Source organism: Triturus cristatus, chromosome 11 (genome assembly GCF_964204655.1).
Source record: "Triturus cristatus chromosome 11, aTriCri1.1, whole genome shotgun sequence".
Taxonomy (NCBI): Eukaryota; Metazoa; Chordata; class Amphibia; order Caudata; family Salamandridae; genus Triturus; species Triturus cristatus.
The window spans coordinates 510,708,513-510,780,601 of record NC_140594.1 but is presented as its reverse complement, the minus strand read 5'-3'; the positions used below and the strand labels follow the sequence as shown (position 1 = coordinate 510,780,601).

The window sequence follows — 72,089 nt, the reverse complement described above, 5'->3', positions numbered from 1 at the left end:
TGGTGGATGTGGTGGTGGTGGACGTGGTGGTGGTGGACGAGGTGGTCGTGGGTGTGGTGGTGGACGTGGTGGTGGTGGACATGGTAGTGGTGGACATGGTAGTGGTGGATGTGGTGGTGGATAGGGTGGTGGTGGAGGACATGGTGGTGGTGGACGTGGTGGTGGACATGGTGGTGGTGGATGTGGTAGTGGTGGATGTGGCAGTGGTGGACTTGGTGGTGGTGGATGTGGTGGTGGTGTAGGACATGGTGGTGGTGGTGGATGTGGTGGTGGTGGACGTGGTGGTGGACATGGTGGTGGACATGGTGGTGGATGTGGTGGTGGTGGTGGACCTGGTGGTGGTGGATGTGGTGGTGGACATAGTGGTGGTGATGGATGTGGTGGTGGTGGTGGTTGTGGTAGTGGTGGTGGACGTGGATGTCGGGGTGGTGGTGGATGTGGTGGTGGACATGGTGGTGGAGATGGTGGTGGTGGATGTGGTGGTGGATATGGTGGTGGTGGACATGGTGGTGGACATGGTGGTGGACATGGTGTTGGAGGTGGTGGTGGACATGGTGGTGGACGTGGTGTGGTGGACATGGTGGTGGATGTGGTGGTGGTGGATATGGTGGTGGTGGTGGACATGGTGGTGGTGACCGTTGTGGTGATGGACGTGGTGGATGTGGTGGTGATGGTAGTGGACATGATGGTGGACATGGTGGTGGTGGACATAGTGGTGGTGGATGTGGTGGTGGATATGGTGGTGGTGGTGGTGGATGTTGTGGTGGTGGACGTAGTGATGGTGGATGTGGTGGTGATGGTGGACGTGGTAGACATGGTGGTGGTGGTGGTGGATGTGGTGGTGGTGGCTGACGTGGTGGTGGTGGATGTGGTGGTGGTGGAGGATGTGGTGGTTTTTGAGGATGTGGTGGTGGACATGGTGGTGGTGAACGTGGTGGTGGTGGTGGCCATGGTGGAAGTGGATGTGGTGGTGGATATGGTGTTGGTGGATGTGGTGGAGGTGGTGGTGGATGTGGTGGTGGTAAACGTGGTGTTGGTTGGATGTGGTGGTGGTGGTGGACATGGTGTGGTGGTGGTGGATGTGTTGGTGATGGACGTGGCGGTGGTGGACGTGGTGGTGGTAGTGGACATGGTGGACATGGTGGTGGTGGACATGGAGGTGGTAGACGTGGTGGTGGTGGTGGATGTGGTGGTGGTGGTGGTGGACTTGGTGGTAGACGTGGTGATGGATGTGGTGGTGGTGGTGGTGAGCATGGTGTTGGTAGATGTGGTGGTGGATGTGGTGGTAGTAGATGTGGTGGTGGTGGATGTGGTGGTGATGGACATGGTGGTGGTGAACGTTGTGGTGGATGTGGTAGTGGTGAACATGGTGGTGGTAGACGTGGTCGTGGATGTGGTGGTCATGGACATGGTGGTGGACGTGGTGGTGGATATGGTGGTTGTGTATGTGGTGGTGGTGGTGGACATGGTGGTGGTAGATGTGGTGGTAGGGGATGTGGTGGTGGTGGAAGTGGTGGTGGTGGTGGATGTGGAAGTGGTGGTGGACATGGTGGTGGATGTGGTGGTGGGGGTGGACATGGTGGTGTACATGGTGGTGGTTGACGTGGTGGTGGTGGATGTGATGGTGGACATGGTGGTGGAGGTGGTGGTGGATGTGGTGGTGGTGGACGTGGTGGATGTGGTGGTGGTGGACATGGTGGTGGTGGTGGGGGATGTGGTGGTGGTGGACATGGTGGTGGTGGATGTGGTGGTGGACATGGTGGTGGTGGACATGGTGGTGATGGTGGACATGGTGGTGGTGGACATGGTGGTGGTGGACGTCGTGGTGGATGTGGTGGTGGACACTGTGGTGGTGGACGTGGTGGTGGTGGATTTGTTGGTGATAGTGGACATGGTAGATGTGGTTGTGGTGGTGGTAGATGTGGTGGTGGTGGTGGGTGTGGTGGTGGTGGACGTGGTGGTGGACATGGTGGTGGACTTGGTGGTGGTGGATGTGGTGGTGGACATGGTGGTGGTGGATGTGGTGGTGGTGGACATGGTGGTGGATGTGGTGGTGGATGTGGTGGTGGTGGATGTGGTTGTGGACATGGTGGTGGTGGATGTGGTGGAGGTGGTGGTGGACGTGATGGTGGTGGTGGTGGACATGGTGGTGATGGATGTAGTGGTGGTGGATCTGGAGGTGGTAGACATGGTGGTGGTGGTGAATGTGGTGGTGGACGTGGTGGTGGTTGTGGACATGGTGGTGGTGGTAGATGTGGTGGTGGTTGACATGGTGGTTGTGGACTTGGTGGTGGTGGTGGACGTGGTGGTGGTAGATGTGGTGGTGGTGGTGGATGTGGTGGTGGTGGACATGGTGGTGGTGGACATGGGGGTGGACGTGGTGGTTGTGTACGTGGTGGTGGACATGGTGATGGATTTGGTGGTGGACATGGTGGTGGACGTGGTGGTGGTGAACGTGGTGGTGGTGGACATGGTGGTAGTGGAAGTGGTGGTGGATGTGGAAGTGGTGGTGGACATGGTGGTGGACATGCTGCTGGTGGTGGACGTGGTGGTGGTGGACTTGGTGCTGGTGGACGTGGTGGTGGTGGACGTGGTGGATGTGGTGGTGGTGGACATGGTGGTGGTGGATGTGGTGGTGGTGGACGTGGTGGTGGTGGATGTGGTGGTGGACATGGTGGTGGTGGACATGGTGGTGATGGTGGACATGGTGGTGGTGGACATGGTGGTGGTGGACATCGTGGTGGATGTGGTGGTGGACACTGTGGTGGTGGACATGGTGGTGGTGGATGTGTTGGTGATAGTGGACATGGTAGATGTGGTGGTGGTGGTGGTAGATGTGGTGGTGGGCGTGGTGGTGGTGGACGTGGTGGTGGACATGGTGGTGGACTTGGTGGTGTAGGATATGGTGGTGGACGTGGTGGTGGTGGATGTGGTGGTGGTGGACATGGTGGTGGATGTGGTGGTGGATGTGGTGGTGGTGGATGTGGTTGTGGACATGGTGGTGGTGGATGTGGTGGAGAGGGTGGTGGACGTGATGGTGGTGGTGGTGGACATGGTGGTGATGGATGTGGTGGTGGTGGATGTGGTGGTGATGGACGTGGTGGTGGTGGATGTGGTGGATGTGGAGGTGGTGGACATGGTGGTGGTGGATCTGGAGGTGGTAGACATGGTGGTGGTGGTTGACATGGTGGTGGTGGACATGGTGGGGATGGACGTGGTGGTGGTAGATGTGGTGGTGGTGGTGGATGTGGTGGTGGTGGACATGGTGGTGGTGGACATGGTGGTGGACGTGGTGGTTGTGTACATGGTGGTGGACATGGTGATGGATGTGGTGGTGGACATGGTGGTGGACGTGGTGGTGGTGAACGTGGTGGTGGTGGACATGGTGGTAGTGGAAATGGTGGTGGTGGTGGATGTGGAAGTGGTGGTGGACATGGTGGTGGACGTGGTGCTGGTGGTGGACGTGGTGGTGGTGGACTTGGTGCTGGTGGACGTGGTGGTGGTGATGTACATGGTGGTGGTGGTGGAGGATATGGTGGTGGTGGACGTGGTGGTGGTGGACATGCTGGTGGACATGGTGGCGGTGGACATGGTGGTGGTGGACGTGGTGGTGATGGACAAGGTTGTGGTGGATGTGGTGGTGGATGTGGTGGTGGTGGTGGACATGGTGGTGGTGGAAGTGGTGTGGTGGACATGGTGATGGACGGGGTGGTGGTGGTGGACGTGGTGGTGGTGTACATGGTGGTGGTGGTGGACGTGGTGGTGGTGGGTGTGGTGTTGGTGGAGGGCATGGTGGTGGTGGATGTGGTGGTGGTGGACGTGGTGGTGGTGGACATGGTGGTCGTGGACATGGTGGTGGTGGACGTGGTGGTGGTAGACATGGTGGTGGTGGTGGACGTGGTGGTGGTGGACATGGTGGTGGTGGATGTGGTGGACGTGGTGGTGGTGGTGGACGTGGTGGACGTGATGGTGGACGTGGTGGTAGATCTGGTGGTGGTAGTGGGAAAAAACGGCGAAGTTGAAAATTTGGTGAAATGATGGAACGGTTGCAAGGAAGAGGAAAGCTCCAACTGAGGAGGAGCTGCAGCATTAATTGTGGAAGAGGGTGTATGGAGTAAGAAAGTCAGACCCAGTCCCTGTCCCAGAGCAGCCTAAGTTTCACTTATACCTACTTCCACATCTTGGCAATATAGACAATACCGCCTATTACTATAGAAAACCGCCTTCAACTGCAGAAAAGTGCTTTACCTCAGGACATAAGACATTCACCAATGCCAACAACGACACTAAAACCCCTGGATGAGCTGGGAGGCAAATCTGGGAGGTCAAGCAGGGAGCCATAAAGAACAAAAGCTCCCAGAAGCTCCCAGAGCTTCCAAAGCTTCCATCTTAATAAAACCCTTGTGATGCTCTCAGGGAGAACAAGAGGTGTGCCAGAGGAAGCACAGTGGAAACAGAAGCAGTCTAATGGGACAATTTTAAACAATGCCTCGCAGGGGGGCATTGAGGAGTAGTCAGGCACAGTGGTACAGGGGGAAGGGTCAGTATTTTACCCTGCTAAAACCCCAACACCAAGCTACATACAAAATAAGGTGCTGAGGAAAACTGACTTTCTGAAGAATCCAGTGGATGCTTTACTTACATATCATAAAGATACACATTTCAGTGGCCTACAAAGCCCAATACAGCCACAGTTGTTGGAAAATTCCAAATTGGATTCTAATGTAGTTTTCAACGAAAAGGAGAATATGAACACATCTACCCCTCCAGTGGGTCTAAACACAAAGAAGACCCCTTTTAAATGGGAAACCTGGTCAACAAGTAGCGGACGGCCACGAGAGAAGAAGGATATCAGAGAGTTAGGGGCCTTGCAAAAGGCGACACCAGTAACTCAGGAAGCATGCCCTAATAGTATACCTCAACTCTCCACGGAACCTCCAAACAGGGGTAAGGAGCCAACAAAGCCCCCCTACTCAGAGAAGGTCATTCAGGTCAGCGCCGAGGTGTATCACCACAGCTACAGCATGGCCAGACCCAAGATGAATATGGAGGATCTAGATGGAATAGCCCCCCTATGGGGATCAGACCTGGAAATAATCACAACAGATTCTATTTTAGGCCAACCCGTCAACTCATCATCCCCAGAGAAAGATATTCAAATAGATAATGTTTATTCATTTTGCCAGGGGGAGTTTAAGGGTGAGGAAGTACATTCGCCGGGTGTACACCCAGTTGGTACCCCCTTATCAGGCTCCCCTACCACCTGTTCACAAGCCGACATTCCAAGTAGTCACTCTATCAGGGAACAAGGTCTCAAAAGCAATACCTGGGAGATCTTGCTCAATTCATTCCAATCGGTAGTAAACGCTCTGACATACCAATCAAGCAAGTTAGACATCCATGTGGATCTGCTAAATACAATGGCACTATATATTAAGGCAATCAATACTAAAATTGGAACACTGAATTTGCTTGTAAAAAGGATGCAGTCTGAGGCACAGTCCACTTTTACCTGCACCTGTAGCCCAGTCTTGGATAAACTGACCTCACTTCCTGGGATGCTTAAAACAGTCCTTGCAGAGATTAAGGGGCAGTTAAAAACTGCCATTGCTACGACAACCCCCTACAGGGTAAATTAATACCAGGACGGGGACAGGAAAGAAAACCTACCCGAAAAAGCAGGGGTGTCCTTGGGGGAAACTAATAGGAGAGTTCACAGCAGGAGAATTAAGTTGATGTATCCTCACAAAGTATTCTGGTAAAAAACTCAGACCCCAGTGTAAGGCACTCATTCGTTCAATCAGTTTCTAGACCTTTGCGTTGGAGTGGCACAGTGCCGCAGGTAGTATCAAGAAGAGCCTCTCAAGAGGAACTGGCTAAACTACCAAAGCTTTCGAAGAGACAGTGTAAAAGACTTAGGAAAAGTCATGACAAAAAAGCTGTGTAGCCCCCTATTGGACACCAAGGGAAGTTGTATTCATGTTTTTTTACCAAAAACAGTTAAGTCAGCAGTGTGCCTAGGAAGATAGCAAGAAGAAGCAGTAATAGAGGAAGGTATTGAAGGAAATGAGGACATACTGACATTCACACAAGCTAAAGATCAACCAACGATGAAGGAATAGGACCGACAAGGGGACCAGAACTAACGGGTGTTAGCCCATGCTTGTTCAGGAAAAAAGGAGTCAATATTTCAACCAAAAGCAGCTAAGTCAGTGGAGCTCCGAGAAAGAATGCAAAAAGCCCCTGTAGCAGGGAAAGGCACTGAAGATGAGGAGGTGAAAAGGACCATTACGCGAGCAAAGGAAAAATTAATATGGAAGGAAAAGGGCCGACAAGTGGACCAGTCCCAACAGCAGTCAGCTGACTCCTGTTTGGGAAACAAGGAGCCAGATACACCAGGAATCTACCAAAACAGTTTCTCCCTTGGTCAAAAGATATTGGCCGACTCAGTGCAACGTAATACAACAATGATCAGTGCAACACGCAACCTGCCTTTAAAAGAATGTAAAATACAAACCTCTAAAGAACAGTTACACTCCAATGAGGATGGAAAAGAAAAAAGGCAAAAACTGAATTCCGCACAAGACACAACAGGACCAGAGCAGTGTAAAAATATTAAGCAGGTAATAATTCGTACCATACAGCAAGGCCAACGGTCGACTTGCTCTGGCTCGCCTGGCAATCGCTATAAAGTGACATTCTTTCCAAAATATAAATCTAGGGGACATTTTGACAGAATAAATAGAGGGCCTATGATACGTATGGCCAAAGAAATACCAGAATTAAACCATATTAAGTCTTCACATATACACTCAGTCACATTTGTAAATATTCCGATCTTGGGCGGTGATGAACCGACTATGATTATGTGGGTTACTTCTGCTATAGCCGACCAAGTATGGGCATATAAGGAAATATTTGCAAAATGGGGCATGGAAATGAACAGGGAAAAGGAGGAAGCCTGTGCACAGTTTCTTCAGCCTGATGATTTTGGTGCTCATCTCAAGGCGGAAGGAGAAGAGGGTGGAATGGTACTCCAAAGAGAGTTAAAAAGACACCAAAAGCCTACAAGAAGCCCACTAACTTGTAAGAATAAGTGCCAATTGGGGGCAACTTCGATTTTAAAGGGGGCAAGGAGTCACTCAATTTCAGCATCTAGTGTCATCATAGCCCCCCCAGGAAGTTAACTGTGACAAGGATGTCATAGGGAGCCAAAGCCTATCCCAAAAACTGATTGGTCTTGGCTCTCAGATGCTCTGTATTCTGGTATAGACAAAGGCTCAAGTACCTGACAGAAAAAAGGTCAACTTGTTGGCTACAAAGTGAACAAGGTAGACATCTGCTCATGGAATATAGAGGGATTGTCTGCAAAGATAGAAGATCAGGAATTCCTAAACTTCATCAGAAGATATCACATAGTTCTCTTCCAAGAGACATGGGCTCAAGAGGAAATTGATCTTCCTGCATACTTATGTTATAGCAAACCTGCAATTAAAAAACAATTTATGGGGTGTGCAGCAGGAGGGTTGGCATTGTATGTAACAGTGGACCTTAATATTAAATTTGAAGAGGTCGGAATTGATCACCCGAACATACAAGCGATTAAGGTATGGTCCCTTTTCCCAGTGAACGTGACCCCCCTATTGATAATAAACACTTACATTCACCCCCTGGGAAGTAGATAAAAAGAAACTATGGCAATAATATTGAATCTCATATTACCACAATGTGCAATGAATACAGGGCCATATTAGCAAGGGCAGTATCGCCGCTTTAGCGGCACTTTTTGCCGTTAAAGCGGCGATATTTTTATCGCCCTATCAGCAAGCTGTCGTAACAACTGTTAGCGACAGCTTTATGGCAAAAGCGACCGTTTTGGGTGCCGTTTTGCATGTCAGCGATATTTATCGCTAATGACATGCAAAGGAGACGTTCCCAACTTGAAAGCGACTGAAAGCAGTCGCAAACACACCTTCCACCTATTACCTAGGCCCGCGAAGCGATAAAAAAACACACGCTAACCGCGTTTATCACTTAGATTTTACACCTGGTAGAAATCTGACTTACCCATTATAGTCAATGGGAGGTGGATTCTACGGCTGAATCCTCACCTGCCTATTAGCGACCTTTTCCTTAGCGATGGGAATTCATCACTGGAATTCCCGCGTTATAGCTGGAGAATCGCCGCTATCGCTGGTTTATTATTGCCTTGGAGATAAACGTTGATAATAACGCGTTAACTCTGCGATGTACACCAGCGATAAAAAATACGGCGCTAAGCGCGCTTTGCGATAATTATCGCAAGTCCTTGCTAATATGGCCCCCAGTTCCTTTGATTTTCCTGTCAGGAGACTTCAATATAGAAGTTTTTCAGGTGACGTCTAGGGATCAAATATTTGATGTTATCGATCAAATTTGGCATATTCCAGCGACTGAAGCCCCTAAACACCGATCTGATAGAATGGGGAAGGATGCAGTGTGTAACCTGGAGCACCATGGCTTACGAGCACTAATCGCAAGCAGTCCTAGACTATTCCCTGGTATCATTACCATTATACCATATGGTCATGAGCTATAAATTGGGCAACAGGCTGGAAAGTGACCATCAACCACAATCAATCAGTTTAAACCTAAATATCTCTTTACACAGTCATTTACCCTTAGAAATGGGTCAGCTTACAAGACAAAATTATAAAAAGTTACAATGGTCGGTAGCCTGCATAAGAAAAAATTGAACACCAAGCAAGAGAATTATGGGAAGATTTATTTGACACAGACACAAATCTATTGAGCCTGTGGAATCAATTTGCAAAGTGCCTAGTGGAAAAACACCTTTGTTCGGCCCAGAGATAGAGTACCAACTGCCACTTCATTACCTAAAAAGAGTTCAGTGCAATTCAAAAAAGCCAAAAGGAAATTGAATAATGCCCTGAGGGTCTTAAGAAATAACCTGACTGCTAGTGTCAGGTGTGAGTCATTACCAAAATTAAGGTCACTCTATAAAAAAGCGGTATGGGCCCCATCAAAAACCGAGCTAGATCAGTTCTGGTGTAAAATCCATTTTGCCACCAAACGTAAAGATGTAAGAGAGTTTTGAAGACTGGTAAATCAATCCACTGGTAGGAAATTTCAACAAGTAACATCAAACATATCTGAAGAAGCTTGGGAAAAGCATCTGGGCACCATGTCAGGGGTTACAAATACAGAAATTAGACTTTCTGAAGAAGGAATGGGTAAGGATATAAGGGAAAACTTGCAGACAGAGTTTCATCCTAAAAATGTGGAGAAAATTATTTGCAACAGCCGCAGGGATGGTGCTCCAGGGCCAAATGGCCTCCCCCAAGCTCTTTACAAGCAAAAATCCACAATATTGGGCAAAGAAACTAACGATTTTATTCAATCACATCCTGGTGAGCGAAGAAATTCCTGATAATTGGAGGGGCTCAATTCTGGCCCCGATTTATAAAGCTCGTCTAACCACGGACCCCGCCAATTATAGGCTAATAGTCTTAATGGACTGTGAGGCAAAGTTTTACGCCAAATGCCTGTTGGCAGACCTAACGTCTTGGGTGGATGCCAAAAACCTGCTGCCAAGAATTCAGACTGGGTTTATTAAAGACATGGGTACTATTATTAATATTTAAATGCTAGCACTTACAATTGAATTGACAAGGCGTCGTTCTCTGAATCTTGAGACTGTGCAAAGGAATCATCTGATGTTCCTTCATTGATCCGACTGAGAAAGCTTATTCCTTACAAGATAATCTCTATGATCAAGAGATATATCTTCCATTGGGATGGATGACCAGATGATAGGACTGATCACTTAGATAATTGATGGGTATCCAAGCTCTGCTCAAGGGGCCCTTTTCTCGTTTCTCTGTTTTCTCCTTATGATATTCTGTCTTTGCACTTCTGGTTTTGGTAGCTTTTGACACATGCAGATATATATATTCTTATATATATTTGTCTATCGCAAGACCCCCAGTTCCGTTAGTTTTTGATACAAAAAATATCAACAACAAATGGTTTGAAACAAGGTTGTGTCTTGGATCCAATCTTGTTCAGTCTGTATCTAGTGGAAATCTCTTCAGGCTTGAATAGCATTAACGCACAGTCTCCGCTGCTGGCTGGCTTCAAGGTCTTCCACTTACTGTATGCTGATGACATTGTTCTGCTGAGCTATGCAGAAGTGGGGCTGCCGTGGTTAATTACGGAAACTGTTGTTTATGCCTCGTTCCATGGGTTAAAGGTCAACTTAAAAAAGACAAAAACCATGTTGGTGTCAAGGGGTATAGCAACTCACCCAATACTGAGTATAGAAGGGACAGTGCTGGAATTGGTTTTAGAGAGAAAAAAAACTTGGGTATTATACTAGACGTGACGGGCTCATTCAAGAACCAGTGTGCGGCACCACAGAGAAGGAATAATTTGTTAACTGCAGCATTTGCTTCCCTCCGGAACAACTTAAAAGGGCTGTCCCTTAAGCCATTATTGCAAGTAATGTCAGTCAAACATGTTCCATCTTTGACATACGGTGTGGAGATCTTGAGAGGGAAGCATGATATCATAATAGATAAGCTTGTGACAGGTACCTACCATCGCCTTTTTAATCTTCCTCAGCAGGCATCACCATCACAAATTTGATTAGAGTTTGGGCTTAAAAGACAGAATCTAAATAGCCTAGGGGCATATTTGAAATTCTGCCATGAACTTAGAAGCGATAAAAACTTTACACTTATGACAGTCGTCTGGGAGGCTATAAGTGATTGTAAACACACGGAGGTCCATGAATACATTAAATTGGCTTATCTACATTCAAGGCAGAACAATTATGGGTCTTACCCCTCTCTCAGGCAGTATTTAACAGAGTCATCAATGGGTACAGTAGGAAAATGTCTTCACTATTGGACAGAGAGGCGTTGGCGAAAAGATCCCACGTGTGGATAGTAATTGCAAGCTAAACCCACAGAATTATCTAGGGGACCTGAATGGTCTAACTGCTGAATTGAAGTTCTTGAGACTCCGGCTTGGCAGTTATCAATTTCGCAGTGACGCACCAGCTTGGAAAAAGCTGAGTAGTGAAAGGACATGCCGCCTCTGCAATTATAAGAGAGAAGATATTTGCTATATAGTTGTAGTTGCCCAGCTCTGGTAGCTCTAATAGCTGAATGCAGCAGATTGTTAGGGCAGGACTTTAATTGTCAAACCATACAAACATGTCGTCAAGCAGTTATATCCTGCTTGCAGGGAGAATTGTTACAAGTTACTGGCAGATTCTTGAAGTTTGTAGATATAGCAGAGAGGAAATTGGCTAATAGTGCCCAGTAAGAGCTCTTATTGTTTTTTGTAATTCCAATGATTCATGAGGAGACAAAAAAAGCAACTACGATCTACAGCGTGCCACATATTAGGGATGGTTAGTTCTATTTATAATGCGCAGCAAATTAGCAACAAATAGATTAAATGGGGTATTTTAGAAAAGGAGAAACAGTAGGTAGACGATGTTATCAGCAAACTTATTTTACGGCTACGTTTTCTTTTTTTTACATGCTTTAACTAGATGAATTGAGTGTTCTTATTGTGGGATGAATTTTATTGGTTGCTTAAAAAATGGTTTAATAATGGATAAATATGAAATGTATGAAATGTGTATAAATGTGTTTAATGGTAAGTTTGTATTAACTGAACAATAACAAAAATTCACTCACTCATGCTAGCAAGTGTTTGGCTGGGTATGATGTCGAAGCAGAGTAAACAAAAAATTGTAAATAATGTTAATTGTTCAAACCAACAACTTCACTGGAATTCGAAAATATTGTGAAATTTTGTTTTATATTTCATAAAAAATTACATCCAGTTTTTAAAACTTTTATTTTGTTGCATCTCGTGTACAAAGTGATTGCAAGGGCATGCCTCGCATTGAAAATCACTCACAATGCAAGCTAGGGAACATATTAGAGGATAACATTTCTCACACAACACATTTCCTGCGCAGACCTCTCTCGTAGTAAAAAAACAATTCCACGATTCTGTGAAATTACACAGCCACAAATATCACAGAATTGTATTAAATTTACAAATGTCATGTATTGCGAAATGTTGGAATTTCATGAATTTTACAACAGTAGTAAAAAATTTGCATAAGCGTAGTTTAAAATTGACACATGGCTAAGTGTATTTTCTAAACAATACCTCTGTTGCCTTTTTACACAGTCAAACAAGAAACAAAAAAAACAAATGTATGAAGGTACCTCCCTGTTAGGGTCAGAGAAAAGTTAGCAGCAGTAAAACAAATTTTGAGATTGATATCAGTCAATGATGTGTTACTCTTCCGTCTTTCTTTCAGTAGATGAATTGCTTAAAGACTTGTGGATGAAGTTGAAATAAAAGGAATCTACAAGCTATTGATATGCATAATGTGTTTAGAGGTCATTGCCTGGACAGAAGTAATGTGAGCTAAGAATGGAATTGAATTGACACCCCAGATTGACTTGTATTGAATCCTAAAGTTTTTTGTGGCTAAGAACTTTGAACAGAATAGACAGCTTGATGCCTCGCAGCATGTAATCAATTTATGAAATTATTTCTGCTCGAGCAAAATTTAAAATAAAGTCGTTTGCATTTACTTGGAGCTTTAGCTCATGAAGTACTGATTTTGCTCTCAGTGAACGCTATGGTGATTCCAAAACTGATACTAGTTTCAGTTTTTTAAATGGATTTCCAAGTTCTTTTGTAAAAACCCTTGACATGAGCCTTATTTGTGTGCCACAGAGAGATATTCAGAACCTAGGAAGGGGTGAGCAGTACAAAGTGCCTGAGGGTAAGTGACAAAGGTCCTTGGTGTGAACTTTGTTTACGGATATGATTCAAGTTAAATTCAGATGTGAATTTCAGGACAACTTCCAATCCACTCTCTTGATAAATCCACAGTCAATGAATGCGGTGTTGATAGATTTTTTTTCTTCCCCACTTTTTTATGGAAAAAAACACCTCTTTCAAATAGACTTATAGTGCCGGAGTCATTTCTGAAAAATAGTTGGGGTGCAGCAGCTTTTAGAATTAAAACTAAGAACTTTTATAAACAAGCATTGGCATAGCCAATAGGTCTCGGCTTTGGGACCTTATGTGTTTAGCCAGAACCTTTGGCTATGTTGTAGAGCATTGTGGCTGCTGTGCATCATGTTGAAAAGTTATAATAAAAAGTGTAAAGCATTGTTGTTACCTTTATACAAACCAAGACAACATTATATACAACTGAACAACCGGATTAAAAAAAGATTTTAACATACAAACATGTCTTCTAGTTTTTTTGTACTTGCACTGCTGGCAACTTCTTCCTGCCTGTTCTCATGCTTGTTTGTTATAATTTTTTTTGTTATGGGGGAGTGAGACATAAATAACGGGGGAGTGGAGGTTGGAAAACAGTCATTTAATTAGAACACGAGCAGCGACGGACACTAGGAGAGAATGAACAGATGCCAGATTCCGAGGGGAGACTGACGTGATGTTTAGGTGATGTTTAGGCGATGCTTAGGTGGTGCGCTGATGCAAAATGGTGGTGGTGAGTGATGTTTGGTGCTCAGGTGGTGCCACTATATGGTGTGGATTGGAGGTACGTTGTGGATTGTGGAGTTGAAATATGTTGTTTGGTGTGTAATTATGTGGTGTGTATTGGAAATGTGTGGAGTTGAATTGTGTGGCCAGGAACTGTGGTCTTGAGTGAACTTATGCTTAGTGAAATTGTGTCATGGTGTGGAGTGTATTTATGTTGATTGGTGGTATGTGGCATAGAGTGCATTTATGTGGAGTGTATTTCTGTTGCATTGAGTAGAGTGCAATTATGTGGTGTGTTATTATGTAGCACTGAGTGGTATTATGTGGAGTGTATTTATGTAGCATTGAGTAGAGTGTAATTATGTGGTGTGTAATTATGTGGTGCTGAGTGGTATGTGGAGTGTATTTATGTTGCATTGAGTAGAGTGTAATTATGTGATGTGTAATTATGTGGCACCGAGTGGTATTATATGGAGTGTATTTATATTGTATTGAGTAAAGTGTAATTATGTGGCACTGAGTGGTATTATGTGGAGTGTATTTATGTTGCATTGAGTAGAGTGTAATTACATGGCTTGTAATTATGTGGTACTGAGTGGTATGTGGGGTGTATTTATGATGCATTGAGTAGAGTGTAATTATGTGACGTGTAAGTATTTCACAGTGCGTGGTATTATGTGGAGTGTATTTATGTTGCATTGAGTGGAGTGTAATTCTGTGGCGTGTAATTCTGTGGCACAGTGTTATGTGGAATGTATTTATGTTGCAGTACATAGAGTGTAATTATGTGACGTGTAATTATGTGCTACTCAGTGGTATCATGTGGAGTGTATTATTTTGCATTGAGTGGTGTAATTATGTGGCATGTAATTATGTGGCAGTAAGTGGTATTATGTGGAGTGTATGTTGTATTCAGTAGAGTGTAATTATGTGGCGTGTAATTATGTGGCACTGAGTGGTATTATTTGGAGTGTATGTTCCATTGAGTGCAGTGTAATTATGTAGCATATAATTATGAAGCACTGAGTGGTATTATGTGTAGTGTATTTATGTTGCATTGAGTAGAGTGTAATCATGTGGCGTGTAATTATGTGGCACTGAGTGGTATTATGTGGAGTGTAATTATGTTGCATTGAGTAGAGTGTAATTACGTGGTGTGTAAATATGTGGTACTGAGTGGTATTATGTGGAGTGTAATTATATTGCATTGAGTAGAGTGTAATTATGTGGCGTGTTATTACGTGGCACTGAGTGGTATTATGTGAAGTGAATGTTGTTGCATTGAGTAGAGTGTAATTATGTGGCATGTAATTATGTAGCACTGAGTGGTATTATGTGGAGTGTGTGTTGCATTTAGTAGTGTAATTATGTGGTGTGTAATTATGTGGCACTGAGTGGTATTATTTGGCATGTGGATGTTGCACTGAGTGCAGTGTAATTATGTGGCATATAATTATGTGGCTTTGAGTGGTATTATGTGGAGTGTATTTATGTTGCATGGAGTAGAGTGTAATTATGTGTTGTGTAATTCTGTGGCACTGAGTGTTATTATGTGGAGTGTATTTATGGTGCATTGAGTAGAGTGTAATTATGTGGCATGTAATTATGTGGTACTGAGTGGTATGTGGAGTTTATTTATGTTGCATTGAGTAGAGTGTAATTAAGTGGCGTGTAACTGTCGCATTGAGTGGTATTTTGTGGGGTGTAATTATGTTGCATTGAATAGAGTGTAATTGTGATGTGTGATTATGTGGTACTGAGTGGTATTATGTGGAGTGTATTTATGTTGCATTGAGTAGAGTGTAATTACGTGGTGTATAATTATGTGGTACTGAGTGGTATTATGTGGAGTGTATTTATATTGCATTGAGTAGAGTGTAATTATGTGGTGTGTTATTACTTGGCACTGAATGGTATTATGTGGAGTGTATTTATGTTGAATTGAGTAGAGTGTAATTATCTAGCATGTAATTATGTGGCACTGAGTGGTAATATTTGGAACGTATGTTGCATTCAGTGCAGTGCAATTATGTAGCATAGAATTATGTGGCACTGAGTGGTATTATGTGGAGTGTATTTATGTTGCATTGAGTAGAGTGTAATTATGTGGTGTGTAATTATGTGGCACTGAGTGGTATTATGTGAAGTGTATGTTGCATTCAGTAGAGTGTAATTATGTGGCGTGTAATTATGTGGGACTGAGTGGCATTATTTGGAGAGAACACTTTACAAAAATAAGGTATTGTGTTTATGGGCCCCTATGTATTTACGTGCTTGATAAAGCATGCGACTCCACATTCACTTAAGAGTGCTGGGACATCCCCTAAAGATTTGGAGCAAACTTTTACGGGTGTATACTATACTGCGTGCAACTATTTGAAATGTGAACCCAGTACGTCTCTCTCCTCAGTCTTTCAGTCATAGACTACTGTGAGACCAGTATAAGGTACCACCTTCACCACAGTGGTTTAGCTTTTGCACTTAGACTCAGGGTCATGGCCTTTCTGGTTCTTCAGAGCCAGATGGCCTCTCAAACCTGGTGTCGCAGTATTCAAATGCGTTCCCTTCTCCACCCTCAAAGTGTGAAAACCAGTAGATGGGCCTTTAGTGCTCTATCTGGTGCCCCCGCCTGTGAAACTTAGCTTAGAGGAAGCTGACAAATAAGAAAATGCATTCCCGAGACAGCCATATGCATCCTGAAATTGGGTGCGTCGGTGTAGAGTGACTGTAAGCGTTCTGCCACATGCTGTGACCCTGATCACGTGCCATGCGAAATGCGTGACACCCTCCAGCCAGGGTCTCCCCCTCAGAGAAGGGAGATTACAGTCAGCATAGGAAACACTAATTTCTCCCTTTTACTTGTGAGGCCCACCAGCACCATGACCCAGCACCCTCCCTAAAAGCAAGAGAGCCTTAACCTTTTTGCACAGCTTTCTAACATTTAAATGTATACAATTCAAAAAGAACGTTTTGCACTGGAAACACTGCGCAGCAAGAAGCCGACGCTTAAGATCACAGGTTGCGTCCTGGTTACTAAGCCAGTGGGAAGGAATGAATGGGACAGTGATGACTGCATTACATAAACTTACATAAATAACACCATGATGTTGCATTTTACATAGCGTTTACTACATCACCCTGGCCAATATAACACTTCATCTCTTAAAAGCAGGCAACGCTAGCTATAAAACATTGAATATTAAGACATCAGCATTTGTTAACTATACAATATTCTTGAGACCAGTGTGTACCTGTAAACAGGAGTCTCTTTAACCAACAATACCCCAACAAGACAAGCAGCATATAACTAAAACGACCACGGAAGAAGATGCTGAGCATTGCAAGGCCACCCTGTACATGGGGCCCCACTTTGTACCCAGAGCCTGGTACTCCAGGGAATCAAGTTTCCCAAGTCACTGGGCGTGGATCGGATAGACAGTAGAACAAGGGAAAGCTCATTAGACAAGCCCGGGAGTGCGCGTTGTAAGGAATGCAGCTGCCAGAACAGATGGCACCCTGCACGCCTCCGAGACCCCTAGGCCATGGGAGGGGGCATTTAAAGATAAGGCGGATATACCCGAGCCTTTGGCCATTTGCATGCTTTCTTTTGTGGAAGCCTTGCGCAAATGGCCAATCAAATGCGTGGCACTAAAAAAAAAAAAAACAAGAGCAAAGCTGTGGGAGTTGGAAGTCCTTTTGGAAGCCCTTACAAAACCCTTGCAGGGTAGCGCATGCACGCTGGCTCAGGCGAGACCTAAAAAACACACTTGTCTCATAGCACCCTTAACCATGCAGCTACTGAGTGAGTGCACAAAAATATGTAATATTGGAAACAAGGCTCAAAAGTCCTTACACAATTAAGATACAATTGTGTGAATCATCAACAAATTCAGTTACAGAGCAGAGATCTTCCTTCCGGGTTATATGCTTGTGCTTGCACTTCTTTCCTGAGAAACCCTGACTTACTGAATAGAACTGATAATGTAAATCAGTAATATGAAAGAGCAATGTATTTATTTTCAAATATATTTTAGACTGAAAACAATGTTGCAATTTTTCACTTGCCAGCTCCGATCTTAACAATAAACAAAGGACGTTATAACAAACACCTTAAATTCGTTTAATTGTCAATCATTTTAAATCAATTAATCACACATTTCACACAAAAAAAATTCCTTTGTTTATTTTGCCAACAATAAGATTACTTTCGGATTGTTGTGGAGTTGAGCATGAATACAAATTAAAGGCCCAGTCCAGGGTTTGGTGTTAATGAAAAATTCCCTAATATAAGAAAGTGTTAAATGGACAATGCACAAGTGGGATTTCAGCACTGTATAGAAAAAGTAGTGGAGAAATCTCTGCCACAGGATTGGCCTCTTGATTTAGCACGATTTTCATTTACCACAAATGTAAATTGCTCTTTACAATTTTAGTGGATATGACCTCCATCAATCTTGCTCTCTTTAATGCGACCCACTTGGCAGGTTATCCATGCCCTACCACATTTGTCACGATGATGACAAATTTGCTTGTTGTTTCTAACAAAATAGGTGATATTACCTGAGAAAATGCTGTAGTTCAGAAAGCTCTGAATTGTCAGTTACTCTTATTAATACTGTATAATTTTGTTCTCAGTCTGCAGTGCTCTTTACTGACATGCTCACATCCACTGCGGAGCTGACGCTCTACTGAGGCACTCAAACCATTCCACAAGACTGAAACCTTAAGAAAAATACTCACATAATACAGTAATGAGTGCAGTGGTCAGCAATGTATATATTACTGCATCCTCACACTGGCTGGGTCCAAACTGCAATGGCATGGTGAGCAAAAAAAACGATGGATTTAGGCCCAGATCTCTGTACTGGGGTGAATGTATGACATTGTTCTGCATTCTGTCCATCAATTGTTCTTTTTGTATTTGTCACCCGAGTGGGGCAGGTATGCCCAGACATGGGTCCCGTGCTCTCCATGCCACTGGAGTCAAGCTATCCGGGCTAATGAGGGCTGAAAACCCGAAACCGGTCCTAGGATGCTTGTTTCCAGTCCAGGGAGGACCTGGCCTGACAGTTCGGGCTGGACTGTTCCCATTTGGCGCAGGGTCAAGACTGATTTGCATTTGGCTGGGTCCAAACTGGAATGGCATGGTGAGCAAAAAAAACGATGGATTTAGGTCCAGATCTCTGTACTGGGGTGAATGTATGAAACTGTTCTGCATTCTGGCCATCAATTGTTCTTTTTGCATGCATCCTCACACCAGGCTACAAGGCTAAGATCCTACGGCAACGCCGGTATCTTACTGCAATGCTCACAACCTTTTACAACACTTGCCATTTAAAACATTTACACACAATTGCACCTTTTACATCATATTGAAAATATTGCATCTCATTAAAATATGAGTAGTCCATTGAAAAAACTTGCATGATACAGCCACACTCTCTTAATAGATCATGCCCGCACTCTATGGCACCCTACGGCAATACTCAAAGCATACTGCAACACTCACAGCCTACCATAATGCTAACACCTTGCTGCACACTTTAACAAAGTACTTTTATCTTTCTGCAGAATTCAGACCCTGCTGCAGAAGTCGCACTTGATGCTGAGCTCACATGCAATTGCATGTTGCATTGTATGTAGTTGTATGCATAGTTGCAGAGATTTTCCTATGTGAACTTTGTGAAGATTTCTTACCAAGGTTGCAAGAAAAATTGAGAAAAAAAACTTCTGCAAACGTAGGTTTTACAGAATGAATTGTAAGCAAAAACTTACGTTTAGTGGGAGAATCTGTTCTAAAAAAAAGTAGTATGTGAAGATTATCAGCAATATAAAATTTGCAGCCAGACAAAAACTACATTTGATCCACATCCACTTTAAGGCACGTGCCATAAAGTAATACTCTTCTGTAAAAACGCAAATTTACTGCTGCATTAGTGTCACACTCCTGCATGTTTGCAACATGGTGCAGTGGCCAGACATCAGTTCAAACCTGACAATCTCTTAAAAAACATCTCATCCCATAATAATGATCACATCTTAGCCGCAAACATCTGCAGTGATAATACTTTAATGAAATTATCACATTCTGTTGAACTGGCATCTTATGTGGCAATTCCAATGTTGTGTTGCAATGTCCAGGCTGCAAAAACGACACACACTACTACTGCACACTCACTTACTTCAATATTAAATCCCCACTGCAAAAATAACACCCTATTTCATTGCTATCTCACTACTGTAATGCTTGCACTATACTGCCCTGCTTATATGGCATGGCCATGCTCCCACCCTATTACAGTACTTAAACCCTTCTGCATTATGCACACAAACTACACTGCAATACCTAGATCATGCTTTAGCGAACAGAGGTTAGAAAGCCTTTCTGTGTACTACTTTATAACACATTGAGTGAGTTAAGTGTCCCGGGGAGTGCGACAAGCATGAGACACTGATAGCTTTGGATCCCAGTTCACCTCCTCACACCCTACTGTAATATTCACACACTGTTATAATACACGCTACTTACTGGAAAATCCATCTCAGGTGCAATGTCTACACACTTCTGTAATGTCAGTGCCACACTGCAATTCAACGAGCATATCACAACTCGCAAATCATTTCAAAAAAAGTTCAAGTCCTACTGCAGTTCCAAAATGGTTCTTGTACACTATTACTGATGCATATGTAATTTCAGAGTTTTTTTATTTATTTGAAAAGTTTTATATAGCGCTGGCTAGACCCGAAGGTATCAGAGCGCTTTACATGAGGAAGAACATAGTTTCAGAACATAGTTGCAAAGTTACATCAGTTGCTGGAGCATAGTTACATGAGTTACAAAAGCATAGCATAAACATAGGAGGGAGGGGGTAGGAAATACAATGGGGAGACAAGAAAAAACAGTGTCCGACGTCCAGCTGGTAGGTGACGTCCGAGGAGTGAATCAGCCAAACTCCTCTATAGCTGTATAGGACAGCTCCACCGGTCATTGGCCAAGAGTACAGAGATTGTTTCACAAGATGGACATGATGAATAAAAGCCTTATTGCACAAACAGCAGGGCCCAGATCACATATTGGGCACACTGCCCCGATTTGCGCTGGGGTGCACCTTTGGCTAGCTGTGCAGGTTGGCCATGTGTACACTTAAAAAACACTGTCCTCAGCACAAGTGCTAACTCTGACAGTTCACGTATTTACTGGGGAGAGGGCATTTGTGAAAAAACACAGGGCCACAGTTTCAAACCACAGATCTGTCTTTCCCTAGTGGCAGATCAGCCTCTGTTTGAAGAGGCAGGAGAGACACCTCTCTGCATGCAAGTGAAACTTGTCACTGCATCCACCTGCAAGGGGATGCATGGGGTGTCTCTCTAGACCCTGCCCCCCCCCACTGGGGTGTCCTCTGTAGGACTACTGACTGCCATCGCTATATGATGCACAGTTAGTGCACCTCATGACAGCTACTTCACAGCTCCTTTGCCTCTACTTCCATGTCTGGAATACTGTACAGAGGCAAACTGCCCTATACAATTGAGGGAATGCTCATATTATAGAAGGTGCCACATAAGCATCTTTGGCACCTTCCATAATACCAAAGTGCCCCAGGGGCGAAAGGAGTATCTTCAATTCCCTTTGCTTCTTGGAACACTTCCTGTAATACGACCCCAGTTGTCTTTACCTGCCCAACTCTCATAGGACCATCAGCTGTATCTTGTTTTTGGCTTGTGACTTCTGTGCTGTCAGTCTACAGCCCCCACCTCGAGGTCTGAAGATTTGTGATATCACTGCCATACTTAGTGTCTGCCTCATTGTTCACGCTCCATTTAGTTGTCCCACTCAACTCCAAGAAGCACCTCCTCGCGCAGAGCTTATGTCAAATTGCAATTTTCCCATTGTACAACAAAAGACCAAATCTACTAATATAGTCACTCCCAGCAGCAATACAGTCATTGTAAAGCAATGCTCAAACCATACGTCAGTTCCTCACTTTATCGCTGTGGTCTCATAGTGAGGCAATGTTTATATCCTACACCCATGCTCATGTTCTGCTGCTGTAGTCACCCAGAGAGGTCACCGCTTTCTTGATGCTCCATCTCTACCACGGTCTATGTTTCTGGGTTTCCACTGCCCCCAAACCTGTCCAGCAGAATTTCCTCTGTATGAGCTCGAGTTTTAGAATGATTGACAAGACATGCATCAGGCAGAGCAAGGTGGGAAGATGGTTGCTAGCTACCTCGTTAGCTAAAAAGATATCCCGTTGTCAAGAAACACTTTTGATCACTGTTCTAACCTGTCTTTGTGAGGCATCAATGGATTTCTACTTCATTTTTACTGATTCGTACAGCGAAAGCTATGACATCAAAGGCATCCCGATAGGTTGTGTGACTGGATCTAGCTGCTTATAAACTGTAGTATACTGGGATCCCCAAAGTATGCCGTTTGTGAAGTAATTTCTGTGTTAATGTTATGTGTATTTGTATAGTGCACAACTTACCCAGAAGAGGATCCTGGTGCTGAAGCAGGAACTGTCTGGGCCAAGTCAGGGTCAGGGCTAGGTGAGGAGTCAGGCTATTGGTTACTTGCAGAATTCAAGAACTGAGGAGGAGGCTCTGATGTGCAGATGCAATTTCAGTTTCTTTTTCATGCATTTAATTGCCTCACTAGAATGCATGTTTTTCATCTTTTTCTGTGAACCAAAGAGACACTTTGTGTGATTTGATCTTCAAAGCAAACATAATGAGGAAGGAGCTTTCAGCACAAGATTTCTCTAGTAAGCCCACTGTGGCTGATGTAAAATCACATACATCTCCACATATCCTACCAATCATTTTTTTCATTTTGTTTATCTTGTATACTTCGGGGACTTTAACTGTCCCCATTCAATATCTCAAGCAAAGGCTTTCAATCCTGTCTGCTACAAATTCAATCTTTGATTAAATTACTATTCTAAAAGATATACTGATAATGACATTAGACCACCAACACCCCATAATGTGCACATTTCTCTGCCTCCTGCAATATGGTATCCACACTTTTCCTCTCCTTGAGAGTTAGGACAAAATCAGGAGAAAAATCTCGGTAACACCACCAGGCGTTATTTCCCGGTGTAGGCTTTAATTACAAGTGCTGTTGGAATTCAGATGAGGCGGGTAACAGGAGTTTCCAGTCATATTAGGAGAATAGTAAGGTCCATGGTATTTTTGTGGACATAGTGGATTTCACATGATGACTTTAGCTGTTGAAAGCAGCTGAAATCTCTGAGTTAAGTACTGGGTATGAAATCAAGATTAACCAGATACATTGTAATCAAAGTTAACGATCCCCTAGTAATACTTGACTTATAAACGAACGCTCAGGATCCAACACATAACACCTGGTAAGTCTGCATATTGGGAGGTACCATCACCCCACAATTGGTAACTCGGGTGGAGTTACCAGGTACAAATGGAGGCAACTGTAATGAGGTACTTAAATATAAGCAAGTGAAAGTGGGCAATTGTTTCCGACCCCCACTTTCTGAGTGTCCCCTTGGTAAAATTATATTTCTCAGATTTTGTCACTTACATTGTTATTGTTATGTTATGTTATTTTCATTTGCAACACGCGCAGATACTACAAGAGTGTCCCGGTGCAAACCTTGAGAGATGGAGAACAGAGCCAAATTTAGGAAAAGAGGAAGGTTTTCAAGTTCTTTTTAAAATTGACTTCTCTATCTGAACCTCTCTCTCTCTTTCTTCCTGCCTTTACCTCTGACTCTGTCTCTATCCAGTGTAATTTTAAGGATTTTTATGCCTCGGGCAAGACACATATCAGCTGCATGAAAATGTATATACAATATAACCATGTTTGGCATTATGTAGGCTTGAATTACTAGAAAGTAGGTAAATAAATTCAAAGTTGCTCCAGACAGGGGGCCCCAGTTTAAGATGACATTGAAACGAGGCATGACGTTGTGCTGGTAGCAATGTTAAACAACTTTTACACGATTTCGTTTTACTGAATGACTGATGTGGTAAATCCACATATAGTTCTTTTTCTGCAAAGTGTCAATGTGTGCAGCTAACAGGGCAGTAATGTAATCTATTGCTATTTATTATGCGGATACAAATCGGAACACCTTCATCACCTGTTCAGTTTTTGCCTTTAGACTATGCTCAATCTTTTTTTTTTACCTCCAGTGCTAATTTGTCCTCAACCATCTTGCTGAAAGGCAATTCAGTACGCTTACCATTCTTTTGGTGAAGGACATTTTCTTTTGTTACTCTTTTCGTTCTATCTTACCAACCTATCAAAGAAGTTTTATCTCAAGAGTCCTAATTGAAAAAGCACACCTGTGCTGGAAGGTATATCGTGGAGAAGTGTGGCTCGATGGTTAGAGTGGCAGACCCTGATGCAGAGGTCTGGCCTGGGACCAGGGTTCAATTCCCCACCTCGATGGGTCTTGGGCTCAAAATTCCACAGACCTGATAATTCTCGCCTCGGTGCCTATACCAATCATGGAGTCCCACTCTGCAACTCTGGGCAATAGCTTGCTTAATCTCCACAATGGCCCCCACAACGCTAAGGATGCCTGGCCTCCACCTTGGGGGTGCTCAAGAGTGGCCACCTCACAGGGAAAGCCAGGATGGGTTCCACAGCAGTATTCGTACAAGCGCCTTCAGACCCTTGCGGGTGAGTAGTGCGCTATACAAGTATCAATTTACATTTACATCTTACTGCCTGCACTGCACCCAACCAATACCAGCATTTTTACCATGAAGCATGAACTACATGAAGCTCATAAAACCCCTCCCACCCCACTCCTGGACTAGAGAACTTTCCATTACACTTATAAAATGTGTGGATTTCATACTACTTGACACTGCATGATTTCTTGGCCACAAAATATTGCACCATTTTGTTCAGCAAGACACAGGTTCTAGCAGAAAATATCTTGCAGGACCAGATCAAAAGAGACTATTTCTCCTCGAGTCAGTCCTCTTGCCTGTTTCTCCTATACATTTTGAACTCAAGGTGTGCCACCATATTACATTTTCATGCACACTGCTTCAAATATTTGTTTTGTAAAAGTTGATCAAATTTCATGTAATTTTCATGAAATCTAGGAAAATTTAATAAACCAAATTATCAAATGTGTACAGTATCAGTCCGCAAATCATCAGTCTATTGGTTTTTAACCTGTGGTCTGGGGCCCCCTCAGGGTCCACCAAGCCTACTCTGAGAGTACGTGACTGCTCAGAAAATTATATAATAATACTAGATAAATAAAGTGTATATAAATACAGAAGCAACATGTGCAACTGAAAAGTTTAAAATATTCAGTAAATGGGAAGAAAACTGAAATTCGAGGATAAAAATGTAGTTAGTATCCTCGGTTTGATCCCAGAGACAGTGAAAGTGCCTCAAAAAGAATATTGCATGGATGATAAGTGGCCTCAATAGAATTTGGAAAAACACCAACCTTCCTATTGACATTTAAATGTTTTTTTTGTATTTGCTTGTGAATGAAATAAAATATTTAATCAATTGTTTGTTTGATGAATGTTTGTTTCTGTATATTTTGTGTTTTGTTTTACAGTTCAAATCATTGAAAATGCTTAGGTGAGGTCCCCAGGCTTCCAGTAATGATGCAGTGTGAGTTCCCTGATTCCACTAATGATTCACTGGGATTCCTGGGGTTCCAGTCAGGATTAAGTGGGGGTCCACAAAAGTCAAAAGGGAACTAGTCCATCAACTGAGAGTGGTCCTGCTTCGAGAGAAAGCAATGTTCAAAACCTTTGTAAAGGTGTTGATGACTGTTTAGTGCCAAGCCCTCGTCACTAGAGATGACGAAACTGTCTTTGAGTTAGGGCAGGACGTCAGAAAGACCCAAAACCTCCTTATGTCCTTTCTGTGGTCCCTTAGTATTACTTTTGTGGCATAACTTAGGGGTTTAGGTAATTTGACACATAAAAAACTCAAGGATATCCAAGGGCATGAAATCAAATGGCCTACTGTCCATAGGGACTAAGTGGACAGCAGAGATCTCCTATTAGTGTATGTTTGTTAGTGCGCAGTGAGTTAATCACAACATGTATTAACACGAGAAAATAGACAACAAAAAATTGTTGTGACCTTCCTGCATTCAATTAGCAGGAGTTTTCACTCTAGAATGTTAGAAAAACAAGGGGGCAGATTTACAAGACCCTTGTGCCACTTTTGCGTTCCTTTTCCCATGGTAAAAGTGACGCAAGAGTGGTGCAAGGGGTTTATAAATGTGCCCCAAGGGGTGTCCGAAAGTATACATCAAGCACAAAGTTTAGGAATGCATTTTCCTTCAAAAACATTTTTACATTTTTTGAGAGACTTATTCCTTTAGCAAAAATATCGGATACCCTATTTACTGCAAAACTTCTAAGTGTCGTTTTTCTTAAAATACTGCCAACTTCAAGAAGTTACAAAAGTTTGCCAAGTTAAAAAAACACACAGGACATGACATAAGCCACGTTTATAAAAACGCAACCCCCCTGATGAAAGTAAAAGGTGGGGAACCGAAGACCATAGTGAATTTTCACTCAACTAATGGAAATCACGGATCCTTTAATGATAACAGGGGATTGTTGCCCTCTGAGAAATCACGTCTACACCCTCGGCATGTAACTTGATTGTAGGGTGAAACCTTCTTATAACATGCTGGGCACATTCTACCATGACAAAGTATATTTTAACTGCACAACAGGCCTGCTCCAAGTTTTGTGTGGCCTGGGTCACTAACTTTATGCGTGGGCCCTCTCTGATAGTTTGGTGGCAGGAGCACTTCCTTCATACCAGAATCCCTATCCGGGGAAACATTTATAGATAGCTCCCACATATGGCGCCATTATGTGGCAGCAGTCGCTAAGTGCCTTGTGGTCAGTTCTTTATATCACAAAAGAAGATTGGGCTGCTCTTGTGATACCTGAATCCATTTTGCAAAGGCAACGCAAGGCCAAAAAAAAGCCTGTGACCTGGTATAAGCAACCTCGGCGGCCCCTCCTTGTGACGACTCTGCTGCAATTCTGGGTGTTCTCCTTGCCACTTTCTTTGTTGTTGTAATGAAGATAATAATGTTCTACAGAAGGATATAGAAAATACATTTGAAGCGATTTGCAAAACATCCCTACTAGATTCTATCTATATGTGCAATTATTGAACTGGAAGGAGTTCACCCAGTGTGTTCATTGTCTGTATGCGAGAGGATGTGGTCTAATGGCTAGAGCGGTCGATCTTAAAGCTAGGTTGTGTCTGGGCAGTGATGCTCAACATCCTGTGATTCTAGGTAAATCACTTAGGGGCATATCAACAAGGGCTTTATCTCTGCTTTTTTGGCTTTAAAAGCCAAAAAAGGAGATATAAAACTAGCGCCCTATCAACAACAGGGTGCTAACATGCAAATTTGCATGTTAGCACCCTTTTACTCTACGCTTCCCCTTGCATCTCTAATGAGATGCAAAGGGGGCGTTCCAGAGTAAAATAATAGGAGAAATGTCGCTAAGCGACATTTCTCCTATTATCAAGAATGTCGCTAACCCTGTTAGAGACAAAAAAAGCAGCGCTAACCGCAGTTAACGCTGCTTTTTTACGTCTGGTATTTTTCTGACTTAGCCATGATATCCTATGGAAGGAGGATATCTTGGCTAAGTTTGCCTGTCCCTATCAACAAGGTAACGTGAGATTATCGCTGGGTTTCCAGCGATAATCTCACGTTAGCCTGTTAGCGTGAGGATTTTTATCGCTATTGAGATAAGCGTTGCTAATAGCACGCTATCTCAGCGATAAAAATTCACGCTAGCCTGCGATAATTATCCTAGCGCTAAGTGCGCTTAGAGATAATTATCGCCGGTTGTTGTTGATATGCCCCTTCATCTCCCCCTGCCTAACAAAACCTGAATTTGTCCGTCTGTAGTGCAACTGGTGGTCATCGAAAGCAATTGGATACCTTAGGGTCGAGTTTGCGCTATATAAAACAAAACATTTTTTTTAACCTTTTTTATAAGGCAAGTTATTTTATTACTGTAGACCTCTACCAAAGTAGTTAATGTAGCCTTCCTGTATTATAGTTTTGAGACAAATACTGGGGTCTATATGCAAGAGCGTTTTCAGGCAGTCTAGGTCTCAGCAGAAGTTCCTGTAATCCTGATAGAACAGTTCACCCTTTGAAGGTCGAGCGGCCCCACTTAAACTGGAAGTAAGAGAAAAACTGGATTGATGAATGGCCTATACCCAGGACTTTAAGTAGGCCGGCTCCTGCCGGTACTAAGCACTGGCATTTCTAATAACAGGTGCTGAGACAGGTCCCTATTGGGCTCTTTCTTTTTGCCAAATGGGCCGGTACTCACTGGTACTGAGGGATGAGGAAGCTTCCCTGGGCACACAAACAGCCGCACCTGAGTACTTCACAGGTCTTTAAAAGACCTTTTGCTTGTTAATGAGGCTTCGATGTTTTTCACCCCTTCTTAGAGCCCCTGCAGCTCCACTCTGCCTTTTGCTTGAAGAATGAGCCCCCCACCCCCGAAATTGTTTCTTAGCCGCCCCTCTTCCCCCCCTCCCCCCGGAATTTGACTCTAGTTGCGTCTCTGGTGTGACCTCACCCGCCAGGAAGCTGTGCGGCGGGAAGAAAGGGAAGCTCTTTAAAAAGCACAATTTTCTCTGGCTTTCCCTTTCTTCTATGCGAAAAAAGACGGAGAGGATAGCACAGCAGCCGGGTGGGCGAGAAAGGGGACAACTGAGGAGAGCTTTCAGAAGTGAAGGGGTATAAGCACAGTTAGCTGAAGAAATTGAGGGGTTATCTGAGGAAGAAGAACGGGGCAAGCAAATGATATTAGAGAATACACTGCGGGCGCGGGGCAGTGGGTTTAAAATAAAGCACCTGATGGATGAGATGCGGATCATCTGATGAGAGTCGGGGGTGGGTAGGTGTCCCAAGAAAGAGCCATGGCTTTCGAGAATGACACAGGTCGGTGGAAGGGGCCTGTTGAGTGAGGACAGAGCGACAGCTGCAGTGGCAGGGACTGGTATTTTAAGTGGGGGAGGGGTAGCCCAGAAAAGCAAGAGAAGGAATTTGATGAGATGAACAAGGGGACATTTAAGATGAAAGGTGGCGTGACCACCTGAAAAAAGAGAACATGTAAAGAGACACATGGGGCATCGGAGGGGACATGGGGCTAGTAAGTAACGGTTAGGGACATCAGAGGGTAGAGGTAGGTGAGTATCTCGTCATCCAAAAAAATGTTATCTAAAGCGGTGGCGGCAGCTGAATAGAAAAATAATTTTGAGGGGAGGGTGGTATTTTTAAGTCGTGTTTTTTTTTATCAGCTAATATAAAGTTTACCATAATGTGACTCATTTTTTTGTAAGGAAGTTAAACAATGAAAGGCCCAACAAACAATCATAAGAATTCAGATTGCATACTTGGAGGAAGAATGGATTTATCAAAATGCTTAAACACAGTATAGACCTTACTGGGGCACACCGGAAGGGGAAGAATAGTGTGCACAGAATTGAAAATGCGTATTTACCAGAAAACACTGAATGTAGCTAATAATATAAGCATTCAAACACGACTAAGACATGACGTCCCATGGCTTGGTGAATGTTTCTCATAGATCACACTTTGAATTGCTTCCAGAATGATTGTGTCTGAAATCAAGCATTTCTCAGAAACGAGGACTATTCCAGATTGCCAAGTACACTTTTTTACTGTCATACACATGCTCAGTCACACTTTTTGGTATTTCTTTGTTCTTTAAACCCGATAAGTGCTACTCTCCAAACAAAAGCGCTTCAACACCCCATCAGGGGTAACAAGCGCTATAAAAATTCAAATCTTTTTCCCTCTTCTATCCCTCCGCTATCTTTCTGAATCCAAAAAACTGACTAACCTATCCACCACTCAAATTACTTTCACATTTTCACTATACTAATTCAACACTAATCCTTCTTGGGTTATGGAGTAGCGTGCTACTCGCCGAAAAAGCATTTTAACGCCTTGTCAGGGGTAGTAAGTGCTATATAAATGCAATTACAATACAATACAATACCTTCAGTGTGGGTGGATTTTACCAACTTCTACAAGCCCATGATGGGAAGTGTTACAGTGGTTAAGGTGCTTTCATGGGTGTCTGAATATTGTTAAGGAGGCTAATGGGCAGAGTGTTCCCTCCATTCAGTTGGGTGAGGATCAGTGCTTCGACTGACACTGACATCTGGAAGGAAGGATGTCTGGAGGCAGAGCTCTTACCATACTGGGTCAGCCCATATCCAGTTACCTGCCACAGATGCAGAATTGACTAGATTCCCCAAACAGTGAATTTTACTGACATCCTACAATAACCTTGGGGAAGGGACACTTAGAGCCAGCCCTTCACCTCCTTTCATAGCAAATTGATGCAAATTCACATAACTTTCTGGGGAAAATAACTGCAGTTTTCAGCTAAATAAAGTAAAACCATCTATTGTGTGGTTTATCTTTCATTTGCTGCCTTCTTCTGGATGCACACCCAACACTTCAGCTTGGGAGTTCTTCCCCCACAGAGTACCACTACTGTGTTGTGAAAAAAGTATAATATCAAAATGGATTTCCATCCACGTAAAATTAGTGATTTGGCAAAGTGGTACACAGACTACTGTAAATATTGTCCCAAGAATGTAGTTGTCATTTCAGATGTGGCCAGAGGTCTAGACCCCTCAGGCCAGGCGGGTAGCTTACAAACCACCCACACCACTACAGGCCAGGACACATATCCCCGCACTGGAAGGAGGGAGCAGGCAGAGAAGTCAAAAGAAGGAAGGATCATGGTTAGCCAGCGAATCACAGGTATGTCTTTCCAGGACAATGCTGTGGAGGCATCCATGAGTGTGCGGCTGTGAGCAGTACAGAGATATGAACGAGAAGTGCCAAATGTCTGCCCCTCCCAATGCCCCTCACAATTTCCACTACAGCAGCTTAGAAATCTGTAGGGTTCCACCGCACTCTGAGGTGCACCAGACTGGTCATCACCAGTTGACACAACAGCTGGCTGTATCTGGTATTCATGAAAAAAGTGAGCCACACAGTAGGAGTGGGAGCATCAGGGAATCCAAAGCACCCAAGGGAGGAAGCCAAGGCTTGGACTTGAGGAGAAGGAGCAGGCCTAAGGGAAGCTTTGAGCATCAAACACATGTGGGTACAGGGTGCCTCCCACATCAGAAACAGTGGCTACAGCAGGCCTGCTGACTACCATCATCAGTGACACTGTGGTCATATGTACATGGTTATATGTGCCTCCATCCCTTTCCTAGCCCCTCAGAATTTTGGACTAGGTTTTGCTGGGTGGCAGAGTATCTGAAAGTGAATGAAAGGGTGAAATATTATTGCTCTGTTGTGAGACCCCAGATAAATTTCTTCTCCCAGGATCACTAGCATGACAACTGATGGCTTCCTTCCACCCGATGCAGGTCAGAGTTGCATTTTAGGATGTAGTCTTTTTACCTTTACTTAATTTTCTGTAAAACAAGTCTCTGCACCTTTTAATGTTTTGTTTAATATACAGGTGCCTCTGACAAAAAGGGAATCCTGATAGTTACCTTTCAATAGTCTGTCAACTAGTACCGCTTAATACTTGCAAGGGCATCAACAATAAATTGCAGAGGGAAGCAATTTGTCATCATTCGCAACCGAAAAAAATTCTTGAGCCCTTTCAAATGTTTTTCATTAGACCCACCCTCAGTCCCGCCTCTAGCCCCGCCTCCTTGCCACGCCCCCCAGCTTGATCTGATTAGTACCTGCACTTCTTTTCCCCATTTAAAGCACTGGCCCTCACCTTAAGTGGGAAAAAAATCTTCACTCGAGGAGGCACTACCAGCCATCACCAGCCTTTGATGCAACCCTGGAGAGACTCCTTTGGATGCATCTGCTGCGAAGGAGCTAAACAGAAGATACAATCACCTGCTAGTGATCCTAAAGTGCCCATCGTGCGGATCCGCAGCAGGCAGGAAGGGTGAAGGGAAGAACGCTGGCTCAGGTTCTATAGTCAACAGGTCTGCAGTGATAAAGCTGCTGCACGGGCAGCTGCTGCCAAGTGTTACCAGCTTCTAGACATTTTTTCAAGCCAACTATAAATAAAAGTAAGTATTTTACAAATAGTTTTATTTAAGGTTTCTAAAGAGGGATATAGTTAATTCACAGTTCATAATTACTGAATGTAAGCACTTTTACTATTAATAACTAGAAAGTTATTGTTGTTAGTCATTCATCTCCGGCAGCTAACAGCCATTGATAAAACCAATAGTCTGGGCTTGTTTTAAGTGCATGCCAATTGTTCTATAATATATCTGGATGCAATAACAGAAAGAGGCAGCAAAATGCCAGTCAGACATTGTTATCCTATGTCTTTAAGCATACATTACATAGTTTTCGCCCCTTTGAGAGAACCCCAGTTTTTTTAACCCACTCAAAGCCCTGCCTACACCAGCTTTTTTTGTATCCTTTACCACACCTTGACTTCAATAAAGGACACAACTTTCCATTGTTCTTCCTAGGCATCATTCCCATTTGTTCAGGGTACTAACAGTTGCTGACACTCTGCAGCAAGGAGTTAACTGCCCACTTAACAGTTATAGGGAGAGCTGAAGGCAGAGGCACATGAAGAACAGATGGGCATTTAACAACTCTTAACGCCTGGAAGAATGTGGGCTGTGAGGATTTAAGAACCAGTTATCCTACACCCATGTACCACGGAAAATACTGTCTGCTTCAAGCCCCCACCACTTAGCATGCAGCCAAACAATAGTATTCAGTGCCAGCATTGTAAGCATTCCTGTTGGCTCTGCCAATGTTAGCATTCCACAGAGGATGGAAACAAGCATTGAATTGTTGAAATGTATATCTTAACAGTGACACAAGAATGCAAGTTTCTTTTTTCCAATATGACTTTTATTGAGCAAGGAGTGCTGTGACGTTAACATGGATCAATAGAATGTTGGGTACTGTGCATGTCGACAGGGGTCTCCCACAAACAAAAGTCCTTTTGTAATCGCACCAGTGAGGTAAACATAACTCATAAATAGCTTTCTTTTAAGGCTTGGAAACTTCTTGTTTCGATATTTCTTAGTTTTTTTGTTTTTTTTTGGCTCAGTTTGTTCTTTGCATAATTACATCTTAAGACGTTCCTCAGAAGGGTCCCTCCAAGATCTTAGGGAAATTCAAATCTTCCTTTGTACAGTAAATACAGCTCATGCATTGCTTGTGGTTCTTTTATTTTAGATTCCCTAAGTTTCGTGGAGGGAGCGCATCCTGAACTTGCATGCATGTTTATCCCCCATATTGCACAGAAAGTAAAATACAGTGTCTTCGAGCCCACCCATGAGAGAACCCTTTCCGCCGGAAGCCTTTTATTCACATGCATTTTGGAGCTGTCATATGGCTTTACTCTAATGTTTCCATCTAATTTAACCCGAGTGTTCAATCACCTTCATTGACCTCTTTTACTACTACCCGTGAGCTGGAGGTCACTTTCTCAATCTTTTTGGTGGACACTAGTCGTTCCTTGAATGTTTCATCGTGCTCCTCTACCTTCTGCGTGACTGTCACGGATTCAGTGATATATTTGGTGGTTCCATCACCATCTTCGTCTGTTACTTTCTCCACCTTTTTTGTGATCACAACTGTCTCCTTGCTCTTTTCATTGCTCTCCTTGTCTTCTGATGGGCTTTCATCCAAGCCATTGGTGACAACTCCTTTGTCTTCCTCACTCACTTCCTTTTCTTTCTCATTTTCCTCTTCCTCCTCACTCTCTTTGTCTTGGGCATCACCATTCACTGCCATGTCTTCCTTTTCAGCCTCTTTTGAAGGTTCATCCCCCTCTTCTTCCTCACCTGCCTCCTCTTCATCTTCTGACTTTTTGGCTTCTTCTTTTGAGGAACCAACCGTAGCTGCTTTAGAAACAGTGATGGCCTCTTCTATACTGTCTTCCTCTTTGTCTGGAGAGGCATCTTTGTCTTTATCAGATACGTCCTGCTCTTCTTCACCAGCAACCTCTTCCTGTTCTTCAGCATCCTCCTCCTTGCCTTCTGTGGATTCTTCCTGTTCCTCAGTTGTTTCTCCCTGTTCTTCAGATGCTTCTTCCTGTTCTGCTGTTTCTTCCTGCTCTTCTGTGGTTTCTTCCTGTTCTTCTACGACTTCCTCTTGCTCTTCCGTTGCATCTTCCTTTTCTTCAGTGGCCTCTTCTTGATCTTCTGTAGATTCTGCCTTGTCCTCAGTTGATTCTTCTTGTCCTTCTGCTTCTTCTTCTTCTTGGTCCTCTGTGGCTGTTCCCTGCTCTTCTGTGGCTTCCTCCTGTTCTTCTGTGGCTTCCTCTTGCTCCTCAGCTGTCTCTGCTTCTTCCTCTTCTCCTCCAGCCTCTTCCTCATCACCTTCAGCCTTCTCTTCTTCATTTTCATCTCCTTCTTCTGCCTCTTCCTCAGGTGCTGATGCCTGCGACGATGCCTTTACACTCACAATTGTCTCTTCCACAATAGTTTCCTCAACATCAGCCTCAGCTTCACCTTCTTCTTCACTCTTTTCCTCAGATTCCTTTTCTTCTGCTGTCTCTGTTTCTTCTTTCTCCTCATCAGCCTCAGCCTCACCCTCTTCTGTTGCCTCTTCTCCTCCTTCCTCCTCTTCAGCCTCTTCCCCCTCCTCCTTTTCCGACGTTTCCTCTGCTTCCTCTTTTTCAGATCCTTCAGCTTCTCCTTCCTCTTCTGCCTCCTCCTCCTTCTCCTCACCCTCTTCTTCTTGCTCCTCTTCTTCCCGCCCAGGTGCTGCTGATGCAACTGTTGCTCTTACAGCAGAAACAACCTCCTCTTCAATGGCCTCCTCTGGTTCCTCCTCCTCTTCTGGTGCCTCCTCTTTTTCTGCAGCGCTGGCCGCATACTCCTCGGCCAAGGCCGCAAGGGCAGCATCCATTTCACACCTCTCGTCCTCCACCTTTGTCTCTTCGATGATTTCCTCCACAAACTTGTGATGGACTTTTAACTTTGGAGGCTCGGCCTTGGATTTCTGTACTTTGCTGGGTGTGATCTTCACAGGAGGTTGCCTGGGCGGAAAAGAAGGGGCTGCAATGCTTCCAGAAAAGGCACTGAATCGGGTCTCCTCGCCTTCCAGCAGTTTCCTAGAGAATCAAAACAAAATTTAGAAGAGTAAATTGAAGATTTTGAAGTGTAATAGGGTGTCTTTCAAAATTGTCTTACAACAGTGATTACACAACTTTTACAGTGAGCAACAGAAGATTAGTGAGAATGATACAAGTATTGGTGTGTAAAGAATACCCGCTGCACAAATTAATTTGTAAATTTCTTGGCTACAATTTCATATTCCAACAGGAAAAACGAAACCTTTTATCATTATGAAGATAATAAAATGAGTACCAATGAGTTATTGAAAGTATGATCTGTTTGGAATTAGGATACCGCAGTGGGCATACATGCTAGTTAAAAGAGTCAGTATTGCTTCCAATGTGCACAATAACCATTTATTTTTTTTGTGCTATACTCATAATATTTCCATTAATAAATGAAACATAGATGTCAACTATTCGAGCAACAGAATACAAATCATTAATATATGTGGAACCATGCATACCTCACTGCATTAGATTTCGGACATTATGCAGCTGCTACAGATTGGAGGATGCCATGTAGTCCCTACAGCTGCCGGGACCTGCGTGTTAGCCAGTGAACAAGGGCATGGAGCCCGAAATGCATTTGGCATCTGAGATGGGGGAGGAATGCACGCTGAACATGCATCCGCAATAAATGAAAGGAAATTATCTTCCACTGTGCAGGCGTTTCTTATTAGGGCAACCTTTTCTGTGTGGATATATATATATATATATATATATATATATATATATATATATATATATATATATATATATATATATATATATATATATATATATATATATATATATATAAATCATCCTTCAATCTGTAGCAGCTGTATAATGTCCGAAATTTAATGCAGTGAGGTATCCATGGTTTCAAATATATTATAGCAAATATTAACTATATATATATACATATATTATATGCTATGTACTGACACATTGCAAATGTGTTCATATATACGAATGCTGAAGGTCTGTGCAGCATTCATGATTCAAACTAGAACTAGAATATTCATAAATACAGGTGAGTCTAACCTAAAGGGTGTGTGAAGCCATTATCCTGTTGGTGTAATTGGGCAAAATACAAAAAGATGTGAAATATCACTTTTTTTTACAAATATGATTCATGCGAATTACTCTCGTTTGTATGAAACTTAAAAAAAAAAGCCTGCCTCTTTTTTATCCAACAACATTATCCCGTATTTGCATGGGAATGCTCCCGGAAATCGCATTTCTTTTTGGGTTACTGTATCATTGTTCGATAAGGGTGGCACTGGTTTTAATTCAGCCACGATGTAAAATGTGAATAGAATGGCGATTTAGCTTGGACATTTGGACTCCTGCTGACTGCAATTTTATGTGGCTTGTGAGTTACACTTTTAAATATGGAGTGTCTAACGTAGACATTTACCCACAATGCTTGTATGGCAAACGTGCCCATAAAAACATTTTTTTTAAATGTCCCTAAAATATTTTTGGCCAAAATCCTCCACAAAAAGAGGGTCGTTTCCTGCAATAATTACTATTGTGGGAGGATTGTCTGTATTTATTTCAACTTTGACACTTTCATTTTCTTTTGAAGCTTAGAAAGTTTTGCAAAGAAGGTTCATGAAGTTTGCAGAGAAAACCCGTTGCCAGTTCACGAATGCCTTATTTGAATTTCAACACTAATGACTCATCGTCCCTTCCTTCCAAGGCCAGAGGAATAAGTACTGATGAGTCGGGCTCTAGGACAACCAATTTCGAGAGACAGTTGATTGTGTAGTCTGTACAATATAAATGGTCAGTATTATTATCTACTTTTCCTTGCCTTGTGTTCCCACACCACTACTCCTCTCAGCTGTCACCCTCAAATGCACCTATTCTTGGTACTATTTTCAGCCAAAAGAGGGTTCCTCGGCTCTGACACTAACACATGTTGAAATTGGTTTGTGCAAGTTTGAGGAGAGGAAGTAGCCTTACAGCTAGAGCTGTTGAGCTCAAAGCTAGGGAATGGGGTTTGAGTCACTCTCGGCAACCACGCTCAACATTCTGTGATTCTGGGCAAATCACGTAATCTCCCTGTGCCTAAAAAAAATGAAAGTGTGTCCGTCTGTAATGTAACTGGTGCTCATGTAAAGCGCTCTGATACCTGATATCTTCGGGTCTAGTTTGCTCTTTATAAAACTCAACAACAAAAATATCCAATGGTGCAAAGGAGATCTTTGAATCTGCTGCCACTGAGATGTAAAGGTGCAGATATAGGGATTTATTATGAGTTTGATGGTCCGTGAACTGCTGTACCCATGGTCCGAACGCCGCGAGCTCGGCGATCCGACTGCCGTATTACGAGTTGGGGGGATTGCTATTGTAAAGACCGCGAGTGAACCGACGAGACCCGCCAGCACACCGCAGACCAATGGGGTCGGGGAAAAGCAGCTGCCATGGTGCGGTGCAGAGGAGTTTAATTGCCGTTCATATTATGAGTTGGCTTTCCGACGAGCTGACGGCAGTGGTGGGACCACCAGCTTCAAGTTGGCAGAAATTAAGGATTCGGGGTGCATGCTCACCCCTTTCCTATTCTTCCCATCAGAGTTTGACATGGATACATTTTTTCAGGACCCAAATTTACAGCAGCATCTTCACACTGAGGATTACGACCCTATTTGCAGCGATATACAGATTAGTCCTTTTTGTGCCATATACCCATTGCTTGGACTGCCTATATATAGGCCAGATTCCAGCAATGGCTAGATGGTATTTTTCCACATGTATCATGCATGTGTGTGCATTTGAAACATATGCAGTCAAAATGTTTACACATGCACCGATACATTTGGAAAAATAGTCAACATGGCTACAAGATATCTGCAGCCACACTGTCGGCACCGTGGTAAACATGTAATACGGCGGTCAGAAGACTGACAGCGATGTGATCTATTGGCAGCCGTAGACACGGCGTGCAGGCGGTCAAACCGCCAAACTCGCAATCAGGACTTTAGTTTCCTCATTACAGCCTTTTATCATTTCTATAGAATCCGGTGAGCATCTAGGATCTGTAACATACAGGTGGCATGCTGAAACAAGCACAAATTAAGCAGCCGGCTGACCATTGAAAGTGATATGAAATCCCTGAGTTTTAGCCCCTTATATAAATATGATAATAAACTCAATAACTTATACGGTACACACAACTACCTCTCACCATCTTAGTTTTAGGCACTAATCTTAGCTGTATGTACTTAGACTCGAAGTAGGGAAACATGTCTAGCTTTGTCTGTATTAGAATCTGTGTCCTGTGGCTCCCATAGTCCTACAACAGGGGCTTAACCCATTGAGTCACTTCACCCACTGTTGATAATCTATACATATCACAAATGCTGGTCTCAGCATGGACATGATTCTCTTGCACATAACATATCACGGTGCTTTGTTATGAAATCTCAAGTTATTTCAATCCAATTAATAAAATAAGCAGGCTTGTTAGAGAAAATGAGGTCCACACCCCTTTTATAACGCTGATTTTTTTTAGTGCAAGTGCAAAAAATACATCTCCAAGAGTCGCCGCAGTACTCTGCTTCAGTGAACAGCTTCCGGCCTGGATGAAAACAGGAACTGTTCATTCAGCAGGAAAACAAATGCAGCTGCACCCAGCAATGCGACTTTATAGAGTTAGAAGAAGGCAAGTAACTGTCCCAAGAATAGTACCGCTAAAAGCATCGCTTGTGCCAGATGTTACATTGACTTCTTTTTTGTAGCACATGTCCTCCCATCGTATGACTTGTAGCACTAACTTCAGAATGATGAAAGGCTGCGTCAAGTGGACCACAACTCCATTTATGCAACATGAAGGCTGCAGATATGACCCTGGCTCCACAGAGCTATGTCTCTGACAAATTAACAGATTTCTTTGCTTCTCCCTACTTTTAATGACATATCGTTTCTAATTAAATAAATGGTGGGATTAGCTAATCCTGCAACTATAAATATCATCTTTATAAATAATCTATGGCGAGTGTTCTCGAAAAGCACATTGGTGGGCTGAGTCCCTCTAGTCGCTTGAATGTCCAATGCGATGCAAGAATCAGAGGTTGCTGACCTGAAAGCTATTAAGCATAAGTCACTACCACTATATGGGCTTCTCACACTCTACCCCCTTGTGCATCAGCACAGTTCAGGTGTGTATGAGAGAATGTATCTCCAAACACCCTCATTCCTTTGCCTTGCTGCTGAAAGTTTCAACTGCTGCAACTAAAATACGCCTTAATCTTTTCTAATTTCAGTTTACTGGAAGCCTAAGTTATTTTTAGAGGCATCTCATTGAATGTGATTGACATGCACCTCACAGGCTGCACTAATTCTTGGAGCCCTAACACTGTGCAATTTCAACAACTCCAGTTGCATTTATTTTATCAAACTTGGCACTTCGAAAGCAGAAGTCAGTGCTCTTGGGATTTACACCCGTTATTTACATTTTTGGTTCAGATCTCTGCCGCTGGTGCATAACCCACAGAGCTGTCTTTTACCGGAGCCATGTTTGTTTAATGGTTACTAACTGAATATCTCACAATAGATACACGAGTCTATTGCTTTTAAAATTCCAGCCGTTCTCATGACCCTATTCAATCGAGTCATTTTATCAACCCCTGAAAGATAAAAGTCTGAGTCGGCTTTTCCAGGCTTCGGACTTGTGAGTTGTTTTCACAATAAACAGCAGCCTCATATCTTCCAGAACTTTAGACTATTTCGTGTTGATTCAATCTTTACAAATTTGTAGTTGGATCTAAGGACAGATTGGGACGTAGTCATCCCCATCTTCTGTCTCTGGGCGTCACTCTGATGCTTTTCACTGAGTAGCCTGGCCGCAGGGGCGTGGCTTGGTCAGTAAATTAGGGAGGGGGGGGGGCGCGGAGGGTGAGGTTCAGATCCTCCAAGAATCACGCTGGCATATAATGGTAAAAAACATTATACGACAAGGAGGGTGGATGAAAGGGAACTAAGGGGCAGTGAAAGGGGAGATGGATGTAGATTGGTAGGGGCACCGATAGAGAGAAAACACAATATTTTGTAAAACACCCAGCATTTTTTAGGAATGTCAAAACAGAGGGAGAGAGAGTGTGTGTGCATTTTTGTCTGTGTGTGTGTGTAAATAGTCCTGGGGAAATCCGACAGACACCTCACTATAGCCGACTGAAACACCTACACCCAAATATTTATCAGAAAATACATTTATTGGGGAGTGTAACACCCCAAACACCCCCTGAAGCTGCGCCCCTGCCTGGCAGTCTGCAGCAGTTACAAATGGGGTTGGTGGGATAAATATCTCTGCTACACATAATAAAGCAGGATTCTCTTTTCTTTTCTTTTTGCTGTGAAATAGCACGTGATGGAAGCGCTTTGGTGGCCGTTGTGTGAGCACAGCAGAGGCGGGGCGTGCTGCGCCATGCCATCTGCGCGAGGCAGGCTCCTTCCAGCATGACGCTGCAGAATCACGCCCATGCTCGGCTGTCTAGGGTTTCCCGTCAGCCGCTCTGCAGTGCTATCAATATTCAGGACGCGTAGCCGCCCTACCTGTATGCAGCAATCTCGATATCCAGGGCCATCTTGACATTCAGGAGGTCCTGGTACTCCCGCAGGTGACGCGCCATCTCCCACTTCGTGCCCCTCAGCTCGTTGTCCAGCTGCTGGATGGTGTCCTAGGAGAGATACAAGGATGCATGTGAGTTAATGGCTATGAAACGACACGATGCATAGAATGAAGGCCAGCTAGAGCCAGGCTCAGGTCGTCCTCTGCCCCGAAGAGCAAGGCTAGATGAATCCACACCAACAGGAATATCTGCTCATGAATCTGGATTTCCAGGGGACCCAGTTCATGAAAAGCCCACTGCTCACTCGCCCACATGGCTTGAGATTTGCACAGACAGTCTTATCACCAGTGGATCCCATGCACAGACATGCACGAAGATGTGGCTGGGCACAAACTGCCCGATGACAGATAGACGAGTGACCGGATACACAGATGTCAAGAAATCCCATTGCCTATTAAATCCATCACTTCAAAAACCCAACCCTTTGTAGCTCTGCAGTCAAATAATGCAGGGATCAGACAGACAAGTGCCCACATAACTATGCACGTAGATAGCACAATGTCCTGATAGGTCATTTTCTAATTCGTTGTATGACATCTTCCCCTGTCCCAGACAGCACTTTAGACAACTTCATGCTTACCTTACTCCATGCACAGATGGCCCCATGCTGCAACAGCCTCACAGCAGACAGATATATGTCCGGGGAGCTCCACATAGGGTTCCATGGGCAAGATTACACACGCTCAGAGGCTGATATGCTTCTATTAACCCATGCCATGATAGAGCCATGAACAGAGGGACTCATGCCCGGATGGAAACATTGTCAAAAAGTGTCAAAAGCCCCTGCCAGTGGGTCCCATTCCCTTATCTTCCAATTCCAATGGTAGAGAGTCCCATAGCCACAAAACTCTTATTTCCCTGTAGCCCATACCCTGTGACTGTCCAGAATAATCTTTTCCCCTATAAATAATCTTGTACATGCTGTAAATCCAAAACCCCACAAAGGTCAGTTTAAAAAAAAAATCAGATATACCTAGAAAGCCTATTGTAACTTCAACACTAGCAGGCATTACCTGATTAGAAACCATTAACTAAGAAGTAACTCTTAAGTGAGTCCAAAAATAATTTCAGAAACTAAAACAAATTAAATTAAAAAAAACTTGGTTTATGGTTTGTTTCCAGATACACTGGTAATTTTCCAGAAGAAAGTCATATACTCCTCTGAAATCTTTTGGTGAGTTCTCTCTCGTGTTTTGGGGAGGGTGGACCAGAGAGGGGGTGTGGACATCACGCAAGGGTGGGGTCCCTGCACCAACCCAGCCACTTTCAGAGTAAGATGACATTGTCAAATGCTGCATCGTGGCTTCACGGGATGAAATGTGCAAAACAAGGACATATCCTGAATAAAAGTTATTTTAAAAATGCTGTGTTTCCGATAGAAATACAATGACTTTCGCAAAAATATATTAGGAGCCAGATGAACATTATAGGTTATCTACATAGCTTCACGTTATCAGTTTACGTTATGATGCCCTTGGCTTCTTCCTTTATTTATATGCCGCATGGCAGAGAGGAAAGTGACAATGTCTGCAGTGCCCTATAGTGAGAACAAAGTGAAGGAGGAAGGGGACTCATATAGCACAACACCATCAACTGAGCTGCATATAGATGCCTCAAGGGTCAAAATAATGATACATTTTTTTTCCAAAATGTAAAACATGTTATCTTTTTTGCTTGTCTGGCTAAACTCTACTGAATTTGGCAAATTGCTTAAGTGAGGCAGCAGAAGACAGTGTGCTGTGCCCAAGATCACATAATGTTGAAAAAGTGGGAGAGCCGGGATTGAAATTCTGACCGCCTGCCTCAAAACTTGGCAATTTCGCCAATAGACCACGTCCCCTCCCTGCACTGCACCAGTCCCGCCTCTGCACCAGAACCATCCCACGCGGTGAGAGAACTTTCTACAGCAGGGGCTCAGATTTGCATCGGCGTAGACGATTCCTGCCCACACTGTACAGCACTGAGCAGGCTCCAACCACGGAAAAACAAAAAACATACAGTCCCACCATCCAAAACAGCCCTAAACTACCATAGTATATTATCGATGACAAGAATCAGAAATGCAGTTTATAATCTGCCATGCAGAGTGGGTGTGGTCTAGTGCTCTAGCTATCCCATATTGAACTGCAAGAATGAGTTGCAATCCCAGCGTCTGAACTACACTGCACAGTGTGATCGTTAGCAAACCTCTTTATTTCACTTTTCTTGCAATTTCTATTCTGAAAACGTTCAGGAGAGCATGCAAAGTAGATAAACGAAATGTTTACATCTTTTTTCAAGCAGTAGGCTACGGCACGTGCCCGCCAATATTTCTTGTATATTTATGTTTTTGTGATATGTTCCTGTCATTTGTAAGGGTGGAGAACCCCAGCCATGGGTTGCATCTGACACATTGCATAATTATTTCAAAACACAGCCTTTCACAATAAATAGCCCAAGCTTGCTTTTCGTTCGAATTCCCATCTTACTCTTTGGATACACGACAATACAGAACATTTCAGAAAACGGCTGACGAAGGGGGCATTGTCATGACTTATGGATTGGTGGTGATTTCGTTTTCAAACTAGCAAAAAACACATACGAACATTCAAGAAGCTTTAATCCTTCACCACTCTCTATAGGCAACACTGACCTATAGAGCCAAAGCAAGTGGTCAGCACAGGTTGCATGGCTGCAGCAAACATGGGTGACCTCAAGGCTGTCATCAGCAACACATGAACAAGCTTACTAAAGACACAATACAGGATGATTGTCGGTATCTTTGAGATGACAAACAAGTCACAGGATGCTTTGACGTACGCAGGCGAAGCATATGGCATATTGAGGGTTAACTTAGGGGTCGTTAATACGACAAATACACTACATGAAGGCAAAGTGTAGCTTTCCCATGAAGAGATAAATGCATGGGATGACATTGTGCATAGGGGGTGTGGTCCTGGCACGTGGCATGACACTATACACAATGGGAGTTGGGATACCTCAGAAACAATCTATACATGAGCTCGGTTTGAGGTGTCTGGGGAGACAATCCCGAAACGCACACACAAACACACTCACACACAAGCAGACACACACACCTGAGATTCTTGGGAAGAGATACATGTTTGACAATACCTATAGCAGGCCGGTTGAAATACATGAGGTGACTATAGATGCACAGGAGAAAGCTGACATGTAGATAACGGTAAAGTATACATGGACTGACTTTTTGAGGATGACTGTATACACATGGGGTCAGTTTCAGGTACATAGGATCACTATCCTTGGTATATGCATTGAGGCTGAGATGACAGGCACACAGGGTGGGGTTGAGGTACAAAGGGTGATGATACAATCATGGGCTGTTGTTAAAGTCCCTAGAGTTCCATTTATATATAAATATATATATAGTTGAGATGCATCTGATAAGGATTTTAGGTTCATGCGATGGGGTGATGATACATTGCTTTGATTCTGATGATAGTGCACAAGCTTGTGAAGCTTTAATGAGCTTACCTGGTAGGTACCGAGGTCCATGTTGTGGCGCTCCTCAATATCGTTGAGCTGCCTTTCCAGGGACTCCTTCGTACCCCTCACGGACTCCAGCTCAATGCTCTTGGACTGCAGCTGACGGCGGTACTCAGAGATCTCATCCTTGGCGGACTTGATGGCCTCCTTGTTCTGCTCGGCTGCCTCTGTGAGCTTGGTATAGCGGCACTTGAACCAGTCCTCTGCCTGCTGCATGTTTTTGTCGGTGTGGCACTCCATCTGGGAGCGTATCTCCTTCAGGGCGGAGGTGATATCCGTCTTCTGGTAGTCTTTTCTCTCAACTGTGATCTGCGAGGCCTGGATCTGGGCGAGGAGCTCGTTCACTTCCTCCTCGTGGTTGTTCCTGAAGAAGACCACCTCATCCTGGAGGGATTGCAGCTTCTTGTCCAGCTCCACCTTGATCATGGAGGCCTCATCGATGTCCTTTTTCATGGCTCGGATGGTGGCTTCTGTGTCGTCCCTGAGTCGTGCCTCCTCCTCGTAGCGGTCCTTCAACCGCTGGATGTCCTCCTCAATGTGGTCGGTGTCCAGCTGAATCTGAGCCTTCTCGTGGTTGACCTGCTCCAGGAGGGCGCGCAGCTCCCGGATCTCCTGGTCGTAGACATCACCCAGCTGGGAGTGGGTGGCCTGCTTCTGCCGCAGGGCCTGGATTTCAGCCTCAACTTCCTTGTTCTGCTGCTCCAGGTAGTGCACCTTCTCAATGTAGCCGGCGAAGCGGTCATTCAGCCCCTGAAGCTGCTCCTTCTCATTGGACCGAGACAAGAACTTGGAGTCACCATTGTGCACCGAGGACTGGCTAAAGTCCAGGCTGTCTGCCGAGCTGAGGACGGTGGAGCTGTACGCCCTTGGCGCGGCCAGGTTGCTCCTCTTGTAGGAGGCGGAGATGGTGCTGGGGCTGCCCCGGGACCAGGACTGCGACCTGAAGCCGCTGGACGGCGAGGCGCTCGTCCTGCTGTAGCTGGTCCGTGTCTCCGCAATCCTCCTATAGGAGGGGTTGCCCAGCGTTTCCAGTGTGTAGCTCATCTTGGAAGACTTTGGGATATGTGTGTATGTGTGTGTGGTGCGTGGCTCTCACAGCGCTCCCTCTGCCTCTGCTCTGCCTTTTTATACTCCCAGCATATTCGCCTACATGGCAAGAAGCAGCTCTCGGCTTCCTTAATTGATCTGCTGAAGGTGGGGATTTTTTCCCATCCCCTTTGCCGGGTGGGGAGCCCACGTGGCTGAATGAGCTGCCAGTGAAGTGCCTCGCCTGCCCCTCCCCCCTCTCAGTCTGGCAGCCCCTGCAGAGCAGGACGCAGCCTGGGCGAGGACAAACCCGTCCGCAATAAAAGGAAAGCCGGACAGAGCTCAGCTGAAGGGAGACTTGTCTTTAATATTATAATTAATATTATTAACAAGCCTCCTTGCCGCGCCTTATTCTCACTGCCCTCCAAAGCTCCTCTTCAGTCCTACAGACGTCACCGGAGAAGGTAAGGCGTGACGCTGCTGCAATGCCCGACTGAAGCCCGGCGCGCATCACTGCAGCAAGTTTGAGGCAGATGGGGACCGGGCAGCCGGGAACAAAGCCAGCTCCCGCAACACGCCCCGGCCATCCCTTGTGTCATTCAGGGTCCATAGAGTTGCACAGACGCCCCCACCCCCCCTTCCTGAATGTCAATGCGAAATGGTGCAGGGATATAAGAGAGGTATTTCGCATACGCCACACGCTTCCGAACGTCCCGTGTGTGAAGGATGCAGGAATGCAACCCGGAAGTGTTATAAAACCTACATGTTCCACGATATATTACCGCAGTGGAGTTTAGGCTGCAGGGAAGTAGGAATTCCTAATTTATGTGCGGATTACGAAATTCAGGGACTCACAAGGGGAGGGGCAGGGTCGAGAGGGATCAATGACTAAAATGCAGCCGAATAATTAAGGAGGCAGTGACAAACGTGAATTGTAGAAGTGGGGGACTGGTAAATTCTTGCCCATGGCTGCTTGCATTTTTAAATGTTCATGTAACATTGAAGGTGTCTGTATGCTGAGGTGGTAAACTCTATTGGAGGGGATTCCTTTTGCAAAACTAGTAAATACCTCATAGTCCTAAACCTTTCCTTAAATACTTACCTAGACAGTAAAGCACGTGAATTGCAACATGTTTTTTGCCAATGCTGTGAGGCAGGATCTTAAGTTTTGTCACGGTTTCGCGGGGCGACTCATATGAGCAGAGATAGGAAAAAAAACAAGGTGCCGCTCGATAGAGAGAAATTACTTCTGTATCAAGCAGGGGTAGGTTGAGCGCGTGAAGAGGTGGGGAAGGGGAGAAGTCAGGACCGAATCTATTCTAAGTCCCGGTAGTAGTGCAGGCATTTTCTCCACCCCTGTCATTTAAGGTTGCCACGCCTGTAAGTCTCAAAAGCTGAAGAAATCGGGAAAATCCAGAGAAAAGTGCTTGCTGTTTCTCATCATTTCTAAAGTCGCACCTCTCACCGTGTCTACCTGCTGCGTTTTCACTGCTACGTTTAAACATGGTGTCTTTCTTATATGGTCTGTGTGGTACAGGGCACATTTATTATCCTCTGACTGCGCATTGCAGGCAGCTCGGAAAGCAAGTCACCACAGACATGACAACACGCTTCTCTCTCACAGCAGGGGCACCGCCTTCCTGCTGGGACCCGGGAAAACATCAAAATACCCAGGGGCGACATAGGAAACGGCAAAATGGACAAAACAATAAACAGGTGCATATTACTAACCATAAAGCAAAGAGCTCAGAGTGAGCTCGTAATTTGGAGGGCACAGCCACGCCCAGTTAGAGAGAGTCTCTCTGCAGGACTGGAGGTCACTGGGAAAACCTGCAGTCTGAGCCCGAAGCATTGTGGGTAATTAAGGCTCTTCTCTCTTCATTACAGAGACTAGCGTTGTAATGAGAAGTTTGTCTGTGAACTAATCCAGATTGGAAAATAGATCTTGTTTTATCAGTATCAATATTTATTTATCCATAGCTACATCCTTAACTGTATCTATATTGGCATCTATATCTATTTCCCACCAAAAAACTGAAGTTGAAAGAATGTTAAGGTTGGCTAATATTTTTTAATTTATTTGTGAGTTTTATATAGCACAAACTTGACCCGAAGGTATTAGAGTGCTTTACAGAGTAAGCACAAACTATAATAACAAGAGGTACATAGTGGGCACATAGAGATAAATATAGTAATGGTGAAAATAAGCACAACAAAAATAACAAGAAGTACATAAATGGTTCAAAAAATGTATAGAGTAATGGAAAAAATACACACGATGCACAACTGGATATTTGAAAAAAGCAGCACGTGCCAGGGTTACATACTACACTGATAAAAATACACAGCCTCAATTGTATGAAAGAAGAGTCAGAAAGACAGTAGGATACAGGAGAACAGAAAGACCTGAGGTACATATGAAAGGGAGTTGCTAGGGAAGGAAGAGTAGATGCATAGACAAGGTATGTTGACAATGACTTCACCATAAAAGCTAATAAGTCATTAAATTAATGAGTTAAAGGGCAACCTTCACATTTTGTTCCCACCCCAATATACAAAGCTAACATTCACCCCCACCACTCTTACAAGTTGAGAGAGCTTGAAACGAGATGTGCTGGAGAGTTTAATCAATTTTGTAAATAAGTGCATAAAAGGGTATATGATGTGATGACTATGTTTTTGGTGTGACACACCAGGGCTGTGTGGGTGTATGATGGGTTTGTGGCCCTTTCTACTGCATGGAAAACTTGAAATGAGATATATTTGATAGAATCGTTGATTATGTTTGTAAGTGTGTAAATGTGTAATGGTGTATATAACTTCTAGGGCTGACAATGGAAAGCACTGGTATATTGTGTTTGGATGGGTGCAGAACATTTAGTGTGCTGGTAAATGACCGTGGGTGTGTGGGTGCATGATGCTGATCGTGAGATGGTTCCATGGTGAGTTTGGAGGGGTGAATGTCGGTGTTTTGGCATATGTTGTTGGTTGTTTTGTTGTTAGATTGTGGCTGTTAGGGCACTTGATTGTGGTTGTGGGGACTTGTGTTTGTGAGCCTATGAACATAGCAGTGTGGTAGTCTGAGAGGGGGTGTGGTGATATTTACTAGTTCTTGTGTGGACATAAAATTATGTGAATGCAGTTTTTTATGATGTTGGGTGGGTACATATGATAGCGAGTGTTTTGTCATAGGATGCTGAGTGAATGAACGTAAAGTGTGTTGGCAAATTAGGGTGGGTTGGTTGATGTTTGTTGTTTATTGTGTGGATGTATTTATGATGGTGGGAGTATTGCCACATGGCATAGTTAAATAAGTGTTGTTTTGTGCAGTGTGTTATATTTTGTGTACAAAGATGTGTGGTAATGTGAAGATTTTCTCTTGACGGTGGAAGACAAGGCTGAGTTAGTACAGTGGGGTTGGGACATGAGATGAATATAGGATATTAACTCCTAAAGTTTGTGACAATATATATTATATGCCAAAACCTTCTTACAGCCCCTCAATGTGTAGCCCTGCTTTGCCCCTGCAGCCCATCTATGTGCCCGCATTTATCTGAATCCCCTATATGTGCTCCGTTATGTCCCATGTATGCGCTACCCGTCCCCTGTAGCCCCTCAATGTTCCCCTGCAACACAGCAACCTCTGTGTTCTGCCCTGACTCTGCTGCCCCTGAGTGTGCCTGCCCTCAGCATTGTGCAGGCCACATATAAAAGGTTCAGCTGGCACCCACTCCTGCTCTTTATTCCCATTTGGGAGCAAGGAACAGCAACAGGTGCCAGCTCACTTGCTTTTCTTTTGCAATATTGAGCCCCTTTTCCTTGGGCAAGTTGATGGGCCCAGGGGCCATTCCTTCCCTTGCCCTTGTGCAAGGTGAGGTGGGTTGGGGGCAGTTTGCTCCTCACCCATGGGCAACCCAATGATGAGTTTTTTATTACCTTCAACCTTGGCAAGGAGTTGGGGATATGGTCAATTTTCCCCTCTCTCTTGTGGGCAAGGTGAGGGGGGCATTTCCCACCTTGCTCTTGCTCTAGGTAAGAGAGGTTCAGGCAAACATCCCTTGCTCTCTTCCAAGGAGATAAGACGGGGAAGCACAACTTTAAATACAATGAGGTTCAGTGGTATTATTGATAGGGCTAGCGGTGCCACTCAGGAGGGTAACACGAGTGATATCTTGATCTCGGTGCTGCAAGCTAAGGAGAACCACTAGTCTCCCTAAATCAGTGATCAGGGCCACTTTAATACATAGATGCAAAATCCCCAGCACACGATTTAAATGTAGTAAAAATGTCTGAGTGCAAAGTGTGAGCACAAATTCAACACCGGTACATTGATTCTTGTTCTCTTTTTCTTTTTTATTTCCTCAGGTCTTCAAACAGCCAACACGTGTTTCGTCGCTAACTTGGGAAATCGTCCCGCAACTTTATCACTGTGGTGAAACATCCGACCCACAGAAGGGTTCTGTTCTCCTAGAAGTCTGCTGGTGTGAGCTATACATCACCCAAAAAGTTCTGGCTTGACGTCAAATTCGTTATCAAACGTAAATCATAATCGCCGGTCTGCGGGCGTCCATTCTTGTGCGTTTCCGCAGACCGGCGATTATGATTTACGCTTGATAACGAATTTGACGTCAAGCCAGAACTTTTTGGGTGATGTATAGCTCACACCAGCGGACTTCTAGGTGAACAGAACCCTTCTGTGGGTCGGACGTTTCACCACAGACAACGAATAGATATACGAAGAAGAAAGCCTTGATAAAGTCGCGGGACGATTTCCCATGTTAGTGACGAAACACGTATCGGCTGTTTGAAGACCTGAGGAAATAAAAAAGAAAACGAGAACAAGAATCAATGTAGTGGTGTTGAATTTGTGCTCACTCTTTGCACTCAGACATTTTTACTACATTTAAATCGTGTGCTGGGGATTTTGCACCAACAACTTTAAATAGCCCGCTCTTTCTAGGGCAAGATGGGAGGGTATGGGCATCATTCTCTCCTCCATAGCTCTGAGTGAAGACCGGGGAAGGAGAAAATTAACTCCCTTGCCTTTGGGTATGGTGAGGGTGATGGTCTACGTGGGAGAAATGTTTCTTATTTATCTTTCCCTGGCCTTGGAATAAGATTGATACTACATCATGTTTTCCAATAGTCCAATATTAGTGCCTTGTCTCACCCAAAGCTCATTTTATTCACTTCATCAGACATTCCCAGCTTCACCCAATTCAAGGCCTGTTATTGGGGCAACCCTGCCCTGAGAAAGCAATAGGTTGTTGTTTTTAAGACCGTCCTGACCTTGCTTGAGCATCATGAGAATGTTACCTGCCAGTCTGCCCCTGCCATCACCCAAGGAGGGGAGTGCATTTTATTCCAGTGCTTTGCTTAGTGACAGAAGGATCTGTCAGAGCCTTTCCCCCAGATCTGCAAAGTGATATTCAAAGCAATGTCAAATTAACTAAGTGTTTCCAGTAGCACCTCTTGTGCAAAGGTGGCATAGGAGAGCACTATTTTTTATATTTCTCTCTGTGTTTAAGAATAATGTAATGTGTTTTAGAAAGTAATAAAGAAATACATTTTCAACTTGATTTTGTTTAGGCGTCACTGCTCCATGGGGAAGGGAAGCCCCACAGTGCATGTTCTCTTATTTTTGTCAGACATTTATATTTTTGGAGTCTACGGGAGATGCTAAGAGTGTTATTTACAAGCCCCTTGAACCACCAGTATTCCACTTTTTCCCATATCAAAAGTGACACACTGGTAGCTCGAGAGGCTTGTAAATAAGTCTCCCAGTGTGGCCAAGTGTTTTATTTTATTTTGTTCAAAATTTCTAAAAAGAGCCGGGGCGGCTCCTCCATGTGGGTGAAGGAGCGTGGCCTAACTGCTTTCTCACAGGGCGAGAAGCAGAAACATAAAATGGTATTACAAATACCATTTAATGTTTCTACTTCTCGCAATGTGAGAATACAGAAGGGTTTGGTTGGGGGTGGGCAGGTGGGCGGTCTTGCTCTAGGTCAGGGGACGAGTGGCTTGCCCACTCTGAGGGCACTGACTGTTCGGTCGGCCGAATAAACCAGTCATGAGCATGCTGCGTTTTCTCTATATAGGCTGCATGCAGCCTACATGGAGAAAATGGCCTCCTCATAGACGCCTGTGTGGACGACGTCCCAACCAATTACTATGCGGCCATTGCAGCATTGTGATTGGCGTAGGGGAGGGGAGGGGGGCTGCCCGTATCCTGTGAGGAGCAGAGAAGCAGAGACGACACAGGACCAGACCGGGATAAGCGAAGGTAAGTTAACTTAAAAAAATAAATTAAACTAAACCCCTCCGTGCGACCCCCTCCCTGCGCGGCCGCCTGCCCCCCACCCACGAGTCATGCTGGCCGCGACTGAAAAAGAGGTCCTCTTTCAGAACTGTTTTTTGCAAGAGTGACTGGAGCAGATAACCAGTGCCTGATGCAATTTTTTCCAATTCTGAATCAGGTGGACCGTCAGTTTTCTGACTGTAGTTCCCTTGCTGACTCTGTTATAGGAAAACTTACTGCAATGGTTCGACCAAGGAGGGTCTGGAAAAGCAAAGCCATCAGACCACCCACCCAATTTAGAGTGGATGGCCCAATGGCCTTTTTTCTGTTCATCACTGCCCGGGAAAACCTGAAGGTCACATTCAGAAAAAAGTGACCATCATTAATTTGCTTTTGTAAAAACAAAAAAAGTGTGGTCCACGGCTGCCAAAAAGGAAGAAAGCCATCCACTAAAATATTTTGTACCTTTAGAGCAACCGCAGTGACAGTGGTTCCTCTGAAGGTACAGTGATCACAGCTGGTCAGTTGTCATCCTTTAATCTGGCAAACAGTCATGGATATGTTTGGAGCACATAATATTCTCCAGCGCCTTGACAAGTGGACTACCACAGCCAAACTCTAAATTGGCCCTAAGGTCAATCAATTAATCAATACAGTTTTTCAGTTTAGAAAGACGCCACAAAAGATCTCACTGAAAACACAATATATTCATGCATCAGTTGAAACAATAAAAAAATCACAAAATTTGACAGCAAGATTTAAAAAATAGCCAACAGCAAAGTAAATAAGATAATTATGTAGTGTTAGACCCAGCGGTTTCGGGCTGGCAAAGATGCATCAAAGCCAATCAGACACCACAGTTCCAAATAGGATGAGAATGATACACTTGTCCGATAACCTGTGCTCACCTCTGGTAGCTTGGCCCAGAGCAGCCAGGTGTATTCTCAGGGCTCTAGTGTAAAGCATTGGCACATCACCCCCCTCGCAATATATGCTACAAAAATACTCCACTCCTTATGTATAAACACACTTGTCTTTGTATAACACACAAACACTGAACTCAAAATGAAACACACATTGTATATACACTTTACAGTTATATGCAATTGCTGTACTTTCCAATTAGCAGAAAGGTAAACCGCCACAGTTCTTTGACCATCTCTGGTGACCCAGCCCCTCAGTCTTCAACCACACCATTAACCATACACATTGCCCAGGCTGGCGCCCTGTTGACAAGACAGTCGGAACCACCTAACACAGATAGAAACAGTTACTTAGTTTCCTCCATCCAAATTAGACGTCTAGGCACCCGACGGCACCGGCATGATTGTGGGATCAATATTACCCCTGTAGACAAGAGGTTGTGACCCAGGAAGCTGGTGCACTCTCAAGTCTGATTGATGAAATGATTTCCCCTCAAGCAGAGGTGTGACCCGCTGTGGACCCTTGGCAGTCAGCTGTAAATGCCCATAAGGCAAACTAAACCCTTTGGGTCTCATCATGGTGTTTTTCAAAACAAAACACCCTGTGGCATCGGTTCAGGGGGAGGGAGGCCGTGACGTCAAGTACTGTCATCCTCCCGATCTGGAGACCGAAGACAGCCTCAGCTCCTGACTCAGGTTCCACTAACACCCCTTGGACATAATACGCTGTGGAGCGCAAGCAAGCACAGGTCCCCTGGTTGCAAGCACAGTTCCCTCGGACTCTGCAAACCTCCCCTCACTCCTCAAACTCCTCACATCCCGGCAACTCAGATAGCTGCTGATCTTGTGCATGCACTCCTCTTTCACAGCAAGATGATGGTGTATGTTGGGACGGTCCTTGTCCCAACCACGATCACTTCTACCTGTCTCCACCGCACACAGTGCAGGCCTTACGATCGCTTGGAGACAGTGAGATCCTTTGTGTCCCTGGGATGTGATGGACAGGAAGACAGCCCACCATCCATTGGAGAGCACTTTGAGACCCAAGATACAATAGTTGACACTTAGATGCAGGCCAGCAACGTCTAGGTATAATCCACCAAGTAATAGTCCCCTTCTTGGAGCACAAAAATCTCTAAGCCACCACAAGTCTGCAAATAGTCCAGTTGCAGTCCCTCCTGCCCTAATGATTCCTCAGGTCAATGTCCCAGTATTGAACTAGCATAGTATGGTTCCAAATCCCAAAATTATCTCTACTTTTGGAGGCTGAAGCCCCAGTAGTTATATCCTCCATGGTTTTTGAAGATATGATCGGTAGAGCCACCTTTGAAATGCACAGGCTCACTCTAAATTTTGTCCTGTCTGCTATCCTACCCCGGGAGGTTTGATTAAAATCTTTAGTGGGGCCAAAAGACTGTCCTTGGAATACAGGTGCCAATTCCAACCCCACCTAACCAGTAAGGCCCCTTAGAGTCAGAGGTCCGCTATGTCTTGTGAACTCCTCATTTATGGCCCTCTATCAGAAATGCACAGGTGTGGCAATCCCCTAGAACCCAACTGTAAAGTAGGAGACAGGCCACCAAGCACACAGAGCCCTGGGCTTCAAAATACTCACTTTCCGAAAGTGACATTGCCAGCACCATAATGTCGAGCCTCCTCCCTACTACCGGAGAGGATTTGCTATTACGAACTCATCAATACCAAACACTACACTGTTACTATTCTACAGGTAGGAATTAATGATCTACAGCCTTTCCCTACACCACCTCATGCTAATCCAATGTGGGAAGCATGCCCCATCGTACAGAACACACCATCCGGTGTCATTCTTGACTCTTGCAGGTAACACATGCACACACCTGCCCAACCTCTTCCCAACAACACATCCTGTCACCAGGGAGAACTCCCATATAGCAGGAGACATGCAGAACCTTGGCACATAACTTTATAAATGCCAAACCGAGTAACAGTAACCCATGCCCACAGGTCCTAGCAGGGCAAACCTGCTACACAATTGATGAGCTACCTCAGTGGATGACATAACCAGTGTGGCAGACCCACGGTGGTGAATTCGAGATACATGCCCCTGGTATAGGTGTTGCCCTAACACAAGGGACTTACAGCTAACTTGAATCAGCTAAACATATGTACACCGATCCACAGTATGCATATGACAAGCACAGCACCTTGACACTCCCGGCAGTGCCAAATGTGCTCAAGTCCTAAGACTAGAAAAACAAGGTAAAAAGATGAGGTCAACAGGCAAAAAGGTAAGGGGATACCACGCCAAGAAAAGTTTGGTCAAACATGTAGCATCTGCAAAAATATCAGCGCTGGACTACATTTGTTAAAACTGAAATACTTTAACAGAGGCACTAAGCATTGCCATCGCATCACTTACAAACTTTGAAAAACAGACAACGCACATCAGTGTTTGTGTAGAAAGCTCATTACAAGGACAACATGGAGCCAATTTTGGATGACACCAAGCATTGGGGAAAGAAACTTTGTTCTAACTGAACCCTATCCTAATATAGCGCAGTAAATACATTTCCCAGAATGTGTTAACTAGTGATAAATAAGGTACCATAGAAAACACGTTTCTTAACATTATGTACTGCCTAATGATAGGCTTTTATAACTCAATAGATTCCTGTTGCACAGACCTTGTTTCAAAAAGAGTTTTTTAAAGTCCACAGTCTAACTTTTTTAACAACACTACTTGGATAAGTACACAAACTACGCCTGTCGAAATCGACATACGCATTGTTAACGTATCTTAACCAAGGGATATTCAAAAAGCCTATACATTTAAGACAAACATTAACTATTACCATGGACATCATTTAAGGGTCACCAGGGGTCACCGCTGCAACCCTTGCTTGCCCTTTGTAACCTCTGGCACTGCATTTGCAACAGAATAAACAAAACCATTTAAAATAGGGTCCAAGGGATATATATTTTAAAGACCCACACCTGATTTTATCCCCAGCACCAACTGAATGTATAACACACGAAACACAGGGGGTCTAACAGCCAAATTTGAGAGGCTACACTGTCGATACTGAGTCAACAAGATCTCAAAATATCTTTATCGCACACACATAACGTATTAATAAAGATAAAGAAGGAAAAAAGGCTAACACTACATGCATAGAGGAGACCGGTACATCATCGATTATTCGTAAAATGGCTGATTAATCCACAACTGATTGTAAAGGGTTTCCATCAAATTAGACTCAATGATCAGTCCTATCATTTGGCCAAACCCATGTGCAAATGAGGCTGGTCCCCTGATCAGTGGGACACTCAGCTCCGCACCTTATTGTTGTATCAGGATGTGGTCCACCAAATACACAAACCGTCTATGATGACTGATCTTTTGATGGTAAAGTAAGAAGAAATAGTGCAACAAACAAAAAAGTGATTTAAAATAGGATGGAATGTCCTCCTTCTAAATACTTTATTCTACGGACTGGACACACCTCCTAATTAAAAAATAGAACAGTGCAAAAGAAGACAGTGACAATTATCTGTCTACATAAGGGCCAACATGTTTCTGCCTAACGGGTATTTAATCCCTTGGCATTCGTCAGGGCCTCTGCTCGTATAATAGTTGCACTCCTAATAGTGAAATATAGAATTCACCACCATCACCAAAAACAAATTATAATAAAACTGGTTTGAAACGGTACAACCTGTAACAACCATGGACATTAACCCTCCGATTCACAATGATTACTGTGAATTCCTTTGTGGTAGGGCAATAGACCTCACCTCACCTGGACACTGCTTAGGTACTAAGAGGCCCCGCACTTTCCGTCGGTACCTCAAGCTCCCATCTGAGACTTGGGGGAGGCCACTGACCATGATCCTTTGTCCCCACATGGGCTCTTTCAGTCTTTCTACCCCTCCTTGGTAACAGATGGAGTTATTTATGCCCAATCTGCCACCACGAAAACAAATGAAAATAATTAAATGTGGACGTGCACCACCACAACAGTGCGCTGCGCCCAAATCCACAAAGGGGAAAAGACAATCTTTCTGTTACCTCTGGAATCATATTGGTGTATTTGCTCCCAATCTCACACCCAGGGGGTAGAAAGCCTTCTAAAAACCAGGGAATTCTGAATAAGTCGGGGATAGTTCACCCGGACAAGGGCCATGCCCCTTTACCAAAGGGGTAAGTACAGTCTTTCTACTACTCAGGTTCCCAATTGCGAGATCTGCTCCCAATCTGTCCCCAAGGCAGACAGAAAGCCCTCTTGCCATCAGGGAAGTGAAAGTAAATACAAAAGAAGAGGTGGGAGCATACCACTCTGACACAGGGTCACCCAAAAAGGGGAAAGACAGCATTTCATCCGCCGGGGGGCAGATTCAGGGTTTGCCCCCCAATCTGATCTGCGTGGGATGGTATTAGAAAGCCCACTAGACACCAGGTAGGTTTTTGTTTTTTAAATCAAAGAGGTGGGGCGGCACCCCACAGCATAGGATTATACCCAAACCCAAGTGGGCAATGCTGTCTTTCTGGCCCCTCAGAAAGCAGAAAAAAAGACTTGCCCCAGTCTGCTCCCCTGGGTGGTAAAAAGCCCACTAGCCACCACAGAATTTAAATCAAAACAAAAAGGGGGGTTAAACAGCCAAACCTGACATAGGGCTTTACTGACACCTCAAAGGGGGATATACAGTCTTTCTGCCCCCTCACTCGGAGGCAAATAAAGGTTTGTCCCCAATATTACCCTGGGAGAAGGGGGGTAGAATGTCCACTAGACACCAGGGATTCAAAAAAAAAGTAGAGGTGGCCTAACCCGACATAGGCCCATGCACCCAACCCAAAGAAGGCAAGAGAGTTTTTTGATCCCCTGAGAGGCAGAATGGAGGTTCATCAACAATTTGCTTGCTGTGAAGGAGGGGGTAGAAAAGTCAACTAGACACCAGGGATTTTACACTGCCCCCAAAGCAGAGCTGTGTGGAGACCCGGGCCATACCCACCAGCCCTGAAAGGGGTAAAGAGTCTTTATGACCGAACAGGGAGCAAAAATAAGGTTTGTCCCGATTCAGAGTTTGCCTGTAATCCGCCCTGAGGGGATCTAGAAAGCCCATTATAACACTGCACGATTATAATATTGCACTGGCCCAAAAAATGAGTGGTGCTGCCTAACTTGGTGTTGGGCTATACCACCACCACTGAAGGGAAAACACAGCCTTTCTGCCACCCTAAAGGCAGATTAGAAGGTTTGCCCTTTTCTGGCTCCAACTGAAAATCCCACTAGAATCCAAGGATTTCAAAATGGTGCCAAAAAAGAATGGGGTAGCCCTCCCTGTCCTTGACCATACCCCCACCCCAGAAGGTGTAAAATAATAGTTCTGCCCCCCAGGGGATAGATAGGTTTGTTAATAATTCTGCCCTCTTTGCGGTAGAGAGCCCACTAGATACTATGGATTTTACATTGAGACAAAATAAGGGGGGGGGGGCGACCCACCCCTTCTTTTGTCTCAATGTAAGACAAAAGAAGGGGTGAGTTGTCCCCCCTTGTATTGAACCAACCTCCGATCCCCAAAAGGGGCAATACAGTCTGTCCAAATGCCTTGGGATATAGTTTGGGGCCAATCCTGGGGGGGGGGCATAAAGCTCACTAGACACCAGAGAAATCATAAAAACAACAAACGGGTGGGGTGTCCCACCCTGGCATAAGGCCAAGCCCCTACTTCAAAAGGGTGTAATACAGTCATTTTAATCCCTGGGGGTCAGATAAGAAGTTTGACCCAGTTGGGGTTTATCCCTAATGTGCCGCTGGGAGGGGACAAAATGCCCACTAGATACAAGGGATTTCCTAATGGCATCAAAATAAACAAAAGGGTGTGGGCAGCCCACTCTGGCCTCAGGCCATACCCCCATCCTAAAAGGAACAACAAAGTCTGTACCTCCAGGAGGAAGATTGGAGATATGCTACAATTGGGGCTTAGACTGTAATCTGCCCTCGGGGGTAGAAAGCCCACAGGACATCAAGTACTATATACAAGGGCGAAAAAAGAGGTGAGGTGTCTCACCCTGGCATTGGACCATACCCACACCCCAAAAGGGTGTCATACAGTCTTTCTGCACACTTGGAATGCTGATTGCAGCAAAAACAGGTGATCCTAGCATAACAAATCTTTTGTTAATGCCCTTTTTTTAAAAACAGCATATGTTTTCTTGAATAGCACATTTTCCCATTTTTCTCCCCCAAAAAATAAAATCTAGCCAGTTTTCTGGGTTCCCCCGGGAGGAATCAAAAAATGTCAGATCCTTTTGGAATCCCCAGGATGTTGGGGAAAAGGGATGCAAATTCAGTGTGAATAGATTTTGTGGACAAAAAAGTTTAAAAGGGTGAAGCGAGAATTAACCGAAACGTCGTAAAAAAGAGTGAGCACCATGGGAGGTTTGGGGTCAGTGTTGTGGGGAAGCCCTAGCAGTAAAATGGTTGATAAAATCTTCTAAGCAGTTCAAATCCTGTTCCTCATGGCAGAAGAAAAGAGAGCAGCATGGGGGAAGACCAGGTAAATGCAGACAAAAGTGTTTTTCTTCGAGTTGCATCTAGCTCGTGCAGACATATCCCTATAAGAATCAGTTGGGAGGTATTTTGTTGATAGATTTCAATCATATGTGATTTCTTTCCTAATTTTGCGCAAATCTAAAAACAGAACAACATGGATTGTTTATGCAATTGCCTTCTAATGGACAGAAAAGAGGACCAAGTACCCAAGGAATTAAAAAACGACTCCAAGAAAGAATCAATATTCTCAATGCATATACCTTTGTTAACCATCTCATTAGTCTTAGTGGACTTTTGGTTGGATGTATGTAGCACTGGCCGCAAAATACTAGTTGCGATTTGCCACCAGAATGTTTGCCAACATTGTGGTAATTCGTGACCTCATCTATGTACTAAAAGGTTGGTTCACAAATTACTAATTTTTAGTGAGTCGCAATTCGATCAACTTTATGAAAATAATGAGGTATGTCGCAAATTGCAACCCACTAGCAATCCCAGCCATCACAGCAATGGTGGCCTGCTGAGGTCAGCAGACCACTATGGTTGTGATTAGTTTTTAAAAAAGCTATTATTTTTGTGTAACTGCAACATGTTTTCCGTGAAGGAAAATGAGATGCATTTAAAAAGAAAATTAAAAGTTTGAGTAACATTTCTTAAAAGAAGGCAGTGGGTCCATGGACCACCGCCTACTCTTAAAAAAAGATTTTGTCAACATTCACAAAGAAGGAGGGGTCTCTTCAGGATGCCTTCCTGTTACTGCTACATTTTTGTAGTTGGAAAAGTATCACAAAACTTCAATCCATGCCATTCCGATTCGGTATTTGGAAGGTATGCCCTAACCACATTGAATCAATATTTGGTTGCAAACTCAAATTACAATTTGGTAACGCTACAGAATCATAATTTAGGTTTTGTATATACCTAAACGCCTTTGTGTGGTCACAAACTGTGAATGCAAAAACACTTGATACATCTGGCCCACGATCTGTTTCCAAACTGAGGCATATCTTGGCCTTTTGAAATAAGATGGGCGCTCAACTCATTAATGTATAAAATACCAAGAATTAAGAGCAAGGACAGAGCCTTGCAGCACCCCTCTGTCCAATGTGAAAGAATCAGTGCATTTCCTGTTACTGTCAAATATGACAGTGTGCAAATGTTGGGGAAATTAACTAAAGAAATATCAACACCCATTGTTAATAAAATGGAAGGAGCTACTAATATCCATGAAGGCCAGGTGAAGAGACTAAAAAGAAAGATGATCTCTAACACCCAGGTTAAAAGGAGTTTGCTGTGTTAAACTGAGACCCATTTTTACATTGAAATTACCACATACAAATAATGAGGTTTGACCTGAGACCCCAGATTTTTGGGGCTTCAACTTGTCATCTATCATAATGAAAAAAAGGGAATATTTGAAAGATCCCTACCAGAGAAATTGTCATTATAAACATTAACCACGCACGATGAACTCCATCCACTCCGGATCACCGACCGACCCCTGCCCTCACCACGTCTTCAACAAGGCCGACGCTGTCATCGCACCCCACCTGCGAGACATCATCAACACATCCTTCGACACCGCCACCTTCCCTGAGAGCTGGAAACACGCCGAACTCACCGCTCTGCTCAAGAAACCAACAGCGGACCCCACCGAACTCAAGAACTACCGCCCCATCTCGCTCCTCCCGTTCCCTGCGAAAGTCATCGAGAAGACCGTCAACAAGCAGATGGCCGCCTTCCTCGAGACGAACGGATCCCTCGACCCCTCACAGTCCGGCTTCCGAGCCAATCACAGCACCGAGACCGCCCTCATCGCCGCCACCGATGACATCCGAGCCCTGATGGACAATGGAGAAACAGCGGCCCTCATCCTCCTAGACCTCTCCGCGGCATTCGACACGGTCTGCCACCGCACCCTAGTACAGCGCCTCAGCAACATCGGAATCCAGGACAAGGCGCTGGAATGGATCATCTCCTTCCTCGACGGAAGAACACAGAGAGTCCGCCTACCACCATACAAGTCAGAGGCCTCCGAAGTCATCTGCGGCGTCCCTCAAGGATCATCTCTGAGCCCCACCCTCTTCAACGTCTACATGAGCCCCCTCGCGGCCATCGTACGCAAACACAACCTCAGCATAATCTCCTACGCCGACCACACCCAGCTGATCCTCTCCCTGACCAACGACCCCGCCTCCGCCAGAGCCAACCTGCACGAAGGGATGAAAGAGGTAGCCGAGTGGATGGCGACCAGCCGCCTGAAACTGAACTCTGACAAGACGGAGGTCCTCATCCTGGGCTCTTCACCCTCCGCCTGGGACGACTCCTGGTGGCCTCCCGTCCTGGGCGCCGCACCCAAACCGACAGACCATGCACGCAACCTGGGCTTCATCCTGGACTCCTCCCTCTCCATGACCAGGCAAGTCAACAACGTCTCCTCGGCGTGCTTCAACATCCTACGCATGCTACGGAAGATCTTCTGGTGGATCCCCACCGAGACCAGGAAGACCGTCACCCAGGCCCTCGTCACCAGCCGACTGGACTACGGCAACGCCCTCTACGCCGGTACCACCGCCAAGATCCAGAAGAGACTCCAGCGGATCCAGAATGCCTCAGCCAGACTCATCCTCGACATCCCACGAACCAGCCACATCACCGGACACCTGAGAGACCTTCACTGGCTCCCCGTCAACAAAAGAATCACCTTCCGCCTCCTCACCCACGCACACAAAGCCCTACACGACCAAGGCCCGAGCTACCTCAACAGCCGGATCAACTTCTACGCTCCCAAACGCCACCTCCGATCAGCCAACCACGGCCTCGCCGCCGTCCCCCGCATCCGAAGAGCGACTACAGGAGGAAGGTCCTTCTCCTACCTGGCCGCCAAGACCTGGAACTCCCTCCCGACCGACCTGCGCCTGACCCAAGACCACCTCTCCTTCAGGAAGAAGCTGAAGACCTGGCTGTTCGAGCAGTAGCAGCACCCCCCCCCCCCCCCAGCGCCTTGAGACCCTACGGGTATGTAGCGCGCTCTATAAGTGTCATTGATTGATTGACCAACTACAAGTGGGGATCCTAAATTAGAATAGCATTTAATAAGTAAATATTTGGACTTTCAGAAGGAAATTGGAAGACTTTCACAGTCCCAAAAAGCCCTGACTGAAGTCAGCAGCCCCTGCCCCCAGCTCTACCAGAGAAAGAGGGAGAGGCAGGGACAAAAGCCACGGTTTAGCCCAAGTGTATTGAAATAAATAATATCAAATCCATTAATTTAGGGGATTAAATGTTGACTAGTTTTGAGGCCAACCAAGCAATGTTCCAAGATAATATTTTATTAAGGGTGTTGGCAGAACAGTAGTCATTGGGAAGGCTACAAATAACATTACTACAACATTGGTCAAAAGAATAATATACAAGACTCGATTTATTGCGTAAGGTTAATTAGGAACATGCTTAAGTCAGTCACTTCCATACAATCCCACAAGCACAGAAAATCTGCTCTGTAGTGGGACGGACTGACCCTCGGCCATCACAGATGCTGATGTAGATGTGATGCTGAAGAGGGAATAGGAGCGTTTTGTAGAAAAACATAGAGGCAGAGCAATAATCAAACTATTTAAAGTCCTAAATTGATTAACAAAAAAACAAACAATTCCAAACAACAGCAGCATTATTAAATGTATTGCAACACAATGCTTTTCATAGAGCTTAGGAGAGGCCAATCCATGAAGTATGCCTGTCAACAAGAATCTGATCTAATCAAATACTTGTTCCTTCTTTTGTGCATTCAATGCACAACTGTATTCATAACTAGAGAAGATGATTCTTTTTGATTGGTCAGAATTATAATGCAAGGGCAGGCATCAGGAGGACGATGCAAAGGGGCTAACAACTGACTTACAAGTAAAAGGCGGTACCTCGATGCACGAGGGGTCTTTAGTTGGAACCAAATGACAACAAACAGCATTAGATGACACATGAATAAACATGGACACACTGTCCTATGGTGATGTCAACTCATATAAATGCACAAGTAAACAAAACCCAGGGAGACCGTTTAACATGTGAACACATTAGCAAATCCGGGGACACGTTTTTTAAGAGTAGATAGGCTGTCGAAGAAATTCACAAACTTAGGCTCAACAATAGATTACACGCAGGAAGTGCAGGGATTGAACCTGTGTAGTTGACATGTTCTGTTTTTTGTAAAAGGGCAGAACAGATATTGACAACTCCAGTGCAGGACTTCTCGTATTATAGACTTCTGCTACAAAATAAATTATTCCCACCTGGCAGAAACACACTCTTGGCCATTTGTAACTGAGGGTGAAATAGTTGATTCCCCTACAGATAAACGCTTATCGGATTGTTCGATTTCCATGTCAGTCACACCCAATGCCCTTTGCAGAAATTAGGTGTTCACAAGCGTTACATTTTTTGGGAGTAACTTTTACCACACTATAGAGGACCTCTGCAATGGTAACATAGACAAAGCAGTTCAAGATCTTAAGGCACAGATCAAAATTTTGGGTTTGGCTACCCTTGTCTGTAATGGGCTTCATGGCACTCATCAAAATGGTGCGCTCCCATGGTTTCTATATTACTTTGCCAATTTACCTCATATCCTGCCTCAATACTTTTCTATTAACTTGATCGGATACGGGGTGGCTTGGTGTGGAGCTGGAGGTTAATGTTGAGTTGCTATTGCAACATTAACACTTCAATAAAGGCTGGAGGACTGAGGTTTCCAGACGTAGAAACATATACGACCTTGCTGCACAGCGTCAGTTGGCCTTCCTCAGGACAGAACTACCAATGATACTTTACAGAGTCTGCTATTTTCCACAAAGAGACTACCCATTCAGCTGCCCATCTCACTGTGGATGGCACTAGCCTGTTTGAAACATAACTGCCCTATTACAAAACATATACTCCCTTATGCCCCTGCTACTCCATTACTTGGCTCCCCACCTCCGCCCGACACACACATGCAATGGCTCAGAGAAAGGGTTGTCATGGTTGGGGAATTATTTAAAGGTTGGATTTCAATAGACTTTCACACCCTTATAGTGGACTATAACATCTCCAGGAGGCAGTTTCTCACCTTTGGGCAAATTAAATTAGTTTTGCTTAGCCTGTGGCAGATTGCAGCACTGGAACTGCCTGTACATGAGGTGAGTGAAAACCTGCAATCATAGGTAATAGCAAGACGTTAATCCCATCTATGTCACATAGACCTTTTGCGGGTCAAATTAAGAACGGGGGAGGATCCTTTTATACCCAAGCAAGGTTTCATTCAATGTGCGATTTACCATTCATACTAGAGCCTACTTAACCCCCAGGAAAATTGGGCAAAAACAAACTACTAAAGGGGATGCTTGGTTTTAAAGAAAAAACCTAATGCCCCCAGACCCTGAGAGTTCTTCCCTAGGGTGCGGGGGTTGACCTGTCCGAGCCCAATCAGTGGCCATCAGAGGCTGGACTTGGCTTCCCCTTTTGGCCCTTGTGTTCCTTTAGGCCTTAACTTTCAAAGTGGGGAAAAGGGAAATTCCGATGATAGGATACTCGGGTTCTTAGATTTTGGCACCACATTTCCGAGATGTGGACACATAGTGGCTTTTGGAGGAATCCCCACTTGCATCACAATGCTGTTGTCCTAAAACATGCATGCACCCACTATTCTTAATTATCTTCCAGCTCCAGATTTTTTTTGTTTTTTACTTTGCTGCCCACTTTTTTTACTCTGTGTATTCCTTTCACACTTTTTTGATTATCACTGTTTTTTCTTTGTATACTTTGCTAACACTCTTCTCCATCTACAATATAACCCAAATAGTTCTTAATAGACTCATCACATCTTCTATGAAGTACTATTGAGGTGCTGAATCATCTTTTGGCACTTTATTTTAACTTTCCTCCTTTCTCCATTTTTGCTTTTTTGCATTTCGCTGCTTCCATGTATGTTTCGGTTTAAATGTGCTGTGCATTACTATGCCCCTTTCTCATTTTTTGTGACTGTGTTTTTACAAGCAGCTTTCTGCGTGAATGTGTCTGTTTGCACTTCTTCATACGTATGCTTATTATATACGTTTTTCTCTGTCAGTTTATGTGTGTAATTGCCTTTCTTACTTTAACAGTATGCTTGCGTGAAAGTACATTTATTTTACTTTTCTTTATATTGACCTTTACTCTGTATACATCGCTGCATGCATTTCCCTGTATGTTTGTGTGTCTATCTTGTCTTTACATGATTATGGCTCTTTTTTATTTGCTATACACCACTGTCTCACCTAACCCATTTCAGATTTTGTTTTTCTATGCCGAGCTGTGTGTTTGTAAATGTGTGAATTTGCTTATGTGTTTAGATTTTGTTTCCTTCTGGTAGTGCTCATACATTATTTCGTTGTGAGAGGGTGTATATGTCTTTCAGCATGTTTGTGTGTCTCTGAAAATGTGCCTGGATGCACGTATCTGTCCACAGGTTTTTTTTCTTTATGGTTGAATGTGAGCTAGAGAATACTTGTGTATTCATGAGTATTTCTGTGTCTGTTTGTCTATGTGTTGGTCAATGTGCATGTGTCTGTGCATGTGTGCATAAGTGTCAGTGAAGTATGTACTTGTGTGTTTTAGAGAGTATGTATATGTAGGTGTGTTTGTGCATATCTGTGTGCCTGTGTGTGTGTGTGTTAATGTGTGTGAATGAGGATGCCCTTATGTATATATGCGTGTGCATGTATGACTATGTGGCTGTGGGAGTATCTGTTGTTCATTTATAAATATTGTCTATGTATCCATGTTTAGTGTGTGCACATGTGTCTGTCTATGTGTGTGCGTAGGGGTATGTGTTCATGACTTTGTTTTGGTATCTATGTATATGCAGGTGTATATTTGTATTTCTGTGTGTCTGTTGTGTACATGTGAGTGTCTCTGTGTCTATATCAGTGTGGGTTTCTGTGATACTATACATATATATGGCTGTGCTTGTTTGTGGGAGAGAGAGAACATGCATATTCTTGTGTTTGTCTATTAGTCTCTTAGTTTGTGTGTATGGCTATTGTCAAATGTGCCAATGAATATGGGTTTATATACAAGTTTCTTTTGGGGCGTTTGTGTGGGTGGGTGTTTTTGTTTATCTGTGTCAGTGTCTTTGGGTCTATTTATCTGTGTAGGTCTCTGTGTGACAATGAGTGTATATGTCTGTGCGATAGTCTAAAAGTGTCTTAGTACATGTGTTTTTTGCGTAATTTTTCAAATTCACAATTTAGTTTATAATCGCTAATTTCTGAAAATAGTGCACAGGCTGAGATTTTAAAAAGGCGGCCACATCTTAAAAAGGGGGCCACATCAATTTATCATGAGAAATTTTAAAATCTTTTTCCCCTTCTTCCACTTTTTCCACACCTTCAAGCGCTCCCTCTGTGTACATTCCAAAATACCATAATTTGCTATGTAGTTGTCCATCAATGTAGTGAATAATGATGTTATGCAGCATCTAATGTAGTCTGCAATGTAAATATACACTGTAATGTTGTTTCCTTGATGTAATGTATCTGAACCAATTTTAGCTATGGTAAAGAAAATTACTGTCGCCATTTTATGCATTATTATACATAGTTTCCACCTCTCATTACCCTCTTTGCTCACTACTTACAAACATTAAGGGAGACTCAAGACCATGAGTCCGATTGATAAACTGCATTTTATGGTATGTACAGTAGTATTCCAGTAGTACTACTTATGCATTACAAAATGGAATTCACAAACCTATAGCCGGAGACCACCGTCTCCACCACTCCTATCTTTTGTGTGGGGAGATCTAAGCCATGGCAGCGGAGATGTCAATACACATAGGCATACACTTTAGTAATAAATGTGAGTGGGATCACAAGGAGTGAAAGGAAAATGGTTAATAATTATTAATTTGGGTTAATTTCAGGTGTTGTTTGGGATGGACATGCTAATGCAAGATACACACACACACGCGCACAACACACACACACATGAAAGATCATTTCCTGACTCAAAGTACATTTCCAAAATCATCACCGTCCTAAAAGTGCCAAAGCAGACTGAAATGTCCTCCAGTTCAGTAAGTCAAGCATCACACATGGTCAACCATTGGTACTGCAACACTCTACTGTAGAAAACAATGGAGACAATTAATTAAAATAATACACCATAGTAACTAATGTGAATGAAATTAACTTTGTTCAGCCTTTAAAATGTTATATTTACACACACATGGGTGCACACACATACACATACACAAACGCACATACACACACAGAAACATCATATGATGTTGTCCTAATGGCCCTATCGGTGTTGGTGCTTGGGACGGGTGTGAGGAACCTGGAATGTTTACTCAGAAAGACGCCTCCAGAAAGGTCTAAAAAATTAAAGAATATGCAGTCAGGTACTGAATTCCATTTAATGTATGATCGATCATCTATATGGGAAACATGTGGAGACATTCAACACATTTTAGAACACAGTATTGGTCACCGGCGACATCAAAAAATTCAAAAAGCAAATATAAAGGGCAATGTGCATGAACATAAATAAAATACTATCCACAAGGTGACACACAGAAAGAATGAAGGAACGGGGTATATCTTGAAATTATTAAAAAACATGCCTACTTGCATACTTTTCATCAAAAATACAATAGCAAGATGGAGCGTACTTTTCTAGATCATAACATTTCAACATAATATAAATTGAAATAAAGCCTCATTGGGCAAATAATCATGTTACAAAGTATACAAGTCTCCTTATGTCATGAATATGAGAACATGAATGCCATCTTGAGACATGAAACCCAAAATTGCCCATTAGTGAGAAACATACAGGAACATAGGCATCATTTTGTAACTCGGTCAATCATTAGTTATCAGTTTACATGCATCAATAGCATACTGCAATTACTGCACATTGCCCACCCGAAATTATCATACTGAATGTTAACATATCAAGAAAACTACAATACACGATTGTTATCTAGTGTGTGCTCAAATATTGGTGAAGACACCAGTTGGTATACCGGGAACATCTTTGTGATTGATATTGTTATTTAGGAGTCTGTTCCTGACAGGATTTAAATACTCCTTGGTCTCTTTTTTTGTTGATGATTATTGAAATGACAGGCAACACAGTGGTGCACATCATTGTTGTGAGCACGCATGAGTTCAAACACATGTTATTTGATTTGAAGAATGATACTCCCAATGTATTGTTTGTTACATACAAATGTTAGAATATATACAACATAATCTGAGCTGCATATTATTTTTTTGATGATGTATTTCATTTTCTTAGAGTGTGGTACCATATATGTTCTAATATTAGTGCAGCTTTTACAGTCTTTGCAATTATTGCACCCACAGAAACCTAGAATGCCTGGATTGTCATCAGTTTTGGAGTCACGGATATCGCTCTTCACCAATTTGACTCACAAGGAGTTACTTCTCCTGCAAACAATCTTAAACTACTCACTGACACATTTGTTAATAGCACTATCAGTCATCAAAATGTGTGAACAATCGTCTCAATAATCCCCTAACATCTTTGGAATGGCTATTGTATGTAGTCACAAATATCATTCCCATCTCCAAAGCCAATTTCTGCTTTCTGGTCTCATGCAGTAATTCATGTCTCTTTACCATACTAGTTCTTGTCATGGCTGCTCCTAAAATCTGTTGGGAGTCGCCTCCGTCTTTAAATCTGTTATACATCACCCTATGTTCAAGAGGTGTATCACTAATGCAGTTTCTCCTGGTCTAAAGGCATTCCCTCTATGGAAAGATCCATTTAAGGCGATTGAGATGACTGTTTCTGGTATGAAAAAGACTATTGCTTGCAATATGGCTGTTGTACAGGCAAGTGGTCAAAGTATCATCTGAAACAATCACTTACTTTGGTATGCAACAATTCCACACTTGAAGTACTGATGGTACTAGTAAAGGATGGATTTAGGTCATTACTGGTAACAAAATGTACAAAATGTTCTGTAAGTTGCCTCATCCTCTTCCAAATTATAAACGCCTAATCAGTTATAAGCACACTGTAAGAACTTGGAGTATTAGTTGAGGGGGGTGGGAACCCACCTCATATCATAATCACAATTCTTGTCAATATGAACCATTAAAGTCATTAAATTAACCTGTGCTTAAACCTCTATTAGCTTGGCACAAAGCATTCAGGCTTAACGTAGATGCAGTTTGTAAAGTATTTATGCAGTACTCAAACAGGAATAAGGTGAAAACACGTCACAAGAATATTCCCAAACCAACTTAGAAAACAATAGATTATTTTATTAAATAAAAGGACACCAAAGCAACAAAAATCCAATAAGCAGAGCCGGCGCAACAGAATTAACAATTTGACCAAAAAATAGCACTAAAAAGCACAAAGTGACAACTGTAGGTATCTGGTCATGCTAGACTGGGTCAAAGTCAAAAGTTAAGGCCAACCGCAATGGAGTACAGGTGAGATAAGAGGACCAGGTTCGTCCTTGGGAACAGTTTATCTCCTGACTTTGAAACTTTTATGTAACAAAGTTGTAGACGATGAGTCATCAGAGTTACAAACTGAATCTGAAGTGGGGCTCGCTGATGGTGGGCTGCTGCAGAGCGAGGTTCCAGTGTGGTCATCAACGAAGGCAGGAAAGCTCCAAACGGGCAAAGTCCACAGTTCATGCTCAGGAAGGCACTGACATTGATCATATGCTCCTAGGCATCAGTCCTGATACAGCCTTTTATGTTCAGACTTGGAAACATTTCTCAAAGACAGATCTCCCTTCAGCGGGGCAAACCAGCAAGCTGATGCCAACTGGCAATTTGATAAAGACAGCTACAGCTTTGATGGCGACCCCGGTCTCTGTTGTTTCGCCAGGTGGAAAGTTGGCACAAAGTTCTAATCCCTACATCTTGCAGTTTGGGGACAGGGGGCGTACACTCCAACACTAGCCACGGGTATAGGACCTTGGGTTACCTTGAATCCAGGGCCCATTTTTAAGGAGGCCAATGGCAGAGTCCAGGGCAGATCCAGTTGAAACTTGGCAGCTGGGCAGTTAAAGGGTGAGAGGCCTCTGGAACCTTGTTGTGGTCCTGTAGCTCAAACAGGAGGGCAGCCAACTGACCCTTGGAGTCACTTCTGTAGTCCTGGGTTTGAGGCAAGCTGGTCCATTCTTCCTTTAGGTTCTTCGGACAGCAGGGCAGTCCTTCTTCTGATTCTTCACAGGTCTAGGAGTGTCCTGAAGAGAGGTCTGTGTGGTCCACCTTTTACCAAGTGTCAGTCTATGGGTGGAGGGCAAGCCTTTATCCACCCCTTAAACCACTTCTGGTCTGTTCCTCTACCTCTAATGAGTTTATTTGCCACCCTGACTAGAGAGAGAAAGGGGAAGCATAGGCGGGTGTGAACTTCATCTATCAGTGTCAAGGTAATCATCCTTTAAAGTTTAGGAAGGGACTGGGCATGGCGCCACAGGCTAGCCTGTCAAGATAGCCCCCCACACTCTCAGCGTCCTCTGTCCACTGCAACAAACAACTCACCACAGAAGAGCCATCTGGGTTCAGGTGACAGCTGGGCACTGGTAGGAAATCCTTTTAGTTTTAGACAGAAAAATTACAACTTTCTTAAAGTGTAATTTCCAAAATAGTAATATAAAATCTGACTTGACCATTATGTTGGATTTTTATTTACTATTAATCCATTTTTCTATCTCCTCCCAAACTTAAATTAGCAGTTATTAAGGGGAATAGTGTAAAACATGGATAATCCATAGGGGAGCCAGCCTTGCCACAGTGACAAACAACTTTGTAGGTTTTTCTCTGCCAGGACATGTAAAACATACATTTTACATGTCCTTTTTGTTTTAAATACCATGCACCCTGCCTTATAGGCATTTAGGGCCTACCTTAGGGATGCCTTATAAGTATAATTAGTTTTAAAAAACCTACCGTTTAGGCCTGGTAAATGTTTTTTTTACAAGGCTGAAATGGCAGTTGTAAAACTGCACAACCAGGCTGCAATTGTAGCCCTGGATACATGGCTTACAGTGCTATGTTAGTGGGTGGCACAATAAGTGTTGAAGCCCACTAGTAGCACTTAATTTACAGGCCCTGGGTACATGCAGTACCATATACAAGGACCTATAAGTAAATTCAAGGTGCCAATTAGGTCTATGCCAATTGTACCATGTTTAAAAGGTAAAGCACCAGCACTTCACCACTGGTTAGTAGGATAAAGTGCACAGAGTCCTTAGACCAACAGAAATGGTTTCAGGAAAGTAAGGCAAATAACTGGGGGACTGCAAAAGTTAGTAATTTCAAAAACACATCATCACTTGGTAAGCATAAGAATTATATGTACTAGCAACCTGGTCATCCCATCATGAAAATCAACCCATGTAAAGCTTTGGCTGTGGAGGAAAAAGCAGGTGCTCAGAGCTGTATCTTGTATTTGCCTGTACATCCTGTTATATCCCAAGATATTATTCGTCTGTCAAAATTAGATCATGCCAATAAGCATCTCAGTATGAAGATGAAAGTGATGGGTCTTCTCTTGACCTCAAAAACATTGCATGTCAAAATCGCCTACTTATGATTAATACTGGTATATAGGGCACTTACATTCAGGGACATCAAAAGAAAATCCTCTTTCCAAGTAATGCATTAAATGTGTGTTACGGCCGTCCTTGATATAGGAAGGTATGGTAGCAACAAAAGACTTAATAGGAAATCAATGTACTTGGAAGTGTTCTCGACTAAACTGTGTGTAGAGGAGACAATTGGTCTCCCAATAGGATTAGCTCTTTTAGGGTTTTGAGAAGAATGTAAAGGATCACACATTTGAGATAATCACAGTTCAGAAAGTGAAAATCTTCTATCTCAATCAACTCACGATTTCTCCAGTCCACCAAAGAGTCATATTAACACCTAACAGTATGAAAATGCTGTTCTTTGTTGATGTCATTGTAAAAATGTATGTCTTGTGATTGCCTTAGCCCGTCTTGCAGGTACATTTAAATCACCCCAACAGTCTTTCCGCCACCCCAGGGGGTCAGAAAGGTAGACCAAACCTCCAATCAGCACCCTGGGGGGCAGAAAGCCAATTAAACACAAGCAAGATTTTATTTATAGAAGTAAGAGGTGGGGAGCCCTGGCCAGACAAGGGGCTAGGCACTCAACCCCAAATTCACCTTGTGTCTTTCTGCCCCCGATGGGCGGAGATGAGAACTATACCTTCATGTGCCCAACCTGGGGCCAGAAAACCCACTAGACCCCAGGAAGGTAATTTTTCCTAAGGAAAAGGGTTGGGGTGGCCTGCCCAGACATCTGGTAGATTGCCTGACCTCAAATTACCACAACAATCTTTCTGCCCTCCTAAGAAGCTTATAGAAGGACTATGCCTCCAATCTGCCCCCCTCCCCCCGGGCAGAAAGTCCACTAGACACGAGGAAGGAATTTTTGTA

General features: G+C 43.9%; 1 protein-coding gene across 1 annotated transcript; it reads right to left on the bottom strand.

Annotated features, from left to right (window-relative positions):
• Nucleotides 1-32,464: 32,464 nt before the first annotated feature.
• On the bottom strand, nucleotides 32,465-44,948 carry NEFM (neurofilament medium chain). Its single transcript, XM_085633329.1, has 3 exons — nucleotides 43,821-44,948; nucleotides 40,249-40,373; nucleotides 32,465-34,701 (listed from the first exon to the last, which is right to left on the bottom strand). The coding sequence occupies exons 1-3, from the start codon at nucleotides 44,874-44,876 to the stop codon at nucleotides 33,015-33,017; spliced, it is 2,868 nt and encodes a 955-aa protein (XP_085489455.1). The 5' UTR covers nucleotides 44,877-44,948; the 3' UTR covers nucleotides 32,465-33,014.
• Nucleotides 44,949-72,089: the final 27,141 nt, after the last annotated feature.

Bases quoted from the DNA above. Each gene is read 5' to 3' on its own strand.
- NEFM (XM_085633329.1), bottom strand. From the start codon at position 44,876: ATGAGCTACACACTGGAAACGCTGGGCAACCCCTCCTATAGGAGGATT. The intron at 40,374-43,820 runs GTAAGCTCATTA...TATCTCTCCTAG, and splicing joins TGGACCTCGGTACCTACCAG to GACACCATCCAGCAGCTGGA. The intron at 34,702-40,248 runs GTAGGGCGGCTA...TTGATTCTCTAG, and splicing joins ATCGAGATTGCTGCATACAG to GAAACTGCTGGAAGGCGAGG.